A 66,979-nucleotide genomic window follows, 5' to 3' on the forward strand; every position below is an offset into this window, starting at 1 on the left:
GTAGAGTTTAACATCCCTTTCAGCAGCGAGGCTATATGAGACAGAACCTACTGATTAACGTGGAATCCGAACCACATGAGCTCCCACCGGGAATGGAACACAGTAAACGCACACACTGTTTACTTGGATTCTCGCCAGTGTTGCCTTGTAAATTCTTCAACCATAGAAGAATCTACGCAGCCATTGTTTTATACGAAGAAATGATACTACCTGACGGGAATCGACCCGAGATTTTCCATTTGGGTGTGTAGCACGATACCAATACTTCATCGATTGCTCTACCCAAAGTTTGTTTAACAAACGGTGTATTGTTTCATTCTGAGAACGATAACATGAAAAGCGTATACTGCAGATCAATGAAGTGTTTCAAATGTCCTCGTAATTTCCTTGCCCTTTCCCAATCAACATTTGTAAATCGTCTCTATACAGGTTTTTGCTTCAACTTTCTTAAGGATTGCTCGTTTACTATGAGAAGTCACTCTTCCATTCTTCACAATTGCTCTGTAAAAAGATCTTTAACTTGAAAAGGATTTGAACCTATGTTGATTAGCTGTATTACTTACAAGTCCAACACGTTACCCCTACACTATCTTACCACCATGCGTAGTAAAATTACGCCATGCACTATTCATATTCACAGCTTGTGTCCCTCTTCAATGTCTTATTCAGATTAGGATTTTTTCCTTGCCCTTCACTACACTTACGATTTTTTAAATTCTCATATTTTCCAGTTAGAGCGCAGGAATACCAGGCTCAAAAAAGAGATGTACATTTACTTTCCTGACAGAGTTCTTAAGTTTAAGAAGGCTGTTTGGGGTCTGAAAAGACTAATACGGAATCAGGATTTTACCCCATCAGTACACATATGACCAGAGATAAAAGTGAGGGGGAACGCCGTTAACCCATTTCCAGAAAATATCTGTAGCGTCAACTCAGTTTCTAACGAATTACAATAGGCAAAGATAGGCATGGGAAACGATGTGACGTCATGCGTCCCATTACCCTTTCTGATCCACTTTTCTGCATATGACAGTATCGCATCATTCCAAAGTAAGTTACACTGCATAACTAGTTGATTTCTACATAATTCGAACTCAAGTGCTCATTGAATAGAAAGTGACGACGTCCCTTAGAAAGATGATGATAACTTCAGTTTTAATAATTGCCAAATCGATAATTTTCTGCTATTTATGTACCGTCCTCCCGAGGACAAAATATACATTGTTACCTTGTTTTTTTAAAAGAAAGAAAGTTATTCTATATACAATAACGTATAAAAACTCTGATAACCAGCTGATGTCTCTAAATGGAATATTTTTTTTGCTAACAAAATTGAAGAGAGACTGAAGGAAGTTTCAAATATCTCATGATAATTATTCACGTTTTTAGTTAAATAAATTGTCCAAACCCTTACTACGTTTAATTTTCATCCAATTCAAGTAAAAGATATTGAGAAAGCGATTATTAAAATTGGTAGCAGTAGATGTGAGGATATTTATAATCTTAGCCCTATTATGTTAAAATATGGGGTAAATTTCATAAAGGAACCTTTAACTCACATTATAAACTCTTGTATATTAGACCGTTATTTTTCTGAATGCTTTAAATTAGTGAAATTAGTATCTATAATGAAAAAAGGAAATAACTCTTTTTCTTGATAACTACAGACCGATTTCATTGGTTCCAGTTATATCTAAAGTTTTTGATATTGTTTTGAATGAACAGATAGTTGACTATTTTGAACATAATGATTTATTTAGTAATTCTCAATTTCGATATAGATTCGGACTAGGTACTGTTAAGGCTGCTGTCTTATTTTTGGTAAATTGTATTACTGGGTTGGACGGTAAAAACTTAGTTCATATAAAAGTGTATGATTTATTAAATGCATTCAATACTGTGCCTCATGATACTTTGTTTTAAAGACCTAGAATTTTATAGTTTCGACAATGCAGCTCTGTCACTTCTTCATTCGTATTTAAATGGATTATTTCAGACTGTTGTTTATGAAGTAAAAGAGTCTAACCTGTTGCCTGATAGACACGGAGTGCCTCAGGGATCTACTCTTGGTCCGATTCTCTTTAGTATTTATATTAATGACCTTCCTTACAATGTTGCTTCACCCTTCGTCAATATTTATTTGCTGATGATCTCAATATACGTGTCACCTCACAACAAAAATACTCAGTTCAGTCTATATTAAACATTACCCCAGATTGTATTAAGGACTGGTGTACTTCCAACTTGCTTTGTATTAACTCTGGCAAGATCAAAAACTTTGTGTTCACCTAGAATATCAAATATTATAATGCAGAACTTAAAAAAATATTCCGTTCCTTTTTGGGGGTTCTTAATTGATAATCATTATAACTGGGATGACCATATCCTTAAAGTTGAATTTTTAGCCAGTAAAGGAGTTTATCTAATAAGTAGATTAAGATTGTGCGTAAAGGTATTTAAAGGTATTTAAAACTGTTTACTATGAGCAAATTCATAGTAATTTAAGTTATGACACGATACTTTGGGATCATCAGTCCTCCATTAACAGCTTATTGAAAATATAAAACATATACGTATGTGTAAGATTGATACTTGGTCTCCGTCGTCGTGCACATTGTAGGTCAAGCTTTGTTAAACTAAAAATTATGACAGTTCCTGCAATTTTCTAGGGATGGTACCGAGACGGGCTTTTATATACCGAGAAGAGACCGAGACGAACTTTTACATACCGAGACAGACCTCTATAAATCGAGACGAGATCTTGCTCAGTCTCGAAAATGTCGGTCTCGTCTAAAATATTGATAGCCATTTTGCCTTAACTCAAAATTTGTTTCATTTCTGTGTGAGATAATACGAGAACGGTTGACTGATGTACAGTGGCGTATTTAGGGGGTAGGTATCGGGCTCAAGCCCCTCCCGAAATAAATTTGTGATAATTTTTTCGCATTGCACGTACAACACAAATGTTTCTTACCCGTTCATCAAGCCTCTCCGAAACAAAATCCACTGCTGTCGCATATAATATTCTCTCTCTCTCTCTCTCTTGAGACCCGGGTTCGATTCCCGGCGGGAGCTCATGTGGTTCGGATTCCACGTTAATCAGTAGGTCCACGTCTCGTATAGCCTCGCTGCTGAACGGGACAAACTCACACTCAACTCAACTCTCTCTCTCTCTCTCTCTCTCTCTCTCTATATATATATATATATATATATATATATATATATATATATATATATATATATATATTCCTATTTCTAAATAGGTATTACCTATTTCTAATTTAGGTATTAAATAAAACCACAATACCACATACATTATTCAGTGTAACAAAAGACAATACAGTATCACTAACATCAACATTTTGGAGATCTCTAATAACTCAAATATCATAGACGGTGCAATGCACGTCATTTGTATCTTAGCGTCAAATATTATGATCGTGGTATAATGTATTTCGAATGAATGAAGGAACAAAGTTACAAGAAATGGAAAATTTAACTTTTTCTAAAGAATTTACTTCGAAAACGTGCTGAATATCACATCTCATCATGTAGATGTTTCCAAAAGACTTAAGTGATCCTAATGTTATTTACAACAATTGTTATTTCAAACCGTTTCAGAGATACCAAACACCTGAATAGTGATTATTATACTGCTTAACCCTAGAAAGGCAAACTTCACTATCAACCCATTAAAGGAAAACATACGTAATATTTACGTACACACTAAATAATTATCTATAAATATACGATTCATATAGAAACTCTTATTGTTGGTTTGTTCAAGGTTCAAAAATTGAAGTTTTATTGTTTAGATAGTATTACAGCACAACTATTATCCAGGGCCGTAATGTGTGGGGTCAGGGGCGACAACTGCAACCTAGGGAAGCTCCCCGCGGTTTGAGAGGCCCCATTTTAAGAAAAACATTTTTAACTTCATATACGGTACGAACATGAAATTATAAATGAAGCATCAAACAGGTTCGCTACATTACATAAACAAAACAGCACACAAAAGGTAAATAAAACAAAAATGAGTCGTGAGCCCATTTCAGTAAACAAATATTTATTATTAGGAGTCCTAGAAATAATATTTATTCGTATGGCTTTAAGATTTGTCAATATTGTCCCCTTAATTAATTTTCATGTATGGAACGGGCCCAGTGGCATAAGTAACGGCACCGCAGATCTTGCCGTGTGGGAGGGCCCACAGGCTCCGGGGGCCCATAAAGAGTAAGAGAAAATGGAAAGAGAGGGGGCACAAGAATTAGAAAAACAGCTTTTTTTAGGGGAGCCAAATACACATATTAATGCTTGCCCCCTGCCCCCCAGAAAAAATCTAATTTACGGCGCTGCTATTATCCTAAATCTTTTAGAAGTACATAGAAAAAAACAAAATAAACATTATTAACACTTAAGAACAAACTCTGAGGAAGTCTACATATATCACTGATTATTTTTGTTATTAGGAAATATTGAATTCATATTGAATAGTTCTTTCACTTTATAAGTCAGATTGGTTCGCAAATCACACACAGTTATAACACATTTTGATCTGATGTTCACCACATACTGGCTTATTGCAGTTATAGCAGTGTTCCTTCTTGAGATCTTCCCACTTGAATCTGTCATTGGATTTGTTTTCCAGGGACCATTCTTTCCTAGCAATTCACTAACAGCACTAATTTTTACTTGGCTTTCGTCAAATGGAAGTTCATTTGCCTTCTCATCTCTAAAATATACTGCCCTCTCTGTCTGATTTTATCCAGATTCCTCTCTTGAGTGCGTGGCGCGACTGATATTTTCGTTTTTACTACATGTGGAAACTTTCCACTTCTTTGGTTGGATTTGAGATTTCACATTCAACAGTTCGAATTCCTGACACAAAATGTTGTTCAATATCATTTTCACTGGGGTAGTAATATGGATCTTTGTCGGAGTCATCTGCTTCTTCTTCTGATCTCACATCAAGTTCAGCGTCATCTTCCTCCATTTCTGAATCTGAGGTTCCTCTAATATCCGTAAAGTAGTTTTCTCGCTATTTATTACACCACGCTCGTCCATTTTTGTAATAATAATTAAATATTTACGAATGACAATAGTCCATTGATGGTAAACATACGTAAAAAATGCGTGCAAGAAAACTAACGCTAAAGGTAAACACACGCTAAACTTATGTATAAGATTTTACGTTAAAAGGTAAACATACGCCAAATTTACGTATAAGGTTCTACACTCAATCGTTTGGCACAGACAACATAACACCTACCGAAGTAATTAACGTCGGAACTTCAAACCAACTAACCAGCGATAGCATATCTAGAGGTTTGTATTTCTACACACAGCTCCTGCTACGTCACATCAGTGTTTCCAACTCGTACACGTAAAATTTACGTAGTTTACCTTTCTAGGGTTAAAATAACGTATTTGTTTTAATTTTTTGCAATGATTGTTGTTTTCGTTTACTTCTATATAACATTACAACAATAGTTTTGGTGGGTTTAATTATAAGTCGCAGTTCCATTATTTTAAGCAGTATTGCCAACTTAAAAAAATTGCTAAATATCATTCTAAATAGTGCAAATAACGTAGCTAAACTGCAAAATATTTTAAAACTAGGCCTACCCGTTATTTGTTTTATGGTGCAAGAATATTTTCAAAAGACGATGTTTATCATAGTCTTTATAATGTTAATGTTAATGTCAAAGTTTTGGTTCCACCAATAGATGTAAATGCAAATTGTAACTGAAATTAAATGTAGCTGATAGCTTTTCAGTTACACTACTTGTTCTCTTAAGCCTTAGGCCTGATGTACACAAATCCATGCTTATTTGAAAGTTCTAATTACACCCTAGTTACATTTCACTTGTTTTAGTTACATTTCACTCAAACTCGATCCATACCATATAGCTATATGCAATTGTTAACGGACTTACAGTTAGTAATACACATTGTGTTGATTTTTGGTCTGGTTTGTTTTAGTTTAACGTCCGACGCCTATGCTAGGATGGTTTAAGGAGACGTGGAGCTAATGATTATAATGGAATCCGAACCACTTCGGTCGTTAAAATATACATCCACCGGAAATTGAATTCGGGACCATGCGAACCAGAGTCAAGAGTGATAGCCGCTAGACCAAATGGAGGTCCTCACATTGTGAGTTGAGTTGATTTTAGTTTAGCGTCTCTTTCAGCAGCGAGGCTATATGAGACGTGGACCTACTGATTAACGTGGAATCCGAACCACATGAGCTCCCGCCGGGAATCGAACCCGGGTCTCCCACGCCAAAGGCGCGTACGCTAACCGCTTAGCCACGGAGGAGCTCTCCTCACATTGTGTTGATTTAAATCATTGAGTCAGTGTTGTCAGATTCGAAGATAAAAAACTAGCGCGTCTGAGCTCCAAAAGTAGCGGATTTGAACTATTTGTAGCCCAAATATGTAGAAATGAATTATTTGGCAACTAATGACAGGTACTAATGAAATATTTTTTAATATGGACTGGAAAATGTGCTGCACATATTCCAAGAAATTATGATCGATGGACAGAAACAATTCTAGACAGGATACCACGAGATAACAACAGCCCAGGAAACGTCCTCATACAAAAAGGTTTGACGAAATCAAGAACAACTGGGGAGTAACCTGAAAAGAAAGTTGAAGATAGACAGTTGTTGAGAAGACTTGGAAAGACCTTCATCCAGCACTGGATTGGTAATGGCTGATTATGATTATGGTTATGATTTTATTATATCTGGACCTCAGAGGTAAACTAAACAAAGTCATAATTTCGTAATTTTAGAGGAGAAGCGAATAACCGGTTCCTTAAGTAAGACCTATAGTACTATTTTTCAAACTATACTAAGTAGTTACAAAGTAAAGGATGCTTTTAGACTTACATTATTACACCACTAGAAGGAACAGTCTATTAAAAAAGTATCGTTAGCTCAATTTCGACCAAAAAGTGACTTAGCATAGTCTACCTCTAAAGTTTATATATATATATATATATATATATATATATATATATATATATATATATATATATATATATATATATATATATATAACAGCACAATTACATAGCAGGTATATGCCTAGTATGTTCCCTCAGGTACATGGAAATGTGTCCAGTATGTGCCTTATGTACGTATGAGAGAGAAATCAAATGGATGGCAAGTGATAGTAACAAACTATGTCTGCCCCTAGGCACATGACTGACATGTACCTGGTGAACGTGCCTAGCATGTTACCCATGCCGTAAGTGTCAATGAATCACAAAATTACTCCCCCAAAATATGTTAAATCGCCTATATGCGTAATGTGTTTACATTAAGGCGAGTCTAAAAAAATACTTTAAACAAGTAAAAAAAATATCCCAGGATGGGCGCGAACCACCAACCATTGTACTAGTAACCGCGCACTCTTCCGACTTGGCCATGCAGGTGGCGAACAAAGCGTCGCTTGTAGAGGCATAAATTGTTGAGGTCTTTTGAATTTGGCTAATCAGAGTGCTCCTTTAACCGCGTATATTTGACAATAACCGTTTGGGATCAGACGAAATCTGCTCGCCATGTAATTTTATAACAAAATGACGAATGTCTATTTACTTTATTTCATGGTTCTTCCATATTCACCTTCAAATGATCGGCGACAGTTGGCATCTAAAAAATGCAGTTCTTTATCCCTTACTATGTAAGTAATTAACAGTTCACATAAATATGAAAGATTCGTCTTAATTTTTATTCATCAGTTACGTCATTTGTTTCTTCTAAATTCATCTCCCAAATTTGATGCATTTGTTGCTTCTTTTTTCTAAGCGATTGTGTACTAGAACGGAAAGTGGAGCAGAAAGCGTGAGAAACCGTTGCATGTTACTGCGCATGAGCAAATGCAAACAGCTGACTGTCATTCGTGCGTCGCTGCAGATATCAATTATGTCATAAGTATCTGAATAAGTTGAACATGAAAGATATATGTCCCAAGTGACGACATAAAAACAAATGACTACCAAACTGAGCCAGGTATATAAATGCTACATATATATATATATACAGCTTTTACTAGGTAAGGTAGGGTAAAAACGGATCCAAAATTTAATGAAATTCATACAGCAAAAAAAGATACTTTTGATCCTTCATATTGCAGCAAAACTACGAAAATTAATACAAAAGAAAACTAGAAAGTTAAGAATTACTTGTTTTGCCGGGACAGAGAAAATAGATACATATGTCTCGAATTACCTATATACTTATGTAATATAGGGGAGAATTGGCCAATGACGAACGCCCACTTTGCAACGAATCTTCGGCAGATAGAAGGCAGCGACAAGTACTGCCACTACGCGGATGCAACGTGAAACCCTCCCAGCGCACCAAGCCGCCATTTTGAGGCAAGAAATCGGAGTGATAGGAACAAATGTTGTTTTGCGTATTCATGTTATAATATTCGATTGGTCTAAACGTGCAGGTAAGTCACAGTCACATATATTTTTTGCATTTGTATTGTACTAAAAATGAAAGTATGCAATAAGCTATTTCTTTGCTTTGGGCATTGATTATGTTTGATGTCATGATAACACATTTTCATGGCGGCTGTGTGGGGCAATGCCGAACAGTGTTCGGCAACTGTTCGGCATTGCCCGCAACTGTTCACTATTTTTTGTCTCGTCCAAATTGATGTTTTACACACATTTGCACAAAAGAAGTTCTGAATACAACGTCAGTTGACCAAAAATGAATTATACTATAGTACGTATTAAAGAAATGTTGCACTCTGAAATATATATTGTAAGAGCTAGTTTAAGTTATTTGAGCTTAGATGAGAAACTTTCACTGAAGTAAGCAAATGAAATAGCCTATAAAAGAAACGTGAAATGCTGTTGTTCTTTATTGTAGTAACAGAAATGTGCATAAGCCTATATACAGTTAAAGAAATCCTCCAATGGTAGCACGCAAGCGCATTCATGTTTGCCAATCGGCATTGCTGAAAGTGCCTTGCCTTGCGCCGGCCCTGCATCCTAACAGGTTTTCGTGGTATTCATCAGTGCTCCAGGCGAACACCAGAATGGTACTTTCTATGAGGCCAGGCCGGATCTTTACATATCCTTGCCCTTCCTCCTCCCTAAGCCGTAGGCTTACACTGAGAAAAATCCGTTCTCCGGACAGCAGTATATTGATCAAATATACGGTATCCTTTTGCTTACTACAGAAATTAGTACGAAGCATACGTGAACTGTATTCTACATAGGCACTGCCCTTAGATGTTATATCATTCCGTTGCAGGATGTCTGATATCTAAAATCTTCCTTATATTACATACATATATTCGTCAGCTATATGTTATATACGTCCATTTGTATGTGAGATCCTGACCGCCTACATTGTTTCATACGGAAAATACGCATAGATGGAACACTTATACAGAAAGTATTATAAAGCATGCGTCTACAGGTATACGTTTACTGTACGTTAAGTCCAAAAAGTACATACGATTTTACATGCGCCACATACGATTTTTTTCTCAGTGTATATGGCGAAAGGTCGTAAGAAATGCAAGAAGTAGGCTATTCATTCATGAAGTTTAGGGCAGTATTAACTTAGGTCTTTTCTGAACAAAATGAGGCAATAGTAGATAATATAATTTGACTATTAATTATTATTTGTTTCAGGTATAATGGGAAAGAATCGCCAGAGGAAGACTGATAAAGCCAAATGGACGGCTGAAACATTGGAACTTGCAGTGATGGAAGTTCAGGCAGGAAGGTCGATGAGAGAAGTATCTCGTTATTTTAAGATACCACTTACAACCTTGCATGATAGAATTAAGCTTGGAAACCTAACACAGCCTAAAATAGGACGTAGTACTACCTTTACAACCGAACAAGACAAGGAAATAGCTGAACACTGCGTAGTGCTGTCCAACTTATTTTACGGGTTAACTCCTCTGGAACTGAGAAGACAAGCTTTCCAATATGCTGAAACGAACCAAATTAAGCATAGCTTCAACGTTAATACAAGGCTTGCTGGTAAGGATTGGCTGCGAGGGTTCCTAACACGGTACAGGAAAATCAGTGTTAGACGACCCGAGGCAACAAGTATTAATAGAGTGATGGGTCTCAACAAAGATGAGGTAGGACTATTTTTCGAAAACCTTGGCAAGCAGATGACTAAATACAAATTTTCAGCTGACAGAACCTGGAATGTAGATGAATCGGGGCTCACAAACCAGGTGCCATAATTGCTCCACGAGGCCAGAAGCAGGTAGGATCCGTAACTAGTGGTGAACGTGGAAGCACGGTGACAATTTGTTGTACTTTCAGTGCAGCGAGGAATTATGCTTCTCCCATGTTCATCTTCCCGAGATAACGAATGAAACCAGAGTTAGAAAGGGATGGCCCACCAGGATCATTGTACCGATGCTCAAAATCAGGTTGGGTGACAGAATATCTTTTCCTTGAGTGGCTAAAACACTTTGCTTCATTCATTAGTACTTCGAATGCTAACTCAGTGCTTCTTATTCTCGACAATCACTCGAGTCACATATCTCTTGCTAGCTACAATTTCTGTAGAGATAATGGGAATGTTGTGTTATCTTTACCTCCCCATACCTCACATAGGCTCCAACCATTAGACAAAACATTCTTTGGTCCCCTGAAACGAGCCTTTCATGTACAGTGTCAGATTTTGTTGAAAAACAAACCGGTAATAAACATAAGTTATATAGTACCCAGGATAACGAGCGAAGCGTTTGGAAAAGCTGCTAATGTTGAGAAAGCTGTATCTGGATTTCAGTCAACAGGAATCTATCCTTTCAATCCAAGTGTGTTTTCCAATAGTGACTTTCAAGCAGCGACAGTTCGTCAACCTATTGAAGACATTAGTGATGAAGACTTTAGTGTCAGAGAAAGTATCAATGCAAATACGTACAACATTGGTGTGGAAATGTCGAATAGGTTTGATTCATCTGGTCATTCAACAAGATTAGGCAGTCAAATGTTACATACATCCAACTTATGTGCGTCAGAAACTTCACAACCCAGCTCATCAAGAAGTTCCACACCTCGATGCAGTAGAAATTCCCGAAACTTGCAGTCAGATACCAATAACTCCGATTTTTCTTCACAAATACCAGTTTCATTCTCTACAGTTTCTCCTATTCCGACCACACGTCAGGTCAAGAAATCTCAGGGGGGACGAAAGAAACAGCACAGTGAGGTTCTAACTTCTACACCAACTAAGCAAAAGCTTCTGAAGAAAGAAGAAAATAAAGTAAAGAAAAAACAGAAGGTTGAGCCTAAGAAAATCCACGTTCAAAAAGACAATCATGAAATAACAAAGTTAAACTCGGGGATCGTAAGGACTCTAAGAAGTGGACATGCAATTAGAAACAAGAATAGCAGTTTTTCCTCATCTGAAGAAGAAGAGGATAGCGACAACGTAGATACTAAGTGGCAGGAGTCTTCAACTGACGAAGATTATAATGAATTTGACGTAGCTAACTTGAAAGATACTAGTGAAGATATATGTTCTGTGTGTAATGAATTCGGCAAGGACAAAGAATTGTGGTATCAGTGTTCACTTTGTACAAATTGGACACATGCAGCTTGTAGTGGTTGGGAATCCAAAGGGAGTGCTTACAAATGTGATGATTGCTCTTAAAATATCTTTATTGTAGTAAGAAATAGTTTAAGAACACTTAAGATTTCAAACCAATAATTGAGTTGGTGATGTTCTGTTTTATAGTAACTTTTTATTAATAATTTTGTTATGGTGTTAGGTGTAGTTATCCTACTATTCATTTGAACTGTGAAAGTATCAATATTACATACCTCAGTTGAAATTATGTATATCTTTCCAACGTCCTGGCGGTCTGTTCGGCATTGCCCAAGTGGGTGGGCAATCCCGAACATTTGGACCATTTTTTTAAAACTTAATTTTCTACCATTTTGGAACATATTATTTTGCATATTGGAATGCCTTTTTGTAGTTTAAGCATTAAAATACTTTTCAGAAATTTCAAATTCCTGTTTTATTCAACAATTACCTTGCTATTGTCATTCAACCCTTATGTGTTTGCCATTGCCCCACTCTCCCCTATATGTCCATGTTTTGCAAGTAATTTTTAATCAATATAAAATTTCAACGTAATGAACGCACGATTAGTTTTCTCGAATAAAGATCACATGCACCGCTGAGAGCTCAGGAATAAGCTTAGTCTATGTTACAGCACTGGATATATGCTTATGTAATACATTACGACCTTATGAACTCGTATAAGAAATATAATGTACTTAAAGTGAAACGCGAACTGTACGAAACATCGGACTTTGAATCTAACTTATTTGGTGATCCAACCCGAGACCACAGAAAGCAAAGATGAGTGCCGTAGCTCCCACCACAAGGTTAAAGAAGTTTCTGTTTTAAAGTGTCAGTTAAACACTGATATGTGAAACAGTAATAAAGTATTTGATCAATTTGAAGCAAAATATGTTGTAGTAATAATTTACTCTATTTGTTAAGATAATGAATGTTATATTCTGTTTTTAAAATGAGTCAAAGCAGAATGTATTGGATAACAACTGAGAAATTGTAAAATTTCAATTTCGGCGCGATTAAATACATTCGTGCTCCTATGTGTTACGTTATCCGTTAGGGGGTATTGAACAATTCTGATTCAAAGGAATGAAATAAACTACTGTATAGTACTGGAGTTAATTTAATAGAGTTTAATTGTATAGGAAGTACTGAGGCTATTTGAGACAGAGTCTATTGCTGAAAGTGAAATATTGATTACTATTAGGGTTTTATCCCAGGTATGTTATACCCACTGATGATTGAACCTGGAACACACGTATGAAAAGCATTAGCGCTAACAAATTAGTTACGAAGAGGTATATCATACTATAATTCTAGTCAAGAATGAAGGCAAAAAAATAAGAAGCGGAAACGACAGACTGTACGATAATAATACTTTCACAATTTTAATTTTACACTATTTATTTCGAGACGAGACCGAGATCGAAACAAGCATCTGTTGACCGAGACGGCGATTTTTGACTCGAGACAAGATCGAGACCGAGACCGCTACTTATCAACCGAGACGAGACCGAGATTGTACAAAATCTCGTCTCGATGCCATCCCTACAATTTTCATATGTCAATGTTTGCTTTATATCAAGGAAATCAATAATATTTACAATTGATTAGGGTATTCTCAAACATATCAAACTAGAAACAGGAACTGTTTAGAATTATTTAGATATAAATATAAGACACAAAAAACTTTATTATGTCAGTTAAATTATATAATTTTCTTCCTAAAATTTTGAATACTTCCATTTCTGGCCTTTAAAAACCAAGTACAGAAATTACTTATTACTAATTGTATATATAGTGTTAACGAATTTTTCGAACTCAAAATTGATAGTTAAAACATTTTCCTCTGTTATACAGTGATCTTTATTTATATTATGGAATATTATTTATGTAGAACTAAAATGTTTAACTTTTAACTATTTATTTCTGACGATTATAAAACATCTGATGTTCTTAGATGTTTCCACATTAAAATTTATTATTATTATTATTATTATTATTATTATTATTATTATTATTATTATTATTATTATTATTATTATTATTATTATTATTATTATTATTATTATTATTGACTTGAATTTTTTTCATGTAATTCTGCATGGAGATTTTGTTCCGGAGAACTTTTTCTCTTTAAAAATTCCTCACAGAAACATTAGGAAATTTGTTCCGTTTATTAGTAAATATCATATTAGCTCTTCTATATATAAAAGTATAGAAACAGCTAATAACTTTTATCCGGTCCTTGATTTGTTTCATAAGAATTTCAAGAAGGTGCGTGAATTATTTTTTTTAAAATAAACTATGAAATGTCTTAGAATTTTTAGGCTTGCAACTGATTCTCTTAACTTTGTTTTGTATTTTTCTAAATATTGTATGGATTTGTTTTATAAGCCCCCACATCCTTTCAGGGCGTAACTCACAGAAATATTGCGATTGCAAAGTAAAACTTGGAGAAAATATACCTTGGTATGTCTCTTACTATACTGCACTGCATTTGTAGAGATAAATAGATTGTGAGTGAACATAAAACATAATTTAGCAAAAGGTAACACTTTGTAAAATATGTGACGTATGTGGGTAATATGAGCCCCCTAATGGAAGCTGGTACCTATGGGTATCTGAAGGTCTGAAATTCAACAAAAAATGAACCATTACTCAATTTTGTTTATTATACAATATCTGAAAGAAATTTGCTTACAATGTAAATAAGAAAAACAGACTTGAACCAATGTATCAAAAGTTGAATTCAAAATATGCTGGCAATGTGAGCTCCCATTTTTAAAAGTGCATGAAAAATTAAAATAGTAAAGATTGCCTAGCACTTTACTTGCACAAAAACTTGAATTGTGCAGGTAGTCGTTGCATTTCGGTGTTAACAAGACCTATGTACAAAATTCGCACACGTAAATATCTTTTTCACAGCCAGCGCATTCACTATGTGCCCACAAGCCACATAAAAACCTTTTACTCACAGTTCACCCATCGTGTCTTCAGAAAAGAGCTCTGCACAAAATAAACACGCTGCGTCATCATCTGGTTTCTCAACACCAAAAGAAGTTTCGAAAACAGATTCTCCAGAATCAAACTCAGAGTCACTTTGATTACTATCAGAGTTCAGCATAGAAAGCACACGTTTATGTCTACAAGACAGTTTAGGTTTCTTTTTTAGAGATTTCTCTCATTTTTTTCCTCCTGTGTCCCATTCATCCCCGTCTTGTGCTTCTTCTCCACTGTGGTTCCTTTTCTCAGAATTTTTTTCTTTCCTGCTGCTTCCAAAGACTTTTTGAAGACAGAAGTTATCAATGCTGATTTGGTAGGTTTTCGTCCTCTATTAGCCATTTTCTTCTTAGGCTTTGGGATCGGCCAGATATCCTTTGCATAGACTGCATATTTACTGTTGCTCCCTGAAGGTGAGTGTCATGCACCAGAAAGCCCGGATGGTCCTACCTCGGCAATACCACGAGCACTTGGCGTTGGGATATGAACTTCAGTAGGATTAGGCATAGTATGTCCTGTTGGGCCACTTGAAGAATGAATAGGAATATGTGTCGTGTTGCAAGGAGGTGAAGTAGCAGGATTCATGTCACAATTCTTCTGGTCACCAGAATCCACAGTTGCAATAGAATGGGCAGGCGGGTTATGAGGTGGAATTGTTTGCGCCTTACTTCTAGTATCTAATAGGACACACGCGTCTATGTCCTCGGTCACTGAAGTTGTAAAATCGGCATCGTTGATTATTGTGCAGTTGCAGGGATAAATTCCTGTAGCCTTGAAACCATTCACTGCATTTGTACCAGTTTGACACTATAAGTAAGCCTTTCCAAACATCTCTGCAATGTCGTAAGGTCCCAGTGGTCTTTCACTGTGGCGTACCCACTGTCTTATTTGTTCACTGCACTGATGCTTTAAAGAGCCAAAAAATGATTTGTCCAATGGTTGCAACTTGTGACTTGTGTGTGGAGGAGGGAGTTCCTCTGTGGCTAAGCGGTTAGCGTTCGCGCCTTTGGCGTGGGAGACCCGGATTCGATTCCCGGCGGGAGCTCATGTGGTTCGGATTCCACGTTAATCAGTAGGTCCACGTCTCATATAGTCTCGCTGCTGAACGGGACGTTAAACTCAAACACAACCAACCAACCATTGTGTGTGGAGGGATACTGATGATTGAGATGTGATTTTGACATGCGAGCTGTATTACATCAATGTTTTTCGTATGCGTATTATGACCATCAAGAATTTAAAGTATGGGATCGGAATCTGTTGATTTTGTTCTTTGAATAAAATGTCTCATCCACTCCGTGAATAACGGACCTTGAATCCACTTGATGGGTGACATCTCCCAATTAAACCAGAAGGTGCTCCTTTCATGAGTGTTGGAGTCATATTTTTCCTAGGAAATGTGAACATTGCAGAGACAAAGTCTCCTCCAGCATTCGTACAACAGACAACTGTAACCAATGCTCCCCTTTCTGCTGAACTCAGTGCTCCCACTTGTCTTTTTCCTTTGAGACCAACCACTCATGGTGTATATTGGTGACTCTCAAATTCAGCCTCTAAAATGTCAAAAAAAAAAAAAAAAAAAAAAAAAAACATTCACTGCCTCGCGATTAAAGGAATTTGCACGTGCACATGATGTTGCTGTAGGTTTTAATAGAGATAACACATTCTTATGTCTATTCAAAAAATGATCAAGCCACGCTCGCCCAGCCAGGTCATCTTTGAAGGGGTGTTGCACCCCGTTCCTTTCACATAATTGGAATGCCAATCGTCGCACACCTGTCCTGCCTAATCCATGGAATTTGCTTTCCATTATCAATAAATAATTGTCTAATCCTTCTTACAGGTCTTTTCTCATTATGGGTTTTCTTCCCATTGGAAGATTTACACAATATTCTGGCGTCACATCAAGACGGGCAAGTCTCTAGAACGTTGGTCTTGGAACTGAAAACATTTCTGGTGCTTTTTTTAAACCCATGGATTTACTTCTTATTGCTCGAATGACTTCAACCATGTCCTCTTTCTTCCAAGATTTTCTGTGCGAGGTTTCTGGTGGAAAGAGATTTTTTCTAGGCATCTGTAAAAAGAAAAGAAAGTAATGCAATGGTTGTAATATGAGCCTCTTTACTTTGGGGGCCCACATTACCAGCAGGTTCGGGGGCTCATTTTTCAAGCCTAACCTTGTTGCCATTCATAACACTTTATAACCTTAACATTTTACTGCCAATTTTCTATCACAATACTCGACAATATTCCTTACAGTTGCACCTACGCAAAACCCTCATCATTACACTTACGTATGTAAAAATACATTGTGTGAGAACGTGCTAAAACATTCCTTACAAAGTTTTCAACAGGACGAAAACACAAACGTTCATACAGCTGACAACTCCTAACAATGACTATGGCCAGCGCGCCACAACATGTAATCCAGTGCATAAAGCAGTGATACCAACTGCTGTTGCTACATAAAAACAAATAGTTGCCGAGAAACTGTAGGGGCTCGAGATACCCGCAGGAGCTCGAGATACCACCTTTTCCTATACATATTGTATTTTTTAAATCAAATTGTAAGAACCTTTTTAATTCTGAACAGATACACATGTTTGTTTCTTATTTTTATTGTATTTCTGGAGGTCATTTTGTAAAGTTTATAAGGGTCATTTGAAAGATCCTTTTATGTTTTGTTAGTTTTTTATTATTCTCTCGTCTTTTATTTTCCTATCATCTTTTCTTTTCTTCTATGCTTAATTCCTTCTTTACTACGTATACTGCACTTTTTTAAAAACATGGTCATGGATTTTTTTATTTGTCATATGAATTTTTTTAATGCTTATTTTATTTTCGTCATTGTTACTAGCCTTATGAATCAGTGTATTTTACCTTAAGTGTTTAACTTAGAAATATTTATTTTCATATTGTATTAGCAGCTACATACTGTCTTTTTGAACTTATTTTCCTCTCAATATTTTGTAAACTGTTACGACTACATGATTAATAATAATCTATTTTTGAATTATATACTGTATACTTATCCTATATGGTATACCTTTTCTATATGCATGTTAATTATGCTTTTTTTTTACTATCGTTATTTTTGTATTTTCCAATTTGTAACAAATACTGCATGTTTTTATGTTATTTTTCTGAACTAATATTTTATCCATTTCATTTATTTTTGTATAATCATTTGTATGCTGTTAATTTCTATTTGCATGCGCCTAATGCTTGTAAAAACAATTTTCTTTTTTTTTTTCTTAGGGGCACCTGTGGCTATAATGCTCTTTGCTTCCAATAAACATATTTCAAACATTATTATTATTATTATTATTATTATTATTATTATTATTATTATTATTATTATTATTATTATTATTATTATTATTATTATTATTATTATTATTATTGAGTCTCGTATAACAAACAAAGTATTATAAAGGATACAACTTTACGGCTAACAAACATCAAACCAAAAATTACGACTGAATTCCAGATATAAGAATTTTATGAGTCTGTCAGCACTGCATCGAAACAAAACAGAATCAGTTTGTCATGACGTAAAAGGAGGGGTGGAATTTGTTTATTGGTGCTTGGTGGTGTGTGAAAGTCGATATATTAGCTATTTTGTTTATAAAATAAAAAAATGGCTACAGTTGGAGAACCTTTGACATTAGCAAGAGGTAACTGAATACCAGTTTAAAGTAAAATTCACTTACATATATTTATTTAGTGCATTTTAATCTGTAATACATCTTAACTCCATATACGAATAATTTCATATATTGGGATTTCAGTAAAGAATTTTTGGTAAGGATTTACAATAGGGTTCAACATATTTGTAAAATTGGGACATGTTTAGCAGGAGTCCAGAAGCACGTAAAAAATACAAAATTTACAGGAGAAATGGATGATGCAAGTACTTAGACCTAACAGAAGGTAACGATATTTAACCTGAAGTAACCTAATATTAGTAGAAATAAGCGGAATACTATCTTTTTGGAAAATTATGCTGGACCCCTATACTAACATAGACCTACCGTTAAGTTCCAAAATTGGGCGTCCGTTTCCTGCAAAAGTTTGAAAACTGACAGGGAAGATAAGGATAATTTGATTGTTTGTGTGCTTGATAATATATAGGGTCTCGAAAAATGTGTTTATTTGTTATATATAAGCGGTTATAAACATGGGACTATACGGAGAGCGGAGGGAATACTTGATGCAAAGTAACCGAACAGTTACGTTGTGAGGAAAGTAATGAGCATTTATGTTATCAACATGACGGATGTACAAGGGTTGTGAACTAACAGTTTTAACATTTGTGAAGCAATACGTTGATAACGAGCAAAATCTTTTAAAAGTTTGTGAAGAGCACGGATTAATGAACCTACTAATAAATTGCAGAAAATGTGGAAAGGAGATGACAGCGAAGATACGTGGCGAAAGCGGACGTCCAACTTCGGAATAAATGCCTTTTTTTAAAATTAGTTTTAATGATCTAAATGATTCAGCCATTCAGCGCCTTTATTTCCTGGTGCTTTTCCAAATGATTGAGTACAGATTAATAATATGTGTGTAAACTGAAGTGACCCATTACTGGTATAATTATACGTCCAGACAAAGGTAATAGTTTAGAAATGGGGGGCCAAAATTAGTGAGAAACAGAGTTATTTACAGGAAAAATGAGTTGATAGTGTTGAGAAAATATCGTAGGTATACAGAATTTTTTAAAGGCAGTAGGTAAAGATAAGTGAAAGTGATTGCCCATTTTAGGTCGAGAACAGAACCCAACGAACCCCTGCGGGACTTCTAACCCGTTCCTACTACTACTTATACTGTGTGTCCCAATTTAACGTATGAAACCATAAAACGACCGAATCGGAATAGAATATCTCAAAAAAAGTAGGTGAAAAAGGTGGCCCTCCAAAGCTAAACAATAGCCCAGACAAATGACATAAATATTGTGCAAAAAATAAGGAAGATTTTGCGCAGATGGCGGACCCAGATTAAACCCACATGAACCTGTTTTCCACGTTGCCTTAGTAATTATTATTTTAATGTACTTTACCTAGAATTACTCCTGTTTCATTTTCATCATACACTCGTAACTGCTGGGCGGAGCCCTCTAATAATACAGGTCCCTGAGACATCAACAAATATAAACATAAAAGGCTTATATTTAGTTTCTCCCCCAATTTTGCAGATATAAGATATCCAGTGTTACTTGCATCACAAAGTACAGCGCAGCGAGCGAAGAGGGTTAGAAGTAGTGCTGTCGAATTTTTGTTACATTTGCGGTTTTCGGTTTTTGAGAAAACCGAAAACCGCAAAGGCTGATTTCCAAACGGAAACTACAAAAGCTCTTTTCGAAAGCGAAAGCCGCCCAAAACCGTGTTTGCAGTTTTATGAGCGAAACCATGTTCGTGCTTTTCAAAGCAGAGACAATGCTTGCTGTTTTTAATTACACCTTTTAACAATTGTCAAAGCATCTATCAATCGAGACGATTGTATTGATTTATTTTATTTATTTATTTATTTTTTTTTTTTCACTTGCTCCATGACCATTATTGTAATATCTGCAGCACTCTGTGAAAGGGATAGTTCGATGGTTGTACAAGTCACAGCTAAATTAGAGTTGCCATATTTTAAAATCAGAAAAGTTAGGGTTTCTAAACCGTAAGTACTGATGTGAATTTGTGTGTTACAAATACTGACCCGAGATGTTTCGCACTTTTTTTTTTTTTTTAAGTTATTTTTTGGATGACAGTTCCAATCAGGGTGGAAAAAATCATGATTTTTTTAAAAAAATCATTGTTGATGTTTTTTTTAATCGATTTTTTTGATTTAAATCAAATCTTTCTCCTCGTATAATACAAGTCACGAACTGAAGAAAAAGCATTACAAATTAGTATTAAATGCCAATTATGCCATTTAAGTGAAAATATTGGGGTTGAATTTTGAATTAATCCTCAATCGTTAACCTATATCAATCCCAAACAATGTTTCTTAATTTTAAATTGTTTTTTTTTTTGGGGGGGGAGGGTAAATTATAGACTTTCAGTCAAGCATCATCCCTATTTATCCTAGGATGATGGTTCATACCTCATTCTCTTCAGAATAGAACAGCCCTTAAAACGGTAACACTCACATTTTCCCTATCATGGCCCTGAAGCGGAAAATTTTGAGAGATGTCGGGTTTTTTTCTGATTTTTTATTTTTTTTCAAATTTTGATCCCCTCTGGACTCCCCTGTGTTAACGCACAGATCTCAAAATCAACTGTTAAATACTAAGGGTGTACTAAATGTGTGTACAAAATTTCAAGCTCCTATCTTGAATAGTAAGAGCGGGGAAAATATTTAACAATGAGCTAAGAACATCCTCACCATACCCCAGATGACCCGGATGTAATATAAAAATTTCCTCAGACATCCCTATTTATCCTAGAATAAAGCAGAGTTTCAAACGGTACCATTTAAATGTCTCTATCGTGTAGGTTATCTGGGGCTGGCAAATCACGAAAAAAGTGATTTTCTGTTAAGAAATATCCCCTTTTTTACTTTTTACCCCTCTATACCGCCTGTGTTTAAAGGCAACAATCTGAAACAAATCTGAAAAATACTAAGGGGTGCAGTGAATGAGTGTCCAAAATTTCAAACTTCTAGATGCAAAAGTAAGCCCGCGAAAAATAATATCCCCAAACACTCCAGATTCCCGTATAAAACAGGATCTCAGGTAACAGTTTTCTGAGACATCCCTATTTATCCTAAGATCATGATTCGTACATCATTCTCTTCAGAACAGAACGGCCTTTCAGATGGTACCATTCATATGTCTCCATCTTAGGCGGGGAAATCGCGAAGAAAGCTATTTTTTGTTAAAAATATCTTTTTTTTTTTTTTTTACATTTTTGCCCCTCTGGACCCTCCTGTTTTCACGCAGAGATCTGAAATCATCTGAAAAATACTAAGGGTGGACTGAACGAGTGTGCAGAATTTCATTCTTCTGAATGCAAAATGTAGGCCCGCCAAAAAATAATAAAAATAGGCAAAAAAATCTCTTTTTTTTTTTATTTATTGCGTCCTCACATCCTATGTCTCGACGCAGAGAGACGTGAAAGCATATGTAACGTGCTCTATAATTCCTTCAATCTTGAAAAATCGAAGTAAAAAGCTTTATTGGTACTTTTTAAATCGAATAATGAAGATTTTATCCTATCACCCAGGGGTGTAGCCAAGGGGGGGGGGCATCGGGGCCAGGCCCCCCCAAATGGTTTCCTGCCCCCATCCCCAAATGACCAGCTTTTAAAACACCATAGTAAAATTATCTCGCTTCATTCATTTAAAAGTAACAAAGTTTATTGACAATTAATAATTTACGATAAAATAGTATGGAGAAATATCGTTTTTCCATACCGATCGAAAAATATGATACTTTTTTGTGACAGCAGATTACACAATTTACTGCGATTTATATTTGACAGTTTGAAGACAAACGTTTTAACAAGGTACTACAAATACAACCATAAAGCAAAGGTACTAAACTGATTTGTAAGTACAGTATATTTTTACATACTTTAACAAGTGTTTTAAAAGACATAGAGGATGGAAAATTTGGTGAAAAACAATGTTTTTATTCAATTAGGATTTCATTCGCTCTCTCTTGTATTTCTACTCAGCGTAATATTTTTTTTTTTTTTTTAAGTCACGAATAATAAATAAATATTTTTGTCAGGAAACCGTAAAGAAATTAAGTGAAGTTTCAAAGAAAATCAATCTTATGTAGATAGGTTCTGTATACAAGGTCTTAGATTTAAATATAAAGGTAACCAAGAAAAATTTTGTTGCTTTTTCACCCACCACCTTCGAACATCGATATGTCACCTAACCTGGAAGATCAAAAATTGTATCCATCAGCATCGACGACCTTCTGAAAACGTTTTGGAAGGCCATGGAATCCTAGAACTTGGTGGGCTGTGAAACGAAGGAGGTATCAGGTGCATTTTGGACTTTTACTAGGGATTTGAACTGGCGTCCTTTAAGGTGATTGTCCAAAGAATGGAACAGGTGATAATCGGACGGTGCAATACCCGGGGAACGTAGTGGTTGCAATATTGTTTCCCATCCAAGGCGGAGAATGGTGTCCTGAGTCATCCTAGCCATGTGGGACTTAGCGTTGTCCCGTAAACGAGGACCCATTTGCAGTTCAGAAGTGATGGCTCCAAAGTTTTGAGTTTTTGTTGAGCACAGCTCAACTGCTGACACTACGCAGTTGCATTGATACTCGGACCTGCTGGTAGCAGTTCCCGATGCACGATGCACCAAACACAGAGAAGGACCTTCTTCTGGTACAGTGCTGGTTTCGGCTGTTTTGAAATCGGTTCATGGGATGTTAACCAATGATGATTGCACCGTGGAGCTTCGTATAGGACCCACTTTTTATTACATGTCAACGTCCTGTCCAGAAATGGCTCCGAAACAGTAAATAAACACAGGCGACTGCCGCGTTGCCTTCTGGCCCGAAGTCAAAACATGTGAGACCCATCGACCCAACTTGTAGTGCTTCCCAAGTTGATGGATGTGCTACCGAATGGTTTCTCCACACACTGAATTGTAGTCCCAGTTCCTCTTTGTACATGTGTTGGTCTTCTACCACGTGGTGTTTTCGGGTGTTTCGTCATCGTCCTTAAACTTGTTAAACCATCGCTGCACTGTCCGCGTCGTCACGACACCCCCTCCAAAGGCCTGGCATATCTTCTGTCCTGCTACAGCGGCGTTTGACCTCCATTTGAACTCCTTCAGCATACATGCTCTTATGACGCTCTGTGGATGTCCCATGTTCCCTCTGTCTTTACGCAAGTTCACGGTGTATCTGAATTGCTACAACCAGATAGTATGTTGGATATACCACACCAACAGCTGACGTTCGCCTTATCTCCATTCGCATTCAACTCTCGGTGTGAGGTCCAATTGAACACAGACCTCCACGAAAAGGGACAATTTTCTTGGTTACCTTTATAGTTATGCACAAAAGTATAGCGTTTGGTTCCGGGAAGTAGTTCTTGATTAAGCATAATAAAAACTACCTTGAATATAATTTATGGAGAATAATAATAATAATAATAATAATAATAAAATAAGAAGAAGAAGAAGCTAAAATAGTGTTTTTAGTTTTCCAGAAGGAAACCAAAATTTTCCTTTCTTTCAGGCCTCAAAAACACCAGCAGCAACACATTTTTTTTTGGCTTTGTACACTGTAGCTGCCCCCCCCCCTCAAAAACGATGGGCCCCTCCTGCACAAACCTGCTGTCTACACCCTTGCTATCACCTAAAAATAGGTGATATAATTTAAAAGGTTAAGTGTTAAGGAAAAAGTACAGCAACGCTTATCAAAGTGACACTTTTTTCCACAAAAGTCACTGATATTTGGCAGGGGCATATTTTTAAGGAAATTGTAACTAGCTTGCGGCACGAAATACATAAATTTTGCCTAAAGTTATAAAATCTTTTTTAAAAAAAAAAAAAGTCGGAGAGGGATAGGACACTTCTAAATACGCCCTATTATCTGGGAACAAATATATAGACGCGCACACAAAAGAATCTTTGTCTTAAATTCGATGGTGATTTCCCCGTTGGAATAGCTAACGATTTACAATATAAACCCTATGTTACGAAGAGAAGAAAACAGGATTGCCCTGTTACCCGTTTAAAACGGGATTTTCCCTAATCATTCTCTGCATGACACTTGTTTTCAAAGCTGTAAATACTGTATATTTGAGTCTCATTGTATTATGATTATCACCTTCCATAAAATCGGAATAACAGAACAGAAACGGGACTTTACTTATTTTCACTTTAAATTATTTCGGAATTTGATTTATATCAACGATTTTTATTTAAAAAATCAAGTGATTTAAATCAGACTGATTTAAATCAATCCACCCTGCTTCCAATGTACTTTTTAACTACACGGAAGCAAACTGGACCTCACCTAATTTTCATACATCTGCAAATTAGACCATGAGGAACACGGATCTTAAGGAATTTTGACATTTCGAATGTCGGAACTCGAGATATTCGAACATAAAGTAACCACGGAAGCAAAAAGGACCCCATTTGATTTTTACGTATTTTGTAAACTAGACCAAAATGAGCAATAATCTGTAGGAATTTTGACATTCCGACTTCCCGAACTCGAGATACTAGAACTTATATAGTACTATATAGTAGTTTTATATAGTATGTATAAAAGTAACGAAGAAAGTTCTGTCGCTTTTTGACCTATCACCTTAGGGCATCGATACGTCACCTAAGACATACCTGGAAGTTCAAAAATAGTACTTATCAGTATCAACGATCTTCGGCCAACGTTCGGAATGGGCATAGATTCCTTCGCGGTAGAACTTGGTTTTCCGTGAAGCGAAGAAGGTATCAAGTGCATTTTGCACCTCTACTACGGAGTTGAACTGGAGTCCTCTAAGGTCAGTGTCCAAGGAATGGAACAGATAATAATCGGACGGTGCAATGTCCGGGGAGTATGGCGGATGCAATAGTGTTTCCCATCCAAGGCGTAGGATGGTGTTCCGGGTCATTCTAGCCATGTGAGGCTTAGCGTTGCCCCGTAACGGTTGAACCCCTTAGCGATTGAGAAGTGCTGGCTCCAGGTTTTTTGAGTTTTTCTTGAACACGGCCCAACTGCTGACAGTATACAGTTGCATTGATGTTCTGCTCTGACCAGCCAGTAGCAATTCCCGATGAACAATGCCGTGAGCAGTCCACCGAACACAGGAGGACTTTCTGCTGCATTGCTGGTTTCAGCTGTTTTGGAACCGGTTCGTGGGATTTTAACCAATGATAACGACGCCATGGAGCGTTGTACAGGACCCACTTCTTATCACATGTCAACATCCTGTTCAGAAATGGCTCCTTCCTCAGACGAGACAGCAAAGAAACACAGGTGTCTACTCGCGTAGCCTTCTGACCCGGAGTCAAATCATGTGGGACTCAGAGACCAACTTGTAGTGATTCCCAAGTTGATGGAGGTGATGCCGAATGGTCCGAAAGTTTCTAGCAGATAGAGTTTGATTTCCTTGTTTGTTACCTTTATTTCTCCTTTCTCGTTTATGTAGTAATGTATTTCAGATACTATCAACCATTACCTTTATCTAGAATACTTTTAATTAATGGAAAAACATCTTGCAACATTTCTTCTTTGTTGATTACCTTTACTGACTTTTCTGTATTTTCATTTTCTGTCTGCTTTCTTCTGTACTTTATAATGTAAGTTTTAAGGCATATCTTGTGATAGAAACGGTCAGCTCCAAAAACAGATGTTTCACCTTCCAAATTTCAACAGATGTTTCATCTTCCAAGTATGTACATCATCTTTTACACAGTAGGTTGCTTCAAGAAATGCTGAATCTCTGGAACTTTCACAAGCAGGATATTTTTTCTTTGATATCGCCACGTTTCTTATAACCACACGCTACGCAATTCATTTGGAATAGATTTATGTTTTGGGATGGCTTTTCTCGAGATGTGATATCTGATCGAATTTTTTTTTCCTTTTCTGTCAAATCCATCATCATCATCTTTTCCTTCTTCTCCAATTAAGCTTTAATCTAACTTCAACAATGTCTTCTTTAAAGTGTACTGTTTGTAACATATATTAGTGCAAGGACAAATAAACTGCATTCCTGGTTGCAGAATTCCTGCAGAAATTCTTTGATAAACTACATCTTCCTTTATTTTAGCAGCACGAAGAATATTTTTCCTTCCAAGGACTGACGTACATGTTTTTTTCTCTCGTAGCTTGTGGACAGATAATACATTCGTTAATGTCAATATGGGTACTAGTCTCATGATCTTTCGTTCTTTCTGCTGCCAATTTAATTCCAACTGTTGATTGAGATGAATAGGGTTTTGATGCCGTGGTACAGGATGTTTCTGATCGTTACAACTTCAACATTTCATATAGCCTGAAAGAAAGAAAAAATATAATTAAAATTTTTGGAATATGTGTTAGCTAAACAAATAATATTAAACATAAATTGCGCCTCTCGCCATCATTCTGAAAGTGGAATTAGTACCTTTGTAAATATTAAAAGAAATTCCTAACTCAAGTAGCAATAATATTAATATAGACCTGAAAGAATGTAAAGTGATTAGTTTATGCTAAATATCGTGTCATTTTACAGAAAATAATGATAGTTATGTCAGACTACTGAATAAATTGTGGGTACGCTATCTTTCGAAGCCCAATATATATATTAGGAATTACAGCCGAAATTCTAAGGTAACTAAGGTGAAAAGGCCTTTTAAAAAGTTCGAAATTTATGATTAGTATTTTAACCATCTGTAACACAACCTAATTTTGGATTTCGACTTTTGCGGCTTAGTCGTTTAAAGCTATCCAATCTTACTTCTCGTTTTCAAGGCAAAACTATTTCTAAACATTTCTTGAAACCTTACTTGTCAGCATTTTCAGCTATGGCACCGAAAGTTCACGGCGCCGACATCTATGGATACAATTTTAATACTTCGAACTTAGTGAAGAAAATTTTACACTTAGCCTAACATAAAATTGAATATTTCCGTTATTATTTGAGATATATCAATGGTTCTGGTCGCGTTTTAAAGCTATTGGAATGCTTCATAACATTTGTTTCAGGATGTTTTTCCTTAAACATAGCTGTTTCAAAGTTATTTGCCATAAAAGTTTAAAAAATAATATAAAAATTTTCATTTCTCTGGTTTGAGTAGCCATATTTAAAAATGGCGGCAATAGAAGGCAAACTTTTATAATTACAATAAAAGCCCAATATATTCTCTGATAAATAAAAGAAGAATGAAGTTTTTATTTTGAATAGTAAGGAAGTAATAAAATTTTAAATTTAATAAGTCGAAATTCGTTGACGGCCATATTAATGACGTCATATAAAAAATCTGCCCGGAATTCTACCCAAGTTTCTTTTACTTGTTTTCGATGGTAGATACCGGATCCAGAGAGAACAGCTGTCAGACATGCCATTCCTACGGGACCTATGGCCAGGGCCTGGACTACGCAAGGCTCGTTGTTTTCTATCTTTATCGCAATTTAGACAAAAACAAGGTACTCGATTCTGGAGCTATGAAACGAGTTGGAGGAGATAGTAAATGCCATCCCATATAAAAATACTTCTTTCCTATACTAGGTTGTCACAAAGAGGATAACTGTATTCATCCCCTATACTCTTAGCAGGAAATTCACTCGTACTGTTTCTTAAGAGAAGATTTCCATTTATTGACTTTAGGAGGGCTGAGTATAAGTACAGCTTGTGCATATATGGCATAACAACTGTAGTTCTCAAAACACGAAATAACTTAAATCATATTGTGCTTAAGTGCTAAGTGGCCATTAAAGAGCTCAAATGCCATATATCCGAGTCAGGGCAGGAGTGGAGCGGGTCCCAAACGCTAGCGGGGGGGGGGGCGTCCGTAGGAAGCAGACGCGTCGGCGACGGTGGGTATAAATGTAAACGAAGATAGTAGTAAAACACTTTATATGTATGGCTTAAAATACATGCCTTGTGTGTGGCACAGCTTTGTACACTGCCTTCATAAGGCAGACACGTGTGCCTAAGAGCACTTGTCATGGTTTCACACTAGGAAATCTGTATTTGTAAATATAAAATATACTTTCTCTACATTGTACAGAGAAGTTCCGCCTTTGGAAATTAAGACAAGTATTTTATTTTGACGGGGGCAGGAAATGTAACCGGTTCATCTGACCCGGTCTCGGAGCAGTTTAGAAATTATTTCCAAGAATGATTCAATTCATCAGAGCAGTCTGGGAATCAGTTCCTCGAAACAGACAACGTGTTACGAGGAACTCACTCTCAGACTACTACGGAGAATTGAAATCGGCAACTGGTCCGGAAACCGGTTCAGATAAATCAGTTCTTAAACAACTGTACCACAGATATACGTAATATACTTTAAAGCGAGTGAAAACTAGCTTCTAAACTAACCTAATCCAAACTAAACATAATTTTCAAATGTAATATTTAATTCTCAACTAAAAATTACAAAAAGAAAAAAGTGTAGAAAGCTTATTTTCGAAAGTTATAATCGCCTGGTATCGGGAACCCGCCATCTTGAATTCACGTCAAGATTTTTAAATGGGAACATGGTCGTGCGGCACATCATTTTAGGCTAGAATTTAAAGACAAACACAATGGTGAAATCGGTTTGTTAATATCTTAATTTGTTCAAAAGTTACAGGCATTTCAAATTGCTAATTTTACCTGTTACGCATGGCGGAGCACTTGCTCTACGTGGCCCCCATCCCGAGTTATGCACAAGATAAGTCGTTCAACCCAATTGTCCATGACCCTCAAAAGAGTTTCTGGTGAAATATCGGCACAGGCTGCAAATATGCGTTCTTCCAGGTGTTCAAGATCCCAGATCTTTTCGGCGTATGCCTTTGCCTTCAGATGATCCCACAGATAAAAATCCAAGGGCGTCAGATCCGGTGATCGTGCAGGCCACTCAATGGGACCACGGCGCCCAATCCAATGTCCAGGAAATTGTTCATCCAGATAGGTACGGACCGGTAATCCGTAATGCGGAGGGGCACCATCCTGCTGGAAAAAGAGTGGAAATGTGCCGTCCTCGGACAATATGGAAGGGAGGACGAGATCCCGCAACATATCCAAATACCGTTCAGCAGTGAGGGTACCAGAAATGATGAATGGATCAATTAATTTTGTGCCCCATAGACCACACCACACAATTAATTTGCCTGTACCTACCATTTTGCAAGGGTCAACCCACTGCGGATTTGTCGGGGACCAATAGCGACAGTTTTGCTTATTCACTTCCCCAGTGACAAAAATTGGCCTCATCGGAAAATAAAATTTGTGTGTGGAATATGGGATTCGTTTGCAACTGTGCAAGGGCCCAGTCGTAAAATTCCGCACGACGATCAGGGTCATTTTCAGATAGATGATGTTCAAGTTGCAATTTGTACGGATGCCACTTGCTTTTCTGTAAGATACGTCTGATGGATGTACGGCTGACACCACATTCCATGGACAGACGACGGGTACTGCGATGTGGTGATGTAGCAAATGATGCCAGCACTGCTCTGCCGTGTCGTGACAAAACGCTGTAACTTTGGCGAAGAAGTTTTGCGAAAATGAGCCTTAAAGTTTTCATCCGAAAATGTGATCTGTATCGTGTAGAACCAGTGTAACTAGGCAATAATGGTCAACCAATCAATTTTCACCAAATTTAATCTCACAACATGCATTGACGTAACATTACATGTAACCACGTGTTTCCAAAGTCAAGATACACTATTTCTACACGATACAGATCACATTTTCGGATGAAAACTTTAAGGCTCATTTTCGCAAAACTTCTTCGCCAAAGTTACAGCGTTTTGTCACGACACGGCAGTGCTACTGATGTGACTTCATTTATTTCGGTCGTGGGTCTTCCACACCTAGGTTTATTTGCTATGGAACCAGTATCCATGAACTTCTGGAAGAGTTGGGAGACACTAATATGGGACACAGGATGTCGATCTGGGTGCCTGACATTGAATTCAGCTACTACAGCCCTTGCATTCCTTCCTCCCCATGCCCTGTTCAACTCTTTCCTATCTGCTGTCGTTAGCGGCATAATATTTCACCTGCAACAACAGAAACAGTACGGTAAAATTAGCAATTTGAAGTGCCTGTAACTTTTGAACAAATTAAGATATCAACAAACCGATTTCACAATTGTGTTTGTCTTTAAATTCTAGCCTAATATGATATGCCGCATGACCATGTTCCCATTTAAAAATCTTGACGTGAATTCAAGATGGCGACTTTCAAGACGGCCGCCATCTTGGTCACCATCACAATCCGACTACCGACATCACATCCTCGGCCTATTATGGTACTACATGGTAGTTGTTCACTATATTCCACGAACACGGATTTTACAAGGGGTGGTAGGTACTTATGGCCCACCCTGTATATATATATATATATGAATAGACGATAAAGACTTCTTTGTTCAAGTGCGTGGGAAAGAAGCAATTCCCACCAAAGAAAGAACTTATTTGCGTCATTTTAACAAAAGAAACACTGACCAAAGCTTAAAACCCACTTTATTTTAAATTATAATTTGTAACGGTTTCGGATATCTAACATATCCTTCTTCAGACAATATTTGCGTCGCAAAATAAAGTATAAATCGAAAAAATAATTACTGTCTTTCCAAAATATACAGAGCGTCCACAGAAAATACTTCTATAACCTGGTGACGGTTATGAAGTACATGGGGGCTCTCGCCCCCACACCCCCTCTAAAAATAGCTGGATATAATAAACTTTATCAAAACGCATTTCGTATTTTTTTAATGTACAAATGCAAAACAAATCAAGAAAGAAATTATATCAATTATAAAATTAAAAAAAAAAAAAACATTCACCGCTAATATATAGAAATCCAGCATGGCGTAGGCGTAACAGTTGAAAATATTGCTCCCCAAGTGACAAACCATCAGTAAATTTACGACGCCATGAATACCATGAAAAATGTAACATAAGATTTTCTGAACCATAAGATTTTCTAAATTTCGTTTTACAATTCTTGTTGTAACAAACAAGAAACACTAATAAGTGTCCACTCTTGCCATAGATCAGAAATATCTTCAACCTTCGACCACAACCATCGCAAGTTTTCACTAACTCAATTAAGCCATACAATGCCGCAAAGCGATAATAATTAATGTCTTAATCTAAAACAAACTTATTTAAAAAAGACGAATTCAAACTCATTAAACAGTTTTTCAATCTCATTTACTAACTCTAGAGTCACCTTGAAATTCACAACTTGACGTACGCGCTTTCACGAATTTGACAACCAGCGTTTAAACCTAACACGCTGATATACCAACTACATAGAGCTGTAAACAGCTGACATCAAAGTAGCAAACTACCATATGATGGCACATAAAGGACAGACACCTAGTGGAAAAAATAGGAACTACCACCAACGCATCTCACAATAGACATCGCACCAAAGCCACAAACAGTTCCAGCAAGTGACTGAACGTACAAGAACCGGTTCCAGTCACTGTCTTAGTCAAAGTAAAATCTTATTGAAATTAATGTTACTCATTTGTGTTTCAAATGCACTCACCCGTTTTAAGCGTAGCATAGCTCTTGTAGTGCTTTGATACTCAAATGTAAAAATTCTAGTTTCCTACCTTATGCAGAAAAGCTCCGTCAGTGGAAACTGGTATCTTAGAAGTCCTCTTTTATATGAACTCAATCATTTTAAGCGTAAAGTACAATTGTAATGACGGTGTAGTTTGTCTGTATCATATGTAATATTGATTTGATAGAGAATTGTAACAATGATCCAAATGTGTGGGGGATCTTAACTCAGTAGGATGTGCTTATTCCGTATGTTAAAAAAAAAAAAAAAAAAAAAAAAAAAAACTCGATTTAGGGCCGTTCAAAAAATTCGTCACCCCTGTTCCAAAAATGAATTATTGGCCAAGATCGCTATCTTTTGATCATTCCTAAACTTGTTGTTGTAACCTGTTTTATTTCATTCTATTAATAACGTAATTGGTCGAAGAAGAATGCTAACAGTACACTTACTTGAATCTCTTCAGCATTGATTAAAAATCAAAATTTGAGAATCACTTGATGCTAGGAACATAACGAGTGAGGAAAAAAGTACTGAAATTACATTTTTTTTATTTTTATTTTATTTTATTTTATTTATTTATTTTGTTTTTTACTCCGCAATATTCTCATTTCCGAATTTTACAGATTGTGTTTAGGACGCCTGTATGAAACTTCCATCTAGTGCTGACGATAAGTACAAATGAAATGGGTGAATTTTACTAACCTATGTATGCTGAAAATCTACCATGTTATATCGTAATCTGTGTTACATTTAAAAAAAAATCTGCTTAGTTATTTATAATATTCTGATAGATATTCTTTTCTTTTACTTTCCTTTTCCTAAATTATCTTGTAGTCGTCTTCAAACCAAAATTCTGGTGGTAATGTTATCCCAGCTCTTGTCAGAATTTCCATTATCTAAATTTAATGTTGAATTTTTTGTGCTTACATTCGCTTGAGTTAGTATGACGCAAAAACTTTTTTTTTCTTAATATTAATAATTCGTTTTGTATTTTGCAGATGTAAAAAGAGCAATAGAACTTCTGGAAAAATTACAGAAAAGTAAGTAAAAAATGTATGTTATGTTAAATCTTATGTTTTTTTTCTATTTTTCTTACTAATGTTTATTCTTTCCGATAAGTTAGTTTCAAACTAATAAAATTATGAAATCGGATTTCAAATACATTACCTTTCAACCATTATGTAAGCTTGAAATGTGTTGTTCGGATTGATCATAACTTGGATAACTTTATTATTATTATTATTATTATTATTATTATTATTATTATTATTATTATTATTATTATTATTATTATTATTATTATTATTATTTGTTATATACACTGCCTGACAAAAGTTTTCTGACGTAATAAATAAATAAATATTAAGTAGGCTTGTAATACAATGCACGTTTGGAAATTATACTTAGTAGCTTAAAAACACAGTGATAACTTTGAGATCAGAATAACATATATACGTTACAAAAACAACAACAACAGTAAAGTTTAATGTTCTTGTCAAAGAAACTGTGCCCCGCCGCTATCACACGTTTCACTAATCGTGTTATGCGGTTTCCAGACATCCATCTGAAATAGTATTTCAGGCGTTCTGCATAATGTCGAAACATATTAGCAGATGTTGGAGAGTTTTCGTACACTTGTGTTCAGCTTTTCTCAGAGAAGTTTGATAGGGTTGAGATCTGAAGACTGGGGAGACCATTCAATGATACAAATATTTCCTTTGGTTTATGTGTTTTGAAGGTAGTTAGAACAAAGTTTGGACGAATGCTTCGGGTCAGTATGCTGCTGAAGAGTGATTACGCGACCAGTCAAACTCAGCACTGAATGAATAGTATGTCTGTTTAAAATGGAATGAAAACAATTTTTCTCCCGGTTTTTTTGTATCCTGTGCAGCGAACCAACTCCCGAATTAGCGAACCGCCAACTATCACAGACGCTCCTCCTTATTTAATAGTCGGATGCATCTTCTCCGTAACAGATCTAACATAAACTCTACGTCATTGATCAGAAAGTTAAAATTTGACACATCAGTCCGAAACACATGTTTCCACTGCTTTGTTGTCCAATTCTTGCGATATAAGGCTCATCAAAGTCTCTTCTGCTTGTTTCGGGTTGCGATGGCTCACTGGTAGAGCGTTCACCTCTCGTGCATGGGGTTCGATCCCAGCTTGCGCCAAATGAGCTTTCTGATGGACAAACATCATGGGCGTGGGTTTTCTCGGAGTTCTTCCGTTTTCTTCATTTCATTCATTTCTCACCATCACCGTCTCCTGCAGCCTAGCCGGCATAAGCGTGGGACGTAAAACTTATGGATTTCATTTTTTTCTTCTGTTTGTTAGCGCGCCGTAGTAGTGGTTTCCTCAAGGCAATTCTTCCCAGAGTCCAGGTACTTGTAATTGTCGTTGCACAGTAATAACTGAAATTTTTTGTAAGTGACTACGATTAAATTCTGATTGGAATTCTGGTACAGTAAGCTTCCTATTTCTTTTACTACATCCTACAGTCGTACGTTCTTCCGCATTTGATGTAGTACGAATCCTTCCCGTTCGATTTCTGTTCACCTTCTCTGTTTGCTGAGAGCGTTTATTATGTCACCAACAATAGATGGAGTCAATTTCAGTTTGGAAACTATTTAGCGAATAGAAAAGTCCGCATCGTAATCATAAACGCAATGACTCCAGCGCGTGTCTGTACACTTAAGGCCTTTACTCTGCTCATTTTTCCAACAATCCGTACAAACATTATTCAATACATCACCGCACTGTATCTTATAGTACTGTTCACTATTAATGCCAACTTCAGACAACATTTTCTATACAAAATAACATTATCTCTATTATCTTGCTACAATTATCTTCCAGGAGCTAATATTAAAAGCAAGTAATTGCTAGCATTTAACATACATCGATCGGGAAATGTTATTTCATGATCTTGATCACGTTATTTTTATTGAAAACACCGCCGACAATACAATAATTCAATTACCGTAGTGTAAATATCTGTTACAAAAGCGAAAGGCTTCTATTACCCTCCTGAGGCATTACAGAGACGTACATAAAAATATCGTCCAGATTAGATAGTTTATCCTATCGAAAATACTTTGATTAGTTCTTTAAAATTTAAGTTCAAGCACCTGTCCGGAAACTTTTGACCGGCAGAATATATAAAAAGTTGAGTCGACGTAGCTTGTGTGATAGTGGAATGATTTAAATCAGTCTGATTTAAATAGATTTAAATCACTCGATTTTTTAAATAAAAAACGTTAATTTAAATCAAATTACGAAATAAATTAATTTAAAGTGACAATAAGTAAAATCAGTTTTTGTTTTGTTATTTCGATTATGGAAGATAATAATTACAATACAATAAGACTTAAATGTATGTACAGCACAGTATGAAAACGAGGGTCATGCGGAGGATGATTAGGGAAAATCCCGTTTTGAACGAGTAACTGAGGAATTCTGCTTTCTTCTCTTCGTCACATAGGATTTAAATCGTTAACTATTCAAAATCCCATGGACATTTAAGGCGAAAATTCTTTCGTGTGCGCGTCTGTTTGTTTGTTCCCAGATAATAGGGACGTATTTAGAGGGGTCCGATCCTCTCTCCGAAACTTAATCTTTTTTTCTTCTTTTTTTTTAGATTTTATAACTAAAAAAAATAACTCTATGGCGTATGAAACTCGGAGGTTCAGTGTCGCGTTCACAAAAGCTCTCCACTGATTTCTATTCTTAGCAAACTTGATCCAGTTTCTACTTTGCATTCCTATTTCTGCAAGATGTATCTTAATATTGTCCTCCCATCTACAAGGTCTTTCTAATGGTCGTTTTCCGATTGGACTTCCAGTTAAGACTTTGAAAGCGTCTCCACTTTCTTCCATTCTGGCTGTATGACCTGCCCACCTGAGCCTCCTAGACTTCACGACCCTAACAATGTTGGTTAAACCATATAAATTATGTAGTTCCTCGTTATGAAGTTTCCACCATTCCCCGTTCCGTTCCTGTTGGGTCCAAATATTCGTCTCAGGACCTTGTTCACAAATACATTCAGTCTACGTTCTTCCCTCAGACTAAGCGACCATGTTTCGCAACCATACAGAACAACAGATATGATTATCGGTTTGTATATTTTAAGCTTGAAATTCCTTGACAGAATTCGCGACGATAAGAGATTTTTAACCGAATAACAACACGAATTCCCTGCTTTTAGTCGACATTTAATTTCTTCGTGAATATGATTTTCGTCTGTTAATATTGATCCGAGATATTTGAAATCCACTTTATCAAAACTATGATATTTAACGCATCCATAATTTGCCGTACTACGATCCCGACGAACTTCCATGTATTTAATTTTCTCTGCATTTACTTCTAAATCCATGTCCATGAGAGCGTTTAATAGACCTCTGCATTTCTTTCTATTGTTCTGTCATCTCCTATTAAATTTATATCAACATACGCCATAACCTGGTGAATAACATTCAACTCTAGGCCCTGGTTGCTACCTTTGATTTTCCTTACAGCGTACGCCAGAACAAAATTGAATAATAATTACGACAACGCATCTCCTTTCAGGCCATTCTCGATGTGAAAGTTAGTGGACAGATATTTTCCTACCCGGACTTTACTTTGTGATTCACTTAAACTAAATTTTAGGCGAAATTTATGTATTTTATATGTATTTCGTGCCGCAAGCTAGTTCCTGTTTTTTAAAAATATGCCCCTGCCAAATGTCAATAACTTTTGTGGAAAAACGTGTCGTGTTGATAAACGTTTCTGTACTTTTTCCTTAACGCTTAAGAAACGTTGTTTTTAATTAAATAGGTTAACGATTGGGAATTAAGTCAAAATTCAACCCCAATACTTTCACTTAAATGACATAATTAACATTTAATACTAATTCCTAATGTTCTTTCTTCAATTCGCGACTTGTATTGTTACGTGGAGAAAGATTTGATTTAAATTAAAAAGATCGATTAAAGTCAGAAAATTAACAAAAATGATTTTTAAAAAAAATCATGATTTTTTTCCACCCTGGCTTGTGTTCAGTGAAGGTGTAAATAAAATCCTTCAAGACGGACTGGGTTTACGTCACGATGAATTAATATTTTGTTTGGAAATATTCCATTTTTAATATTTGCATGCTAACGCACTAATTTATATAAAAGAGTAAGTATTGGTACCCATGTGATACGTCGTGGAGTTTTGTTTTGCTGCAGTAGTTCACAAAACTCAGTGTTTTGTTTTATCCAAAAGACCTTTTCTCTAGGAATTACTTCTTGAACCATTACCTGTTTGTTTTCCTCTTGTATAGGGAAAACTGTACAGAATATTTTACAATGAACACACGGTAGCCACCGCGATTTTTTATTATTATTATTATTATTATTATTATTATTATTATTATTATTATTATTATTATTATTATTATTATTATTATCCAAAGTTGGCAACCCTAATCTATAAATTGACTTTAGATGCTGAAGTAATTCTTTTTTCGTATACAGGAGACAAAAACATGAATAATAGCAGTTCCAAAAGTATCCAGAGGAAAAGGCCTGCTGGAAAAAGCAAGCAGGAAGGGTTGTGAATATAGCAGCAAAATGAAAATGAAATGAAATCTTTGAGTTTTACGTCCCACGGTTATGCCGGTTAGGCTAAAGGAGACGGTGATTATGAGAAATGAATGAAAATGGTGGAATGAAGAAAGTGGGAGGAAACGGGAGAACCCCGAGAAAACCCACGCACACGGTGTTTGTCCACCACAAGGTTCACTTGGCGGGGGCTGGGATCGAACCCGGGACCCCAAGCACCAGAGGTGAACGCTCTACCACTGAGCCACCGCGGCCCCAGCAGCAAAATGAAACATCACGACGGACCACACAAGTAGCAATATTAGCTCTGTTGCATTCCATTTTTAGTTTACTGCTTTCTGTTCCTTCGTATATTGATTAATGCCATTACTTACACCTAACACTTAGGAAACAAAGGTTGTTACTTGAAGCCTGACATAAAAAAAACAGAGAATTCTTACAAGCAATAGCATTATAAATCTAATGTCTGTTGTTATTTCATATGTTAAATTAAGTGTTTTGCTTTTATCTAATAGTGTACAACTCGAATATGTTCTCTTGGCCATTCTCTTTTATTTCTTTTCAGTTTAATCTTGTGCATTACCCGTATAGTCGTTATACATAAGTGTAACTACAGCAAATATTTGTACATTTTCTGTTCTAATATATTTGCACATACTTGTATTATTACTATTTACATGTTATTTGATGGAAATATTAGCTGAATTACATCCATTAAAACTTTTAATATGAAAATGTTTAGATATTTCTTCAGCTTAAGCATGCTGTGCTATACTTCATTTTCTTCATTTCTGTGACAGGTGGAGAGGTACCAGCAACAAAACTTGCAGCTTTGCAGAAGGTTCTGCAGAGTGACTTTTTGAATGCAGTACGTGAGGTGTACGAACATGTGTATGAAACAGTCGACATCCAAGGTTCTCAAGATATACGTGCATCTGCCACAGCGAAGGTGAGTCATACGTTGCAGTTGATGGGGGATGTGTTTCTTTACTAAGTTTTTAAAAATGTGCTAACTCTGTGGTCTATGGAATCCGGAGTGTCAATGCTACGTTCACAAATGCTTTCCATTGACTTCTGTCCGTAGCTAACTGGATCCAGTTTTTATTTTGTACTCCTATTTCTGTGAGATCCATGTTAATATTGTCATCCCATCTACTCTTAGGTCTTCCTAATGGACGTTTTCCTATTGGATTTTCAGTTAAAATTTTCATAGCGTTTATACTTTCTTCCTTTCTGGCTACATGACCTATCCACCTGAATCCACATACTTAAGGACCCTAACAATGCCAGGTGAACGGTAAATTATGCAGCTCCTTGTTATGAAGTTTCCGCCATTCCGCATTCTCGTTCCTTTCGGGTCCGAATATCCGTCTCAGGATTTTATTATTAAATACTTTAAATCTGCGTTCTTCCCTCAAAGTAAGCAACCATGTTTCGCAACCATACACTACATCACAAGCATAATAATCGTTCTATACATTTTAAGCTTTAAATTTTTCGACAGAATTCGTGATTACAAGAGAGTTAGTATCACGAATTCCCTGCTTTCAGTTGTCATTTAATTTCTTCGTGGATATGGTTTTGGTTTGTTAATGTTGATCGTAAATATTTGGAAGTGTCCATAATTTGCAATATTTCCATGTATTCTCTGCATTTATTTTTAAGCTCATGTTCCTGCAGGCGTTTAAGGAACACCTTTACATTTCTTTCTGTTGTCCTCATGTCATCCAGAAGTTGTGCTATGCCGTAGTAACAAGAACTCACGTTATATGTATTAAAAATATACAGTTAAATGATAACAAGAAACTTAAACATTCTCTTCTGTTATTCTCAGGTAAAATAGCAGTAAATGGAGGTAATTCAGTTTTGAAACGTTTGCTGTTTACGCATAGAATGTGATGGGGAATGAAACTGCTTATTTACTTGCATTCTAAATAAATAATCTTTGTAAAGAGCGTAGATCTTTCACCAGTTGATAATGGCTGTCGCCAGTTATTTTTTACTTATTTTAATTTTTCGAATAATAAGGCGTACGAAATTCAAAGCAAAATAGAACTTATGGAACACTCAAGTAGGTTCCCATATATAAAACAAACTTGAAAGAGTTAGGTTTTAAAATTTGAGGTCAAGGAAAGTCAGGATGTGAAGGTAATAAACCCAGTATCAAGAGAGTGGTTTCATATTACATTAGTTTGTACACATCCTAACAAGACGGGGATTACGGATAAGAACTCGTCGAAACTGTGAAACTTACACTGCATAAAACAGTTTGTGTGTCATTCTTAAAGCAAATCACTGAATAACACAATCGAATGCACATCAAATAGCAAAAAGTATGAAAGTCCAAAACTTGTCTAAAGAATTCGTGTGAATAAATTAGGTTTAACAATAGGTCTCAGATAGGTTTAACAATAATCTCTTACCACTATCAGTGCACTTACATACCAGGGCTATCCAGAAAGTAGATTACGTTTTCGTCTGTGTCCGCTAGGGGCGGGGCTAGCGCGGCCATCTTGGGGTCAGAGCGTTGCGCAGCTCAGTCGGCATCTAGCCGTGCTAGTGAGAGGTTCGTGCTGTGCTCCGTTAAGATACTGTGACGGTTTGAAATGTCTGCGTTAATTGAAAATCCCGCGAGCTGCGAGGTGCGTGCAGTAATAAGGTTTCTGACAGCAAAAAACTGTAAACCGATAGAAATCTATCGGCAGCTGTGTGAAGTGTATGGGGACAACATTATCACTGAAGGTGGAGTGCGACAGTGGGTCATAAGATTTAAAAATGGCCGAACCAATGTTCACGACGAAGATCGAAGTGGGAGACCCAGCAAAGTGACTGCCGAACTTGTCGAAAAAGTCGATGTTAAAGTCCGTGAAAATCGAAAGTTCACAATAACGGAACTTTCTTTGAGTTTTCCACAAATTTCGCGAAGTTTGTTGCACGAAATCATCAGCGAAAAGCTTGGTTACCACAAGTTTTGTGCAAGATGGATTCCAAAAATCTTGACAGAGGACCACAAAAATCAGCGAATGGCTGCAGCGTTGCACTTTTTGGACGCCTACAATAAGGATGGTGACTCTTTACTCGATCGCATCGTTACTGGTGACGAAACATGGGTGAAACACGTGAACTGTGAAACGAAATTGCAATCAATGCAGTGGGGGCACACAGGTTCTCCCCAAAAACCCAAGAAATGCATGCAAACAATGTCGGCAAGGAAGATGATGGCGACTGTTTTTTGGGACAGAAAAGGTGTGATTTTGGTGGACTTCCTGGAAAGAGGCACTACAATAAACGCTCAAAGGTATTGCCAAACTCTGCAAAACCTCAGAAGAGCAATTCAAAACAAGCACAGAGGAATGTTGAGCTCTAAGATCTTGTTGATTCACGACAACGCCCGGCCCCACACGGCAAATGTCACGCGTGAAGTTCTTGAATCTTTTCAGTGGGAGTTGTTTCCTCATCCGCCGTACAGTCCCGACCTGGCACCGAGCGACTTCCACCTATTCCCAGCAATGAAGAAGTGGCTGGCTATGCAGCGTTTTGATGACGACGAACAGCTGCAAGAAGAGGTAACGAAGTGGTTGAAGTCGCAGGCGGCCGAATTTTTCGACGAAGGAATTTCCAAGCTCGTACATCGCTACGATAAATGCCTTAATTTGAATGGTGACTATGTCGAAAAGTAGTATTTGTGTGTGGCTTTCATCTGTATATAATAAAATTTGTTTCCTATACTTTGTTGATTTTTTATTCCAAAACGTAATCTACTTTCTGGATAGCCCTCGTATATATAAACAATCTATGTTGCTTGAAAAACTACATTTTCGACAAATCATCAACCCCAGCTAACCGGGAAAAGATTTTAGAGGAAGACCTTCCCTATAGAAACAAGAGGTGATAAAGAAGAAAGAAAAAAATCTGCTTTCTTACCTTATAAATCTGGTTTTGTGTTCTTATTTTCAGTATCTAGCTTGGAGTAAGTAAACTCCACAATTGTTCATCTGTACACAAAATTACTCAATTGTTGCATACCGATTAGTTCTGAATGGCATATATGAAACTGTTTCCAGCACTGGTAAAATATAATTTTTTAATTATTATTTGTTAATTATTTTGAAGAATTATTTGATGCGTCGTAAAACATCAGCTTTGATACTCATAATTTTCCGAGATAATGTGTCATTAAGGTAAAAATGTTGAAACTTTTTTTTTTTTTTTCATGTCCACAAATTATTCATCTATACGCAGAACTCTTAAGTCGTTCCAAACCAAATGTTTCTGTTCAGCGTGTATATTAGGGTGGGCCGAAAAAAAATATTTTTTCTTTGTTTGAAACGCTATACTGCGGAAAACTTGCCTCTGTGGTAGATAAATGAAATACAAAAGAAATATATTTTTTTGTTTACGTCTGGCGGTAGCGCAGCGACCCTAAATTTTGAGAAAATACACGATTTTCATAACTTTTCCAATACATGGAGAAAATTCAAATAAATTCTATAACAAGTAGCTATAGGCATATTTCGATAGAGAAAATTATAGAAAAAAATAAATAAATGGAAGAGGAATACATTTTATAATTTATAAGTTAAAAAGAAGGTAAATTTCCATTGAAACAAACATTTTTTTTCTGATTGTGTAAAACTTCAGTTTGTAATCAAATACAGTCAGAAATACTTGTCTTTAGTTTCTTTTGGTAGTTTGAAAAATGATTTGCTTGAAGAACTTGGCATTGAAGATCTTGACAGAAGTCTAGTTCTTATAAAACCATCCCTGGTATTGGAACCGACGACTTTTTGTGACTCCTCAGTTACGAGCTTCAATGCTTGGGTGTGACATGGGAATTTGTCAAAGTTCCACTCAGCCGCTGTTTCACCTGATTGGACCTTAGACCAGATCTCTTGATCGGTAAATCTCCGCAGCAAAGGCGCTGGTGAAAGTGTAACAGTGTAACAGTGTTCCAGTGAATCATTTCTGTGTCGTCTGTAGCTAGGAAATTGATCTTAATTAGTCGAAAACTCCTTATTGACTTCGTCTTAGAAGTTTCTAGCCTTTATAATTCTTATGAATCCTAATTCTTTTATATGATCCCTTGCATCCCTTGCTTGATCCCTATCATACTTAAAAGGCGAGTTTTCTGGATGGGCAGAAAATGCGTTTGTCTGAATTACTTGTCAATGACTTTCAGCAAGTTTTCTGACAGGAATCTTGACGATTCTATAACATCAAATACATGTTTTGGTCCATCTATGAAATATTTACTTTCTTTGATATGAAACCATACTGGCATATAAGACTTTAGAATAAAATAAACTAAGTTCTTGTGTTCATCTGTTGGATTTACGATACTTAAATACAATCGGAGAACTCTTCGCCGTTGTTAACCACCTTGAGTGGGAAAATGGGCCAGGTTCACTAACAGCTAAGTCTTCAGGACAGCTTCCTGATTTTATAGCGAAGCTTATGTCTAGCAGGTATTGTTGATCTTTGCTTAAAATTTTTCGGTCAATTTCTGGAATCTCTCACTCAACATTGTCAAAATTTACCACTGGTAGTTTCTCACATTTATTGAGCTGTGTGCCAATCGGACCAGTAAATGATTTTGGCCCAGTTATTTCACCATCTAAATGTAAAAAATTCCGGAATGGTAATTCATTAAAGTGTAAGAGGCACACATCCCACTGTAGTGGCCTTTTAATTTGTTTTCCAATTTAACAAATAACACCCGTTTTCCACCCTGTATTGACGACCGTTCCATCACGTCCAATTACGTCGAGTTCATGAAATGAAAATCCAGCTTCAGTCAAATAAGGAAGAATGCTATTGGCAATGTTTTGAGCAGACCCAAAAGAGGATGAAACATGACCAACGAACACAGAATTAGGTTCTTGTAAAATTGAGTAATGTTCCTCTTTTATAATTCTTCGAAACTGCTTTGAGTTTACTTTCTCAATCACGAGAGTGTCATCTTTTCTTCCATCAAAATATAGACTTTGAAGTGGGTTATGCTTGTCCTTATTCTGCATTTGGAGTTCTGAGAAGTTAGGACTTTCTTCTCTTCTAAGTTTATTTTTGTCAATAACATCGATGTGGTCATCATCTACGACACTAAAATCTTGCAACACACTTGAAGCGATAGCTGCCGTTGCTCTATCTGATACTCCAGAAACGAGCGTTACTCTCAGCAGTATTTTCCAATTTAATGCGCATCTGCCATGGTGACTTACACGCAGGCTTAAATTCTTTTCGAAATCTCCATTGTTGCTATCTTCTATCTCTTCAGATGAATCACTGCCTACCTCTTTAGACAGAGTTCCTGTATCTGTATGTTTTGAACAAGATGACTGTGATAATAAATTAATATTGGACTGAGTTCTTTTATGTCTAACCAACTTCCTTTCATGTCTTTTGGTAATCTTTTTTGTTTCCTTTACGTCCTTAGTTCCAATTTTATCTATGCCAAATTTTCTTTGGGAGTACAAGCATTTTAGTTCAATAATGGGTATCTTTTTTGATTTTTCACAGTTACAGATAATAGACACAGGACACTCACAGACATATCAGTGACCTTTTGGAAATTGCAGTCTAATATTATGTTGCACTTACATGTAGAGACATCAAAAAGTAACAAAGATTTTCTTTTGAAATCTTCAACCTTCTTTTTGAACTTTTCCTTATCCATCTTAAAGGGCTTCATAAGATTACAATAACTGACATGGTATGCATTCATTAACTGAACTAAGGCGCTACTGTTGGTATTGAAGCTTTATCAAACACAGATTTAACTTGTCGTGCCACAATATTCGAAACTTGAGAAAAACTAACTGACTTCTTGTTTGTTTCCACTGCTAAGTTGTAATGTTCATGAAAAAAAAAAAAAAAAAAGTCTTCATAGGTTGGAAGTTTGTTCAATAATAACTCTTTTGGGTTGCCAAATACTGGGCAGTTAAACAGGCTGCGTGTAATTTTCTTGGAAACAGCCATGATACAGTGGTTAATATAATCAAATCACCAAACAGTTTTAAACAAACACCAGAGAAACTCACATGAACGAAGCACCGTCAGTCTCGCTACCAACAGAAACTCTTATGTTACGCACGGAGCTCATAAAAGGTGGGACAAGCACGCGCAGTTCATTGTAGGTTGGCACAGTCTATTGCGGTGTGCGGCAGACAGTATACACACAGAGTACCCACCATCAGAAGTAGTGACGGAAATATTACACAATCAGAAGAAAAAAACCTTTTGGTTTCAGTCAGTTATATATTTCTATATGTCAATTTTTGTTTAAAAAGAACAACAAAAAACGTGTTTTTATAAGTGTAATACGCTACTAATAAATTGTAAAATGTATTTCTTTTCCATTTATTTACTTTTTCTATAATTTTCTTTATTGACATATGCCTGTAGCTACTTCTTATAGAAGTTATTTGAATTTTCTCCATGTATTGGAAAAGTTATGAAAATCATATATTTTCTCAAAGTTTAGGGTCGTTCCGCTACCGCCAGACGTAAACAAATATATATATATATTTCTTTTGCATTTCATTTATCTACCATGGAGGCAAGTTTTCCGCAGTAAAGCGTTTCAAACAAAGACATTTTTTTTTTTCGGCCCACCCTAGTGTATATGTAACTGTTCTCCCGTTTGTGAAACATCAATTCTTTTAAATTATATCGTTGATTTTTACACGATACGGTAGAATTTTCATTATTCAATTTTTAAAAAATTCTTATAAAGCTTTTTACCTTGTTTGCGTGTTTGTTTGTTTTTTCAAGCTTGGAGGCATTGTAGAACGCCACTTATGTTTTCACGCCTTTCTGCTTCGAGATGTAGGGGATGATATCATAATAAAAAATCTTTGTTGTGTTTACTTTCATTATTTTTGGCGGGCTTACATTTGCACCTAGTAGATTGAAATTTTGCACACACATTCAGTGCAATGCTTAGTATTTTTCAGATTTGTTTCAGATCTCCGCGTTAACACAGGAAGTCCAGAGAGGCACAAAAAGGTATTTTTAAAAATTTATTTTTTCGCGATTTTCTCGCCTCAGACACATGATGGAGACATATGAATGGTACCGTTTGAAAGGTTGTTCTATTCTGAATAGAATGATGGACGAACTATGATCCTAGAATTAATAATGATGTTGTAGCTGATTGACTGAAAATTATGTTTATCACATTTAACCTCCATGTTCCGTAAAGAAAGACATTCTGCTTAATTTTCTGATATTTCGAAAACAAATAACTCTGATTTTCTTCCGACATTCAAAGCTGCTGCTTGTTCTTACATGTTTGTATTTATTACGTATTTTATCTTTGAAGATAACTGGCTGTAAATAAGTCTGTAAAATTCAGTTACAGTTTTTGATTAGTATTAATTTACTAGCAGTGTTAAACACTGACAAGTTTTGTAACGTGAGAGAACATGAAAGTTAGTGTGATCATTTAAATTAAGTGTTTCTTACTTTTTTTTTTAAGCAACTGTAATTGTATGGTTATGCCTTCTTTGAAAATTAATTGATCTCTACTGATGAGTGATGTGTTTTTTGCAGGCAACAGTAGCTGCATTTGCTGCCAGCGAAGGCCATGCTCATCCGCGTGTAGTGGAACTTCCAAAGACAGAAGAGGGCTTAGGATTTAATGTGATGGGAGGTAAAGAACAGAATTCTCCCATTTACATCTCTCGAATCATTCCCGGAGGAGTAGCTGATCGTCACGGGGGCCTCAAGCGAGGAGACCAGCTGCTTTCTGTCAACGGAGTTGTAAGTTGTTTAAAATTAATTATTAATATTCGTCATTATCTCAATAGTCTACAAGATTTCATTGTTTTTCTAGGTTCCGTATTTTATTAACATTAGGGATAGTATTATCCATCAATAAACATCACATGTTTACAGATAGGGTAAACAAAATGCAAGCTACTTTCAAGTGGATTATGTACACGAGAAGTAGAGGGAGCAAATGATAGAAAGAAATGTAAGCAAAAGGCTAGTACCCAGTGCAAAAACAAGAGTATTTTTCTAAGTCTAAGTAGCGCTTTCGGAAGATCCTTCTTCCATCTTCTGCTCAGATCTATTTCGAAGAGGATTTAAAACATAGGGGAGAAATATGGATAGGTTAAAAAAATAAATAAATAAAAAGAGAAGCACAAGTCTTCTGTCAAAAAAAGAACACATGCAAATGGTCACTCACTCATCACTAGAGCACGGATTTTTGCATATTTGCATGTCCTTTTTCTGAAATGCTATCAATATGTTTACATGGTTAATGTTTGTTTTATGTGTCTAGGGGTCTAAACGCGAAGTTTTATGCTTATAATTTTGCATATTTTGATTAATAGTGCATATTGGAGACGCATTGCATATATATGCATATTTAATAAAAATGACTAGTGTACAGTTAATTAACTGGAGCTTTTCAGATTTATAAAGTAACTTTTAGTCTTCTGTCAGTTTTTAGAAAACCCAGGAATGAAAGGAACTTCTTTTTTTTCGGTTCAAGCATCAGTCAGGAATTTCTAAGGACACGCAAACAAAGCCAAAGGGGAAGCTCTTTTCTGTTACATTTATCTCCCTCGACCAACTACTAAATTTAGGGGGAACTCAATAAAATTTAGGGGGCAAATACATATACCACCCCCTAGCTACGGCTAAAGGCTCGTACTAAAACATGATTGCTATAAATTTAGGAATTGTAACCGGGACATTCGTTAAAATACGAAGAAATTGAACCAGGGACCCCTCACGCCAGAGGTTAACACACTACCATTTTGCCCCCCCAACTTTGATTAAATGATTAGTTGTGGTTTAAAGTCTCTTTCTAGCACTGAGGCTATATCAAAGAGAATATATTGCTAAATGTTTGTGCTGTCATTTTTATCCGAGGCATGTTCCCTGACAAATTGAATCCGACAGTACATGTACAGAAAGCTCCTGCATTGGCTACTTGGGCACGAAGGGACTACTATAACAAGAATATAAGGTGAACTCACGTTACCCCCCAAAATTATCTCAGCCTCCCCTGTATTAGTGTTCTGGCTACGACCTGACTCATACTATAAATTTATTTTGTGACTCACATGTCACCTCAGTTTTATTATTATTATTATTATTATTATTATTATTATTATTATTATTATCAGAGTAACTATCAGTGGTGTTCAATTTTACTTTCACAATTCGGATAGTTGACTCTTCCCATGACTGTTAGAAGTATTTATAAATACCGTATTTACTTGATTGTAAGTCGACTTTAAAAATAAAATATATATAAAAAAAAAAAAAAACTTGGTTCAAAAAATGCCCACCGGTTTAGAATCGATGTAGTAGATTTTAGTTTGAATCAAGAAAGAAAGGCTAATTTTATATTGCTCACGTCTGGCTTTACCAAATATTTTAAGCATTCACAGCAAGAGAAATTAATTTCTTTAGATTTAAAAAAAAAGTCAGTAGAATTCATTAGCATTTAGTGCTTCCACTTTGTAAGCTTCGTGAATAAATTCCACTCTTTTTCTATTTTCATGTTTGGTTTTAAGGAATCAGCTTATAATCGAGTAAATACGATATATATTTGTTTATTCTGGTTGGTGGAATTGCTGTTTTGTTTGCCTGCTAGCGTTATTTTCATTTTACGAATTTTTAACGCAGATTAATATTATTTCCCTTAGAATAGGCTGTTTCAACCCATAAGAAGTTAGATGTATACAAGAAGCAAGGTTGCATGCACCGCTAACAATATTCAGTCCGATGTAGCCTTTATTAGTGATCATTTTCGGTCACCATCTAAGACAATCACTCGTTTAAAAGAACAAGGTTTGCAGCTTTCAATATCACTGGAACTCTTTGATAGTGTTGTAAAACAAACTCTACCTGGGCAAGTTCGAAAAACTTTTGAAAAAGGCAACATAAGTAATAGCCAGGACTAGTGTTGTAAAGGCCTGGGGAAAAAAACGGAAATTTTGGGTAAAACAGTTTTTTCCCGAGCTTCAAAAAAAAAAAAAAAAAAAAAAGGAAAAATTGGGAAAAATTGAAATTTTCAAATATTTTACTACATTATGCTTTTTAAATGAAAACTATTTTATATTTACTAGTTTACAGTTAAGATCATTGAGTAGTTATGTTTCTTGTATTAGAATAGGGAAATTTTGTGGCAACAAATATATTTGTGCCACTCTTAAAGTTAGCACCGTGATAGAATGGAATTATGGCTACAAAATATCCTAAAATATAATCCTGGTTAGATTAATTAATATAGACGCATTTAAATTATCTTAAGTAATCTTATAAAGTTACCGTTTTATGGCGGGGAAGTGTTAAATAACAGGCCCAGAATCATTTTAGTTAATACCAGTATGTTAAAATCAAATATATATATATATATATATATATATATATATATATTATGGAGATACATATTGTCCTTGTGCTATATACAATTTCCGGAAATTTTGAACCCATTAGAAAAAATCCTTTGTTCGGAAATATCGGTAAAACCCGGAAAATATAATTTAAATACTATTTCTTCGCCTGACACTAATCTTATTTTTGCTGTAACGTGTTTCCATTATATATACGACGTATTTCGCTAGCAGGAAAAATACTCAAAGCAACAGGTTTTAATTTTACTTTTTAGTTTTCTGATTTTTGGTAAAAATCCCTCTTTATTATTTGTATATTTTTCGAACAACTCAAAAAGAGAAATGATCTTATTTACATATACACACATACATGGCACAAGTGCATAAATTTGAGCAGCGACCAATATATTAAAGAATTTAACATGTGAAATTTCCGTTCGTTATTATTAAAGACTAACAGAATACCCGTTCTTTGCAAGGGGAGATTACGTTTCATTTTCGATATAAAGGGCACCAAAACTGTCACCAATGAACTTAGGGACCCCAAAAACTATGAATTCGACAGTAGTATCGGTCATTTTCAATTACTTTTACATGTCACTTTCCCCTTTTAGGAATAACTAATGGCTGCTGAATTTGGATTTAAACGGCATCGGAAATGTCACTGTTCATCTCAGCCACACCGATCGGCCATTTTCGATCATTTTTATATATCTACCACTTCTCCTTCCTCGAAGTTGTTGCGCTGAATTTGGATTTAAACAGCATCGGAAGTGTTAATGTTTATCTCAGAACCCCAAAAACCATGGATTCGACACTAATATTGGTCATTTTCCATCATTTTAATATATATTTCCCCTCTCCCGTGCTCCCAAGTTACGAGGATAAATTTTGATCTAAACGGCATCGGAAGTGTTACTATTCATTTCAGAGACCCCAAAAACTATGGATTCGACATTAATATCGGCAATTTTCAGTCGTTTTATTTTTATATATCTCTTCTTATTCAAGATGCGGACCTGCATTTGGATTTAAGCGGCATCGGAAGTGTTACTGTTCATCACAGCAACCCCAAAAACAATGGATCCGACACTAATATTGGTCATTTTGTATCATTTGTATATCTCCCCTCTTCCCCGTTCCTAGTTCACGGCGCTGAAATTGGATTTAAACGGCATTAGAAGTGTCACTGTTCATCTCAGCGACCCCGAGAACTTTGGAGTCGACATTAATATCAGTCATTTTCGATCATTTTTTTAATATATCACCCCCTTCCCCGTCACTAAAGTTTCGGCGTTGAATTTGAATTTAAACTGCATCGGAAATGTCACTGTTCATCTCAGCGGCCCTGAAAACTATGCATTCGCACTAATATCGATCATTTTGTATCATTTTTATATATCTCTCTCCTCCCCCAGTTTGCGGGGATATATTTGGATTTAAACGCCATCGAAAGTGTCACTGTTCACCTCAGTGACCCCGAAAACTATGGATTCGATACTGATATAGGCTATTTTCGATCAGTTTTATATATCTCTTCTTCTCCCTCCCCTAAGTTGTGGGCCTGAATTTTTATTTAAACAGCATCAGAAGTGTTACTGTTCATCTCAGCAGCAACGAAAACTATTCATTTGACACTAATATCGGTCATTTTTGATCATTTTATGTATCTCGCTCTCCTTCCCCCAAGTTGCAATGCTGAATTTGAATTTAAGCTTCATCCAAAATGTCACTGTTCATCTCAGCAACTCCGAAAACTATGAGTTCGATACTAAGATCGGTAATTTTCAATATATATCCACACTTCCTTCCTCCAAGTTGCACTTTCAAAGTGAAATGGTAAAATCCATCTCAAGCCGAACCTCATCTATGTTGAAAATTTTTATCGAGATCAATCTGGTGGTTCAAGAGTTGTTAAGTTACAAATATAGTCACCGTCATTTTATATATGTAAATATTTTGCTGCATTAGAAAACAGGTATTTGTTTACATACAAAATATTGTACATGTATTTTGATTGATTTTTGAGTTTAACGTCCCGTTCAGCAGCGAGGCTATATGAGACGTGGACCTACTGATTAACGTGGAATCCGAACCACATGAGCTCCCGCCGGGAATCGAACCCGGGTCTCCCGCGCCAAAGGCGCGTACGCTAACCGCTTAGCCACGGAGGAGCTACATGTATTTTGAATATTAAATAATGGTAATTATATGTCTTAGTGCATGAGTATTAGTGAAATTTGTCTACTGCTCTTTCTTTTAAGAAGCAATTTGGTTAAAATTAACAAAATTTTTACCAGATCAAAAAGCACATTAAGAACTCAGTTTCATTCAAGAGCGCTATTTGTTGCAACAGAAACGCTTGATGATGGTAGATGTGTATACAATTGTAAAATTTCTGTAATTAATGCACAACCAGGAGTAAACGTCTAAAAGGCACATAAAGGAAATGAGTGCAGACTTAATTTTCGCAAATAATTACAACAGTGTTATTTTCGAATGCTTCTTTTTTTTTTTTAAATATTCACAGTATTGAAATTTGTCAACTTACATTTTTCACGCGTTCAAAAAGAAAACCGGTTCCATTACTAGTAAAACTAACCTAATACAAAAATTTTTGGTATTTTCCCAATTTTTCCAATGTTTCCGGAAAGAAACCGGAAAAAACGGATTTTTACCAGCCGGTTCAAAATTTCCGGAAATTTTACAAGACTAGCCAGAACTGAAATTCTAGCAGAATGTAAATGAGGTACTAAGTGTTGTATCAACTCAAGTTTTTGAAGGAGCTCCTTCGTGGCTAAGCGGTTAGTGTACGCGCCTTTTGCGTAAGATACCCGGGTTCGATTCCTAGCGGGAGCTCATGTGGTTCGGATTCCACGTTAATCAGTAGGTCCCGTCTCATGTAGCCTCGCTGCTGAAAGGGACGTGGTAAACTCACTCAACTCAATTCAAGTTTGTGAAGAACACTCTGCAGATGAAATAGTATCACAGGAATTTTGTCCAAGTACAACTTGTGACACTGAAAGATCGTTTTCCAGTTATAAAAACACACTTTCAGACAAACGCAAAAGTTTTCTCGCGGAAAATACTGAAAAATACTTTGTAATTTATTGCAATTGCAAACGATGAAATAAGTAAAATGTATTGTGTGCAGCATATTTGAAGCACTGAAATAATGTGCAATTCATTATTTATTTGTTTAGCGTATATGTTTCCTTTAATGCATATTTCACAATTTTAAGTGCATATCCTAAAGCTTTTTTGTGCCTATTTGCATGCATATTTAGGTAAGTTGTACTGTATACCGATCCGCCCTCTACTCATCACTGTTCACTTTTTTTTTTCCTCCTACCTTCCAAACGGTGGAAATATGTAGTAAAAAGACTGCTCCAAATCACATGTATTTCTCCTTTATCTAAATTGAGTGTAGGTTTCTCTTTATGAGAGTAATAGGATTCTTTAATTTTTCGTTCAGTTGCTGTTTTTGCTTTCTCTATCAAACATGAAACTGCAATGCTGTGGTTGTAGTCTTTAAGATGCGTTGCCAGTCCGGATAACTGTTGCAAACTAGGAGATTTCAGCCTCCATTTCTCATATATTGTAATTCAACTGTCTGTAATATAGACAGTGATGGTTCTTGTTCAGTTTATAATGGCTGAGCATCGACCTTAAGTTTGAGAGTATGTGTCTTGTCTAGGGATGGCTTGAGGGGCGTGGGGTGAGCGTACAGACACCATAAGCCGTATCCGGATTTGATCCTTAACCCCGTCGCACCTTTTCACTCTTTGAATTTTGTTGAGTTTTTATAGTTTATCATAGAGCCTGAGTCTCGTGTAGAATTATTTGACGTTTTACTGTTCCTTTTTAGCACTGATATTGTACGAGTCATGGAAATATGCCACTGCCGAGGATCACCTCGAATATTATGATCAATATAGTCTCAATACACTTTTTAGGAAGATTAACTAACTTGTATGAGAAGCACATATAAGGCCTATAGACTCAATGATTGAACTGTTAAGAGTTTGGGAAAGATGCCTTTGGGTAGGAAAATAAAATATGAAAACCTATATCTGCTACGTGCATTAACAAGAAAAGAAGGTTTTTTAAGTGGTTCTTACAGTATATCTGTTAAATTTGAGTTAATATTTAAGACGATACTAATAACAGAAACCTTTGAAGTAATTCTATTTCACATTATGTAAATGATTCACATGCGACATTTGTTTACATTTTTAACCCTACACAGTATATGTGGGGTTTATAAGACCCCAGCAAAGATGTACACAGACAGTGCATGCGCTCCCAGGGAGGTAAGACGTCACGCACTCGTTACTTTTCATTTCTCCCTTTGATGGATGAACATCGTGTGTATGGGTTTCCTCTGTGTTCTCCCGTTTCCTCTCACTTCTTTCATTAATCTCTCATCACCGTCTCCTTTAACCTACCTGGTATAAACGCCGTCTTGTAAATCTTTGCTGGGATCTTAGACACCCTCTATGTGTATTGACTAGGATTAAAGAATGGACATGTGTTCTCGTATGTTACAATCTGAACGTCGATTTTGTCGTGGCGGTGTAAGTATGTATTTATGTCTACTTTTAGAATGAAGTGTATCATACTCTTACAAACTTCACTGTTTAAATAAATGACAAACACAGACAAAAAATGTAAGTTTTAGACTGCAAAGAAATTTTGACGAAACCAAAAGTAGGCTAAACGTAGTACTGACGAAGGGTCAGATCTGTCCACAGCGATTGAATTTTTTGTATAAAAATAAAATAAGATTATATTACAATATAAAACTTATAAAAGTAAACATTACACACAAACGAAGTATTTAAAAATCAAAATCTCTTAGGAAACACTATATCCACCAAAAGAATTGAAAACTTCAATGCCGTGAAAAATTGACACACACACACACACACTTCCATTTTTTGTATGGATAATGAGTTACATTCTTCGTAAAGCTAGGTTGCAATGCTGCAAGAATCTTGTAGCTGTCATTTAAAAAAATCTTGCAACCTACAATATTTCTCCATGTAAACATAGTCGTGAAATTGACATGCAACATTTTTTTTTTTTTTTTTTCATCTTGCAAGGAGTCAAACCATGTGGGGTCGTCTTGCTTGCTACCTGTTATCGCCCTCCCACTGACATAAAGAAGAAGAAGAAGAAGAAAACAGGCTGCTTCCGGAACAAGGATTCTTGTGGACAAGGAGGGAAAGCGCGCCAAAATACACGTTTTTACTAGAGTGCAGTGCTGCATGGGTGGAGATATACTTCGTTCTTTCAGAAATGTGTAACTGTAAATAGTAAATAGAAAGATGGTATTGCAAGATTTTTTAATGACGGCTACAAGATTCCTGCAGCATGGCAACCTAGCTTAAAGTAAATGTGCATAACGTTAGTCGTCCTGAGCAAATCTCTGAAGAGTAATTTACCTTACAGAAAATAACACTTTGTTTTACAACCATATTTAAAGGTAGAATACCCTCTTCTCTGGCCTAATGGCTAGCACGCGCGCGTCTTTGGTGCACGTGGTCCCGTGACCAATTCCCTTTGGGAGAGTTGAACGCATAGCAGTAGTTTAAATTTGCTCCTTAACTGTTAGGTCCATGTCTCATATTATGTCAGTGGTGAAAAGGGACGCTGAACTTCCAATAAACAGTAAACGTACAGAGGTGTTATTTCCCGGTCGTTCGGAATTAAAAGATAGTTTTTGTGCATACCAGCTTCATTCCACATATCTCTGCCAATAATTTTCAAGGCTTTCAATCACATCCCGGAAGAAACGTGGCCCTGTGAGGCGGTGAACACCCACGTGCGGTACCGTCTCGTTTCGTATACACATCTTGTCTTTCAGTAAGTGATATAGATTCGTAAACATTTGTAGTCCATGCAAAATCAGTGGAGTAGGAGAGTGCGGAAATACGTCATAATTCAGGTCACTTACCATCTGTTTCGTATTTTTTTCTGTAATCTAGCACTGTCTTTGGAAGATAAGAGAAACCTTCCTATTGACCAAAGGTGACTGCTTTCTTCACGCACTTCCGGTGCAACTCGCCAATTTTAATACGTGACACAGGTATTAGTTTTACCAGGAAGAAATAACTTGTAATATACATCATATACATCAAGTGCTCTCGTCCTTACTAACAAGGAAACCTTCTGTTGCTTTGGTTTGAACATTTTGGGTTTTACCAGCGACAAGCAATGCCCATTTCGCTTGTGATTATCGTACAAGATCCATTTCTAGTAATACATTTTAATACGTTCGAGTGGGGGCTCTTCTGGTGACGAACCAATATCCATCCTCTATTATTTGTGATACATGATCTATGGTCAGTTTCTGTAGGACCTAGGTAATCTTTTTAATTTTCCCTGTGTGCTGTATTTGGTTAGAATGGAGACGTTAAATTGTCGATGGTGCATAGATGTGTGTCCACACATACCTTGAAAGCGTTGTTATCTACCCTTGACGTGCATCCTATGCCTTATCTTGTAGGGACTACTGTTCCGTACGGAAGTTTTCGCACGAAGAAACACACGGTCCATTTTCAAGTTGAGCCCATGCCCTCGCCATATCATGAATCGACCATTTTCAAGTTGAGCCCATGCCCTCGCCATATCATGAATCGACTATTTTCAAGTTGAGCCCATGTCCTCGCCATATCATGAATCGACCATTTTCAAGTTGAGCCCATGCCCTCGTCATATCATGAATCGACCATTTTCGAGTTGAGCCCATGCCCTCGCCATATCATGAATCGAATTGTGTTCCTGTTTAAACTCGTGCAACAAAGTTATCCTTAAAAAGTATTCTGATTCAACATGTCGCACAGAGCATGTAACAGCTACATTTGAGCATAGTAACTGTTTGTTGGGTTCCTTTCAGCTGATATTATTCACGATTCTGTCCGTCCAGTAAGCTCGGAATTAAGAAGTGTTGTGCGTTTCAACGGTTATTACAGAATCCGTTTTATAGAAGCTTCTCGAAGAAGGAAAAAATGAAATCTTTAAGTTTTACGTCCAACGGTTATGCCGGTTAGACTAAAGGAGACGGTATGATGAGAAATGAAGGAAATGGTAGAATGAAGAAAGTGGGAGGACATGGGAGAACTCCGAGAAAACACACACACACGGTGTTTGTCCACCACAAAGCTCACTTGGCGCGAGCTGAGATCTAACCAAGGACCCCATGCATCAGAGGTGAACGTCGAAGAAAAAATATTGTACTAAAATGTCATTAATAATTCTTTCCAGGAATCATTTGTTATAATGAGTACTTTCAGCTACCATTTTTTTTTTTTTTTCATTAGTTTTGGTAGATAGACTGTTTTATTTTGATTTCTATTTCTGGCTTCTATTCTCCGTTTTCCATTCATTAGTTTATTTATTTATTTATTTTTATGTTGATATAAGTGATAGTGTATTTGAATAAGGAATCTTATATTATTTCTGTCCGTTTATAGTCTGTGGAAGGAGAGAACCATGAAAAGGCTGTAGAGCTGCTGAAACAAGCCCAAGGCTCCGTGAAGCTTGTTGTGAGATATACTCCCAAAGTTCTTGAAGAGATGGAAATGAGATTCGATAAACAGCGAGCAGCTCGCAGGAGACAGCAATATCAATAAACGTAAGTTATACAACATAAGTATAGAGTTAGGAAAGATGTTTCACAGAGATTGCTTCCCAACTGCAAAATGGATTTAAAAAATATGGAAAGTTAATTTAGTGGATCTCTTGAAGATAAAATTTCTTTCAGAGTTGTAGCTGTTAATAGCCAGAAGTAACAGAATTATGGCTCAAATGATATTTGTGAGTTGAGACAATATAACCATCTATCTTCTGTCTCTCTCTCTCTTCCTATGTACAATACGGAACAAAAGTAAATGACCAAAAGAGTCATTAAAACTAATGACGATTTTGGTCGTTTATTCTTGTCCCATGCTTTATACAGGGTGGTAGGTAACTCCACCGAAAAACTTTGAGAAGTGATTTCTTGTGTGAAATGAAAGAAAAAAGTTCTGGTAAACACAGGTTGAAAAACGTCTCCTTTCAGAGTTATGAACCGCCGAAAATTCGAAAAATCATGTTTCGAAACGCTTTGCCTTAGAAACTATAGGACCTATCCCAAGCGGTTTAAGGAATTACACAGGAACTAGTATGCGATCTATCTAAATATTCATGTTTTACCATACCCTGTTATCGGCAAAACGAACGCGCCATTAATACTTAAAGGAGTATCCCTACCTCAACTCCCTTTTTACAGTTCGTTTCGCCGATAACAGACCACGGTAGAACATAGATATTTAGATAGAGCGCATACTAGTTTCTTTGTAATTCCTTAAACCACTTGGGATTGGTTCTGTGGTTTCTAAGGCAGAGCGTTTCGAAACGTGAATTTTCGATGGTTCATAACTCTGAAAGGAGACGTTTTTCGTCCCACGTTTATTAGAACTTTTTTCTTTCATTTCATATAAGCAATCACCTCCCAAAGTTTTTCGGTGGAGTTACCTACCACCGTGTACATTCAGGGTGTTAATGAACTATACTGAAAAACTGTAAGAGCTTCACATCAAAATAAGAAGAAAAAAAAAGTTCATATAGACCTGTGGCGAAAAGTGCATAGTTTCAGAGCTAGAGCTGTCCAAAATCACGAGAAAGCTAAATTTCAATAGGCCCTATTTCGAATTCCAGAAACTGTGGATGGTGGTCCTTATCAACGTAAAAGAAGGCAGTAGGGGGGCGCGGTGGCTCAATGGTAGAGCGTTCACCTCTGGTGCTTGGGGTCCCGGGTTCGATCCCAGCCCCCGCCAAGTGAACTTTGTGGTGGACAAACACCGTGCTCGTGGGTTTTCTCGGGGTTCTCCCGTTTCCTCCCACTTTCTTCATTCCACCATTTCACTCATCTCTCATAATCACCGTCTCCTTTAGCCTAACCGGCATAACCGTGGGACGTAAAACTCAAAGATTTCATTTTTTTTTTTTTTTTTGTAAAAGAAGGCACGCATACCTCAATCCAAAAGTGCATATTTCATCACTTTTCAATAAGTGTATAGGGTATTCCCTACAGGGTGCAATTCTCAGATATGCTCTCAATAGAATTTTCAGATATACCATGATTTCAAGGGGGGTGCAAGGTAGGCAAGAAGGTAAGCCTTGACAACAATGGGCATCCAATGCTTCGGAGGGAAGTCGGAAATGTTAAGAACCGGCAGTTCCTTTTTTTGTGTGATGCGATGTATTTCGTCATGGTATAATTCACATTTTCTCCACTTATAAGCGTGAAAGAAGACATCGCAGCATGCGTTTTCCCGAGTACGAGAGATCGTGCAGTTGACAATTCTTAACACTTCCGACATTGCGCCAAATGATTTCGTGTTCACTGCTATCAAGTCTTATCATTTGCCTACTTTGGAACAATCATAAAGTCAGAGCATCTCTCAAAATTCGGTTGATGGCATGTCTGATAATTTCACCCTACAGGGAAAATTTGTACACCAATTGAACATTAATGAAATATGCATTTTTGGATTGCGTATGCGTGACTTCCTTTACGCTGATAAGGACCACCATCCACAGTCTCTCGAATTCGAAATAGGGCCTCTTGAAATTTGTCTTTTTCTCGATTTTGGACAATCCTAACTCTGAAACTATGCACTTTTCCCCACAGGTCCATATGAACTTTTTCTCTTATTTTGATGTAAGGAATTACCTCTATAGTTTGTCGGTATAGTTCATTAAGACCTTGTATATTATGTTTCAGCATAAGTCTGTAAAGTAGAAAAAACGTTTGGGGGATAAGATACCCCGAGCACTCTTATGGGAGGGATAATATGTAAAAATAATCGAAAACTATCTATATCATGTCACTTTGATCAATACTTATATCCTAAGGCAGTAGTTCTCAAACTTCTTATTACTGCAACCCACATTAAGTATATTTTGTGACCCACCTAGCTAGCAAGAGGTGTTTATTCCAGTTCGTTCAATAACAGTCCGTATGAGTGATTAACATAAAATTTATTAAATCACCCCGAGCGACCACGAACGTTACAAAGTAGAGCTCGACGCTTAAATTTTAATAAATCAAAATTTACTTGGTTTCTTTTATGTCTATTGTAAATATCTCACTTCCAAATTAAATTGTAATTAAATTTATGAATGCATATTAGTCGGTACGAGAATATCAATCGCTGACGATCGAGCAAATGTACCGGTAATGTAAATATATTTCTCAATAACTGTATTTGTTATATGAAATTGTACGTATACGCAGAGAGGGTTAAATAAAAAGTGTTTCCATAGAAAGGTATCACAGAGCTAACATTACTCCGAACGCAATGCCCTAGCCCGTGGCAAATTTTGACTCACTCACTTTCTTTCCATCTTAACCCAGCCTCTTTACTGACTATACAATGGAGCAGGGCTCTGAGTAACCACTTACTCTTCACCTCATTAGCAAACGCTTCCAATTTTCATTTTCTAAATAGTACTTCACAAATGTTTCTGCAGGAAAATAAAATTTTCGTAATTAAAAGGGAAAAACTTCTCACAACTCACCAAAAACTGCCCGCGACCCACACTTTGAGAAACACTGTCCTAAGGGCATAGAGATTCAAGATTTATTCTAAAAATAAAGCATCTTAACGGGTTTATATCATTCCTCTTTCATCAAAATGCATATCATAAGGGGGGAAAAGGAATTCAAATATTTTCCATTAACCTATCTTGTTCTTGCAAAGAAAAGTCATTTCAGGTAGTTTTAAAAAAAATTAAGAGAAATTAAAATATCGTCAAAGCCACATACATTGTGCTATACAGATTTAATATGGTAAGGCTTGAATGTGTATGATGAATAAGTTGTGTAAGTATGTAGTTCCATTTGTTTTTTTGTGTTTCATATGAAAACGTTCCCCCTTTTTTTTCTTTTTTTTCATTTCCTGAATGATCTCACAAAATTATCATCCAATAATTTCATAAATAAATATCTCAGTAAATATCTCAGAAATCGTAAAAGGCAGAGAAGTGAAATTTTGCATCAAGAAACTACAGGGAGGGTGACAACGTCCTAGGTATTTTGTAACATCACCGGATGAACAGTGTTGCCACCCAATACAATGTTATATTTTTTTCAAATGACATTACGTCAGATAATTACATATTTCAAATAATCATGTCAAACGAAAACTTAAAATATCATGTTTATTATTCAGTGTTGCAAACTAAGAATGTTATAGTATCAGAAACATCCAAAGTTTGGAAGCCTCTAATACATATACAGCAAGTTCTTGCCCCGGGTGACAAAGTGTATTTGAATAACTAGTGTGTAAATCTTTTCGCCTCATTACAATATAAATGTTGATTTTTGATTATTATTACTATTTTTATTAATTATTTGTGTATTCCTGTTTCTTCTAGGCTTAAAACTCACAATTAAAGCAGTATTCAGTGACCAAGATTTGCAAGAGTTCAGTGTGTAGAATGGTGAATCAGTGATTTCATTACTCAAGTTATTGCTGGAAACTGAAAAGAGATGAGTTTCTCTCCATTAACCTTGCTTCCTTCTTGTGGTAAAAAAAAAAGATATACACGCCCATGCTATGGTTAATTGAAGAAATCGATATCATTGATAACTTTGGATTATTTTTTAAATACAAATTGCAACCAGATATGGTATAGTGAGAACAAAGCCTCCTAAGATTTGGCATATGAATATTTTAAAACAACTGGTAATGTCTACACTTACCTGGAAATGTGATTCATTGAATTTATTCAGCAAAAACATTAGCCCAGTATATTGTGTTAAATATATATATATATATATATATATATATATATATATATATATATATATATATATATATATATATATATATACCATTTAAAGGGATAAAGAAAGGAAATTACAGTGATAGGTTTATAGATCAATGAAAAACAGGTTACATTTAAACCAGAGCTATCCAGAGTTATTATAAAATCTTGCAAAACATTTTGTCTGGCTTTTTTGAACTTTCTTTTAAAAACAACAGTAAATGCAGTAAATGATTATCGTAAATTTGTTTTTCCATCAATTTTCGCAGTATAGTAGAGTCCCTAAAACTCGGCATTTGATAACCCGGTAGTCTGGATAACAAGGCCAAACCCTGGCAGACCCGTTCAAGTATTTTTTTGAGGTCTTTCTTATCAATTAAATTACTGTACACAGTGTGTATTTATTAATTTTCATTTTCATGTATAGTAAAGGCTTTATACCTTCACAAAGTACCTACCTTTCCTTTGTTTAAAGGAAATTGGGCAGTTTTTTCTCTATTGTATTCTCAAGCAACCAATTCATACAAGTACAGTACTGTATTTTCTGAGAAAACACTCGTACTTATTCTTTTTTAACCCATTCCCGATAACCCGGCATTTTTACAAACTCGACCACCCTTCGGTTCACATTAGACCGAGTTTTCGGGACTCTACTGTAAGTCTAATACCATTGTAAAACTGGTAGAAAAGTGAGGAATAAAACGGTACAGTGAAAGAAGGAAAACAAAATAAGACTGTACTAATGCTTAGTTGTACTCAACTGTTCTGTTTATTGTTACTAACAAAGAGATGTAGCTGGAAACATAAGTTGCGAAGATGCATTTCCTTTTCTCTTCACAAAAATGTCAGTGATACCGACAGCAACTTTTGACAAGTTCACATATGTTCAGATGTTAAAATTTTGCATTTTTAGATTGAACAAAAATAATTCATGTTATACTTGCTGCTCTAGTCGCAAGCATGGGTGCCTGGGATTTCAAGTTCGAATCTCGGGAGGAGATAATCGAGTGGAATATAAAAGTTGAGATCCCACTTTAAACTGTATATCTTAACCAGGCCCAAAACCAGGCACAGAGGTTTGCGGGAAGGGGGGGGGGCATGAATATGTCAGGGGGGTTCAAGTCATTAAAAATTCTCTTACAAATATCTAAATTATGATTTTTTTTTTTTTTTTTTTTTTTTTTTTTTTTTTTTTGCATTAATAATAGCATTTTGTATTGAGATCTGGAGGAGCCACGGAAAGTTTAGGGGGTCCAGGCCCCCCCCTTCCCCGCTGGTTGCGGGCCTGCTCTTAACCTTTATAGCCTTGCTACTAACAGAGAACGTAAATACAAAATTAATCAAAAAACCTGTCTGTCAATTTTGGATGTTGAATATCTCGTAACTTTTAACAAGTCTTGAGAGAGATTTTTAGAAAAATAAAGTTGAAATTGTGGAAAAGTTTTTTTCCCTCTCAGTTGCTCGTTAGATTTTGCTTTTTCAATCTCTCGAGCTCTTATTACAATTTCTGAGTTAACCATATTATCACCCTTGGTTGCAAATTATGCATTTCTTGACGATATCTCTCCTCTTTGTACTTTACTATTAAAAACAAAGAGCTTCCTTCAGTCTCTTGTTAGCAGCACGAGGCTGTTTCTGGTTTCTTCTGACAGATAGTTTATAATAATAGTGATAGTCTTTCCATGTTGGCAGTCGAAGCAAGCTGATGGCTGTCATGTTGGGTCTGGTAGCAAAATTCATGCTTGCTCAGAAGTTTCTGCTAAACATACCAGCTTTCACATATCCTTGAAAAAGGAATAACGCTTTACAAAATAACTACCTCAAATGAAACGATCTGTTTATGTTAACAACAGTTGCATCTCTTTCATAGAAGTAATAAAGATCACAAATAAGTTGGTATGCCCTCTTTACTAATAAACTAAAAGAAGTAACCCAAACCTGCAAATTTAACACGAAACAGATTTTCCTCCAAAAACACAAAGAAGAACTTAACCAGTTACAGTTTTGTTTTCAAAGCAATTTGAACTTCTGGGGTTTGTGATGTTAATATTCTTTCTACAAACCGTACATGAAAAACACGAGATTTGAAGAACATACCGAATATGTAAAATATAACACACCAATATCATGTCTGACAAGAAACTAAAAACTAACTCACTGGCAATGACAGGCCTTATGGAATTGAGCCGCTCCAACGCCATCTGTTAGCGACCGGCTGAACTACGTCTAGCCTAGCGACGAACACGTGGTTAGCGCGTTGCATTGCCCTACCTCTAACAATCGTCACGTCTTTTATTCACGTGAGTCCCTAGTTTGCCTCACGACGCTAGGTGGACGCTGAAAATTGGGAAGCACCGGTCGGAAATCGAATCGGGGACCAGGCGGACGTCAGTCCAACTCTCTATCCACTAGTCTCCATGTCCTCCAACTCACAAGAAATTACACATAAAAATATATGTCCCATTTAAAAAAAAAAAAAATCAACATCAAAAATTTAAGATAAGTTTGATCTTCATAATGCCAATACCGTCAGAATTTCAATGGTGCACCCGTGTGAGCACTAACTAGACCCGCTGCTGCTTGATTACTTTGTGTTTTCACAGGAAACAGTAGCCCAGGGCGGCTAGGACGGTTTTTTTTCTTTTTTTAAGTCAAGAAAAAACAAAAGATCTTGAATGGACGTTCTTGACCATCATCGACACCTTTATTGTAGCTTCTGAGAAAAGAAATGCAAATCTTCGCAACATGCATTTACAGATTCAAATTAGGAACACAAAAGATACATAAGCATCAAATGTTTGGAAAGGTAGCGGTAATTTTTTACCTGCTTTTTAGCGTTAGGGCACACACATTACGTTAATCAGAAGTTATATGAAGAGCACACTTTTGTAATGAAGGAACACTCATAACATTGTCGATAATTTTTCATTCTCATATATAAATGTCGTATTGTATTGGAGTGCTTATCTGCATTGAAGTGCTTGACACACTCCATTAGTTTTGATTAACCTTCGGGGCTATCCTGTAGTTTTTTGTTTCTAAAATAGGAGGCTGGAATATTATTTAAAATACCTTTTTCTGGAATAGCAGAAATCTCATAATTGTATTAGCGATCCTAAAGAGTTATTCAAAAAGCGCGCCGGTTTTGTTACATCAAATTATGAACTTCATTTTTTTCAAAACACACTAATAACATTCATAAATATGTTCATCACACATTCTGATTTCAGGTATGGTGAATGACGTCGGGCATATGACCTCTACTGTGCTGACATGCAATAACTCCGTTTATGAAATTCGCTTTGTCTGTCTTGACAAGTTTTCACTTAGAGTTCGCCAACAACTCGTTGATTTTTCCTCCTTTAATTCACGGATGGAATGGGGTTTATTGACATATACCAATGATTTAAAGCTACCCCAAAGAAGAAAATTACAAAGAGTTAAGTGGCATGACCTCGGAGGCTATTGCTGGTCAGCATTACGCGAAATGAGGCAGTCCGTTCTGATAAAAAGTTTTCACAATTAGCACACGCACTGTAGTAAACTACTCCATGTCTAGACACAGACTGAAGAACTCCATGTCTAGACAGACTGAAGAAATGTTAGAAATTCAGACTAAGGCGACAATCGGAATGCTTGTGGGTAGAGCAACAATACAAAACAATGTCGGCAACCGATAAACAAAAATTTGCCAGACGATCCAAAACCGGCGTTCATTTTGAATTACTCTATACATGCTGTTTTAGCAGAGAGAGGTAATAGGATTGTATGGAGTGCTTCCAGAAGTTGTTAAGGTCGAAAGAAGTTGAAAAGTACATGTACAGTCTGAAATAGTCCCTTAGAGTGATCAAAAGGGAGGAATATACGTCATGAAAAGTCAGGCAGCTGATTAATTTTGTATGTTAAATATAAAGTAGAAATGAAATTAGTACTTAAATTATGTTAAAAAGTAAAAGAATTTGATAATGGGGTGTCTTTATTATATTGTTGGTGATTTGTTTTATGGAATCGAACATATTTATTGTAAATATGATTTTAGTACTTTTTATTATGACGTATTGTAAAAATAAGATTATTGTCTTGTTTTGCATTTAGATTTAAAGAAAAGTGTGTTGTTTTCTTTATGTATGTGTACAGAGAGTTAAATAATAGGATATTAAATATAGAGTATGTACCTCTTTTGAATTTTAACTTTTACTAATGGATGTAAGAACCATGACCTTTTCATTTATTTAAATCAAAATAAAATATGACCGAAGCAAGTTAAAACAGGGTGATTTTTTAAAAAACTCACGGACTTCATTTGGATCTAGAATTTTTAACAGAAGTCAGATTTTCATGCGGTTTGTGGCAAATGGTCAAGGAAGGATGGGAGATTTGTGGGTCCATATTTAGTGGTTTAAATTCATCCGGGGTAATATCGGCTACGCCTCAAGAAAAAAAACGTAAATATTCGCAAGAGTACCTTAGAATTGGAATCAAGTGCGGTGTGGTTTTCTTCGTACATGGAAACCTCACCAAGGTCAATAAGAATAAGAAATAGGAAACTGGGCCGTTGTATTGGGAATTGCGCTGTACTATTCTGTGCTACTTTGTGAGTATAATCAGGAGACAGTGAGAATAGTGTACTTTTTGGAACAACATGAGTTTATCGTTAAAAGTGTTTGGTAAACGGAATCTGTTGTTGCTTCGCGAAGGTCATTTAGAAACAAATTTGCCTCACGTTATGCCCCAGATAGTAACATAATATACCTATGGTCGCTAGTGAATAAATTGGAAGAAACAGGATCGCTTCTGAGTGAGACAGGGAAGCATCGGACCCTGTAGGCAGGTCTTGTGGAAAATGTCATTTATCGACTCCTTAGATCGCCCAAGAAATCTCTCCGTTGTTTGTCGCAAGAAATCGGCTGTAGCTATTCAACATGGGATTTTTGAGTGTTACCACTAACACTTAATTTGTAACACTTAATTTGTATTCTGCAATTTCGCTTCAAAAATCCAAAGCCTCATTCCAATTGCAAGGTACACTGGCGAATATTTTCTGTTTTTCTTGAGGCGTGGCTGATATTACCCCAGATGAATTTAAACTAGTAAACAGTCTCATAAATCTCCCATCCTTACTTGATCATTTGCCACAGACCGCATGAAAATTTATTTATTTATTTATTTACGATCGTCGAACGTCAGTTAGAAATTCTAGACCCAAATGAAATCCGTGAGTTTTAAAAGAATCACTCTGTATATATCTGTTGAAAGCAGTGGTACACCGTGATTCAAACAGAATGACCTGATTTTGGACAGTAATAATTACGGAACATAGAACGTGCCGGCAAGGAAGTGAGTGTTGTTTGAATGAGCGTGGTCTAAAGTTTCAGAAAATTGCCGTTAGGTGTCAGTCAGAAATAAGATGGTGTCCGTTCAACAGAAGGCGTTTTCTGTGCTGCGGTTTGCAAAGTGTGAGTCGGTGATTTCGGTGCAGTGTGGTTTTCGTCGGCGTTTTGGCATTGATCCGCCTGCACCCAAAAACATTCGTCGTTGGTATCTTCAATTTGAACAGACAGGATCCTTGTGCAAAGGTAAGAGTCCACGTGGGCCTCGCACTTCTGATGAAATTGTGGAATTTAGCTTTCGTCTAGATGTTGTTCGTGCTGTACTGGTGGACACATAGAACATTTGTAACAGCATAATTAAAACTTGAAGATTTTGTGAATATTTTGCAATTTATCCCATTTTTGTAGTACGTTTTTATCAATACATATGGACTTTTAAATCAGGACATTCTTTTTGAAACACACTATATATATATAGTGTTGCCGAAACTGTAACACAGATTATAAATATTTATTAAGTGTTAGCTTTGGTCAGATTCTATATATTTTTGAATGATACCTAATTTACCATTCATACGAAGGATGTTCAACAATTATTGTCCCTGATATAGGAGGAGTTGAATAAAATTATTATGCTTATAATATGTTGTACTCTGAGGCTTTAGAAGTATGTATACCAAAGTGTAAAGCAGTATCAATTCTCTGTATTTTGTAGGTAGCAATTGCGTGTGGATTGTGAACATGGATAAAACTGGAGTGCGTTTCGTGACTAAATACTTCCAGATGAAAGTCCTAACACTGATGAAGATGCACTCTGGTATGATTAGTGTGTTGGGAGATAGTACTCCCTCCTATCAAGTGATAAAAAAGAACTGATCACGTGAATTCTACTGTGGCAGGCAGAGCTCTGAACATGCAAGTGGTGCTTAGTTCTCCAACAACAGTGTGTGTGTGCAGGAAAACATTAATGTTTAGCATGATCTGACAGAGGGAAAATAGTACTAAAAAAAAAAAAAATATGTATCCAGCGGTCCAATAGAAAGAATTTTGCATGAAACTTACAGTTGAAACATTTTTTGTCAGATGGATCCTAAAAATGTCT

At 36.2% G+C, this 66,979-nt stretch overlaps 1 protein-coding gene across 1 annotated transcript; it reads left to right on the plus strand.

Moving 5' to 3' along the window:
* The first annotated feature begins 18,123 nt into the window (after positions 1–18,123).
* On the plus strand, positions 18,124–60,565 carry veli (L27 and PDZ_signaling domain-containing protein veli). The gene is made up of 6 exons (XM_081727739.1): positions 18,124–18,273; positions 32,781–32,822; positions 38,174–38,322; positions 45,924–46,133; positions 56,206–56,366; positions 60,155–60,565. Exons 1-5 carry the CDS (start codon positions 18,237–18,239, stop codon positions 56,362–56,364), a joined length of 597 nt encoding a protein of 198 aa, XP_081583865.1. The 5' UTR covers positions 18,124–18,236; the 3' UTR covers positions 56,365–56,366; positions 60,155–60,565.
* The last annotated feature ends 6,414 nt before the right edge of the window (positions 60,566–66,979 follow it).

Source organism: Thermobia domestica, chromosome 10 (assembly GCF_964235325.1).
Source record: "Thermobia domestica chromosome 10, izTheDome1.hap1.1, whole genome shotgun sequence".
In the NCBI taxonomy this organism is placed as follows: Eukaryota; Metazoa; Arthropoda; class Insecta; order Zygentoma; family Lepismatidae; genus Thermobia; species Thermobia domestica.

What these genes read in the sequence shown, in the direction of transcription:
- veli (XM_081727739.1), top strand. Translation starts at nt 18,237, where the DNA reads ATGGCTACAGTTGGAGAACCTTTGACATTAGCAAGAG. An exon ending in ACCTTTGACATTAGCAAGAG is followed by an intron (nt 18,274 to 32,780) that starts GTAACTGAATAC and finishes TGTATTTTGCAG; the next exon opens with ATGTAAAAAGAGCAATAGAA. An exon ending in TGCTTTCTGTCAACGGAGTT is followed by an intron (nt 46,134 to 56,205) that starts GTAAGTTGTTTA and finishes GTCCGTTTATAG; the next exon opens with TCTGTGGAAGGAGAGAACCA.